Genomic DNA, 72,089 nt, shown 5'->3' with positions numbered 1-72,089 from the left:
AGCACACCTCAATTCTCATAAGTTATTCAAACTAGATGGTAAAAAAACTAGAGGCTCTTAAGGTACAAGAGAACAAGTTCCTTCATACTAGTTATGATGTGTCAACTTAGGATAGTTGAGCTAGTATTCAATGTAGTAAAATGTGATTATATTTATCTTAGCTGTTCCTTATAGTCCGTCTTTAGATTATGTGAAGGGTGGTAAATTATAAAGTTAGTTTATAATTGACCATCAAATTGGATAGGGAGTGGAAGAGATTTCTATGTGAACAGCTATCTTAAGAATGATGTGTGAGAGACCTAATGATGAGAGATTTGAATGAGGAAGACCAATTGAGTTCAATGAATGATATCCTCTTAATCCTCGTAAAGCACCTCATGGAGGAGTCAGGAGGAGAAAGTAAATTAAATGCAATGACTGGCCAAAATGCATACTATCCTTGATAGAGTTCATGTGGTGATACAATGCTCACATCCCTATCCCTATTTGAACTCAACTTGGCTGAAGAAATCTAAGTCAACAATTGACTACCAAATTCATATATCCAATATGATTCTCCTATAGTCCTTTATGAATCTCTATCCACCTCTTAGTTAATATGACGATCGATTATAAACTGAATATAATCACCTCTGTCAATTCTCTATTGACTTATAACTGCCAATTAAGTATTAATAAATGCATAAATTTTTATGTCCACAAACATGTGGATTACCTTTTACCACAGGTAGCCTCATATCTAACCATGTTTGTGATGAAAATTAACTTCATAGTTTTCACTATATTCTGATTTAAATCATTATGTCCATTGGCCTCAATTAGACCTATCGACATAAATTATCCACTCACTCACGTGGTAAAGCGTTTGGCAGATTAAGCAGTCACTCATTGTTCGATTCTCAATTACAGTATATCGTGTGATATTTTTTTCCAATTGGATATGAAAAATTTAGGACATTGGTTGTTGGGCGAGGAGCTACATTTTTTTCAAAATTATTCTAGTGACCAATGGTAATTTTATATGGGATTAGATCAATCACTATTAGGAGTTCAGAAAATTAGATATATATATATATATATATATTATCAAAATAATAAATAAATAAATTATCCACCATTCCCTTTTTTTTGTTGGACTTCTTCCTAGGTAATGTTTCTATGATAAAATCTTCTAAGCCTCAACCCTTGCGATTGTGAAGATGAATGAATAATTCAGCTCAATACTTTTGTAGAATGACTTATATCATTAATCAATTACATAGCTACATGATCCTCTCTCAAAAATTACATCTAAAGTGACCCTAGGATAATGGCCCTAGTGGTTAACTAGACATCTACGGATTGAATTCCAATTGTGAAGTACTATAAGGATTTTCTTCCAGTAGGATGAACATTCTAAGAATGTTGATTGCTTAGATCAGCCTTAGTGAGTACTTCCCGATTTACCTTATTGGCCGGTGGAAAATTTCCATTGAGTCGAGCCAATCACCTCCAAAATTAGTCGATTCAAAGAATTAGATGCCTAGATTACCAAAATAATAATAATAATTGATACGGTGCAGATTCGTGGGGTCTATAAGATGAGGTGGTCAGAAGTCAAGCTTACGTGGAGGTCAGAAGTCAAGTCTCCTTGGCTGGTCAGAAGTCAAACTTACGTGGCATGGGTCAAAGTCTCAGCTGACGGGATGGTCAAAGGATAGGAGTATAAGTCGGACAAGGGTCAACCCTGATAGCGGTCAAGGACAGAGCCCACGGGCCTGGTACAGTTGAAGATTGAGCCCACCAGCCAAAGGTAAAGGAAAGAAAGCCCTGTGCGTAGAATAAACAGACCTGGCGTATAGGTCGGGACGTACAAGCCAAGGATAACGGTAAACAGAAGCAGGTCGGGCAATAGACCTGGCGTACAGGTCGGGACGTATAAGCCAAGGATAACGGTAAACAGAAGCAAGTCGGGAAATAGACCTCGCGTACAGGTCGGAACGTGCAAACCATGAATTGCAGTAGACAAATGCAGGTCAGGAAGCAGACCGGTCGGGCATGTTGGAACGTGCAAGCCATGGATAACAGTAAACAGAAGCAGGTCGGGAAACAGACCTGGCGTATAGGTCGAGACGTACAAGCCAAGGATAACGATAACAGAAGTAGGTCGGGAAATAGACCTGGCGTACAGGTCGAGACGTACAAGCCAAGGATAACGGTAAACAGAAGCAGGTCGGGAAATAAACCTCGCGTACAGGTCAGAACGTGTAAACCATGGATTGCAGTAGACAAATGCAGGTCAGAAAGCAGACCGGTCGGGCAGGTCGAAACGTGCAAGCCATGGATAACAGTAAACAGAAGCAGGTCGGGAAACAGACCTGGCGAACAGGTCGGGACATATAAACCATGGATAACAGTCGATGAAAGCAGGTCGGGAAGCAGACCGGTCGGGCAGGTCAGAACATGCAAGCCATGGATTACAGTAGACAAATGTAGGTCAGGAAACAGACCGGTCGGGCAGGTCGGAACGTGCAAGCCATGGATTACAGTAGACAAATGCAGGTCAGGAAACAGACCGGTCGGGCAAGTCGGAACGTACAAGCCATGGATAGTAGTGGATCGAAGCAGGTCAGGATGCAGACCTAGCGTTTAGGCACCATAGGACAAACAAGCCAAGGAATCGTAACTGCTTGTCAGAGAATGTCAGAGAACAATCAAGGTGTCAGGGAATATGCTAACAGTCGGGGCTCGCTACGCCTTCGGTTTTGCTGCCAGCCTATTAGGAAGAGCCACGTGTCAATCACCGCCAGACAAAGCCTGACAGCCGACATTCCCTGACACTCGCCAGGTCCCAGAGACATCCGTTGCAGTATAAAAAGGGATGTTTTGTCCCTTATGCAGGGACGCTCACTCGTCATTTATTACCAGTCTTTACTTTTCGTCCTTTCTTTGTGTTTTCTGGGGAAAAAGTACTTGACTTGAGCGTCGGAGGGTTTGACCCGGGGACTTTTTCCATGATTTCTGGTCTCTAACGACTCGTGGGCTCGTCTGAGTGTGCGCAGAGCAGCAACGTCATCGTCCTGGTCATCTTCCTTCATCAGCCACTCGTGCGAACCTTTCCAGGGGGGTACCAGGTGGATCAGACACTTCGGCGACTTTCCGTCAACTTCCAGTCCATCAAGGCCCGCCTCCATCCGACTCAGCTTCCGGACGGGATCAATAATAATAACTAACGATCATGCACATGCATTGCATGAGCTAGGCTCTATATCTAGGTGGGGTAACATAGGGAGAGATATGAGGGAAGAAGAATTGACCTATAAAAAATAATTTTAATTTTTAAGTATTGCCCCTACTTTTATTTTTTTTAGTGGGACAAGACTTTAATATTTTTATAATTTTATACATCTCTAGGGGTACTTATAAAAAATTAAGGTGGGGCAATTGCCCCACTAAAGCTATACATGAGTTCGTCTCTGGTTGCGTGTGTAATATAATATATGAACGCGTGCAGATAACAGACTCTCTTTCATAAAAATTAATTTAATTCTTTATATCATATATTAAACTTATAAGAACAAATATCACATTTAATCTTAGCCAAAAGGTCGCCCTTAAATCCTTTTAAAGTTAAATCAACTTGCTGCACAGTTTGACAGTAATTCGGATAGCAAACTGAAGAAGATGGCGTGAAGCATTACTTGTTGAACAAAGTTGTATCACTTTGTACATGTGGGTTCATCATCCCTATGCAATATCTTGCTTTTAAAGAATGATGACAATGTTGGTAATAACAATCACGAGTGTTTTAGTTGGCCAAAACCAGTAAACTCATGGCAACTTTTTAGCTGTAGTGTAACCACATAATTTTGTCGAGCTTCCCTTCCTTGAAGCAAATTGTTTAAAGTTGATCTACCAAAGGGACTAACTTCCTTGCTCCGGAACTTGAATCCCTTAGAATATAACCCAATAAGCTCCTGATGTGGATGTGCATACCAAACATATGTTAGAATAAAAGTTCTCGGATGTTTGTGGGAAAATCCAATAGAGTACACTGTCCACTTCAGATTTGCAATCTCCTTCGTACTATGTCGTGTAACGGTGGATCAATGGTAATGTCAAACTTCTCTGATGCATCATTAGATTTTTGGTTGTCAATAGAGTATAGAAAAGGCTCCTTTGCCATGGAATAGTAGGTAACATGGCTCTGCTTAGGGACATGATCAGATCGTGTTTGATTTTACTTGTTTGTTGTGTGCTATTCTACTAACACCAGTAGCTTTTCTTTTACCGTAAAGGATGAATAAAGATGAAGAACAAGTATTTGATCATTCCGTGACTCCATAGTTATCTTTTGGAAGGAATGTAGGTCATTCAATGAATTCTTATCACTATAGATGATGATGGTATCAGCTGAAGACATGTTAATACTGAGTAAGCAATCATGGTTGTTAGTTACGAACATAGTTCTCCCACACGTCCTATCTTTGAAATTGTTCCACGTGACCAGCTTCTTTGACATAACTAATACCTGACTCACACACCCATAAGACTCAACACCAATTATTGAATACAAATCTATAACTCTATGTATTGATGTGTATTCTTAGCTTGCAACAAGATCAAATTGTCTAAATAATTTAGTGTCACTAGAAGTTCTATTTGAAGGGTCCATCTTGCTTCTATCATAAGAAGAAGAATCTATACTAGATTTACTCTTAAAAATAAGATCATTAGAATGATTTTTAATATGTTTCACGAATTCATCTCTGAGATAGAACCACAAAATGGAGAGGCCATAGAACCATAAAAAGAAGGAGTGGCCAAAGGTGTTGTCCTCTAGATATGGGAGCGGTCTAGCCATCTTGGAATTAATACAATATGATGGCTGAGGAAGCAAATCCGACCTCAAAACAAGGTCAATTTGTTGCTGGGTATCTTCCATATGTGATAATTTAGGAGGAGGATCCTCTAGAATAAATTCAGCACAGTCTGAAAATAGTTGGTACACCTCATCAACTCCGTCATCATTATATATCAGATCACAAATCTCTTCGGTCTTGCCTTCTAGGTCTTCCTCAAATGGTCTATAATCAGTTGCTTGATATAATTTGATAAGAAGTTCAGAATTACCTTGCTAGATAGAACATGAATCCAGAACGAATAAAGGATCATCTTCAAGCACTTCGTCCATTTCCATAATCATCATATACTAGTTCAATATTTTCCTTAGTTTTGTATAGATTATGCTGAGCAAACTCCTCGGTATAATCAACAATCGATCTAGTATTTCGCCTCAACACGTGAAATCGTTGAGACAAAGGTTGTGAGAAACTAAACAGAAGGAATTGTCTCTCCATCTTCTTTTTCATTTTATTCCAATCGGTTATCTTGATTTTGCCTCGTCTATTACGTGATTGTCTCAATTGCTCCCACTATGTCAATGCTCGGCCCTGGAGTTTGGTGGAGACCAATTTTATTTTCATATGATCGGACACTTCTTCATTGTAAAACATCTACTCCACTTCGTTGATCCAATCAACAAACTCTGTTGCTTGTTTTGTACCAAAAAACTTGGATAGATTAACTTGAAATCCAAGGTCTCCATAATGTTCCCAGATTTTAACATAATTGAGATAGGAGTCTTTGAAAGAAGAAGAAAAAATCTTACGATAATGAACATTGTGATCTCAGTGTCGGGCTTCCTCAATCAAAACCTACTTGTCACGATCACCATAATGTTCTCATGCCACTAAATGCTAGGTTAACTCCAAGATTTATCTCTATAGATCTTTAAGTATCTTGTCTTGGGTGCTACAATCATGGTGTGAGACTTCCTCATTCGGAACCTGCCTGTTGCGACTACGGCCATATCCACGACGACCCTCCATTGGATCTTAATGAACTCTGATACTAAATGACGCTGAGAAGAATATATATTATTCTAGGGTGTGATGTTTCAGAGGAATTAATGAGAAAATAAGAGAGAAATAACAAAATAAGAAGTAGCCCAAGCTAGGTTTAAAAACCTTCTCGAGAAAACAAGAGCGGGAATAGAAGAATAAGAGAGATTTAGACGTAACGTAGCTTAAACGAAACCAATTGATTTGTCCTAGACATTATTTAAGCATAGGTATATATAACTCTCAAAACCCTCACAAAAATCTAAATGAAAAATTAACCAATGAGACTTAGTCCCCTAAGATTAAGGGACTTAAACAGAAAAAGTCTGTTTAAAGGGTTGGCTAGGGTTAAAGACAAGGCTAGCTATAATTAAGGAAAAAAAATTAATAGAACTTAATAAAAATAGATAACCAATTAAATAAACCCAAAAATATGTGGATCCAAATCTCCCTTAGCCCATGTCGTGTTTGCCCACACGACCAAGCCATGTTGGGTTCGATTAGGCCTCGTTGTATGCCTTATCTTGTTTGGATCCCCTTCTGTATTAATTATGTTCATATAGTGTTAAATTTCATTTACTAGATCTTATGGAGTGCACTTTATTTGTTTTAACATTTAAATATTTATTGTATTAAGGTTTTCACCCTCAATTGATCAAAATTAACATAAGACTCTGATACTATTGTAATAGCTAGCAGGTAATTGTTATACGTAGAGTAGATCATGTTATAATATTAATTTTACATATAATGGATTTTATGGGTCCCCTCCACTTGTTTTATACATTTAAAGTATTGTATTATTCAGGTCTTCATTCTCAATTGATCAAAATAACACAATCAATAAGTTGTTATAGCAGCTAGCAAGTAATTGTCACACGTTGTAGCAACTACTTTCTAACTACTACAAGTATATCATGTTCAAACCATAAACTTTAAAATTTGGTCCAGGAATAAAGAATTAGGATTGGCCAGGCAACATGAGAATATTTTGGATAGTTTGCTATTCAGAAGGGCATTCATTTGATGATTTTTATAAAAGGAATGTCCATTTGACGATTTGTTAAAATTACAACACCCTTTTAAGTTTGCAATATGGTTGATTGGTCTTTGTATATTTGAAACATTGTTCACTACCTACGATGCTATTTAAAACATTGTTCACTCACTTTCTCTAATGGTGTTCCAAGAAGGTTACAAAACATCTCAATCTTTATTCGTCAATAGGGTAAGTTTTTCATATTGGAAATCTAGAATGCAACAATTTCTTGTGACACTTTGAGAGTTGGATCATTATGGAGACATGATTTCAACCTCTTGTTGATGAGTTCACTTATCCTCTACCTTAGAAGCTATGGATGAACCAAACAAAGAAAAAGACACAAGCATCCATGAAGGCTATACTATGTTTCTAGAGATTCACATGGCATCAACAAATGATACAAGTCTTTGATAAAAATCTACAACGCACTAGAATGCCTTGTTGATGATCCCTAGGGTTCCTCAAACAATGTGATATCTCATACTGAGTAAATCCTTAACCCCTCCTCCTCTTACTTATACTACAGAATGTTCTTGTAAATTATGGTCAATACCAGATATATAAGAAGTGATTTCAAATCCGGAGGTTAATTGTACCTTGGCAACTTTGAGTGTAGACTTTCCCTAAATTTACTAAGCAAAGTTGCTCCCTTCATCAACACGGATAGATTCCTTGAATTGCACAAGGGCGCCTTAGATTCACATCCAAAAGAGATCCCCTCATAGGACAGTTTCACAACCTTCAAATAATGGATAGAGAAATAGTAAGTAAAATGCACAACTGATTCAAAGAGATAATCAACCATCTTAATGCAAAAGGTGAGATTGTCAACAATTGTGACTAAATTAGTTACATCTTGAAATCATTTTCTAGAATTCCTCTTGGGGCATGGTATAAGGTATCCCATGATTTATCTACTATTAAAATTGATGATTTCATTTGAGAACAATTTAATCAAAATGCATGAGAAAGATATTGATTTTGTTATAGAGCGAGAAAGGAAGGTTGCACAAAGAAAAGCCAATGAAGACAATTCAATATTTATAGAAGAAGAAGAAGAAGATTCAGATCAAAGTAATGATGATAGAAAAGAACTCACTATTCTTATATGAAGAATAATAAGAAGAAAGAAGAGAAATAGTAGAGAGGGTGTTTGGAAAAACACACAAGGTAAAAATAATGTTATTTGCTACGAATATAATAGAAAAGAATATTTTAAGAAGGATTGTCCTGAGATAAAAAATGAAAGAAGACAAGGAAAAAGAAGACACTAAACGCTATTTAGGATTATCCATTAAAGTCCTCAAAAGATGAAGAGTCAACCACCAAAAGGTGTTTGGCTTTAATGGTAATAATTGAAATGTTAGTAACTTAGGCCCACTATGGGGCATTCAAATATATAAGTAACTTATGCTCACTATTGGACATTAATACATGTAAGTAACTTATGTTCACTATAGGACATTCATATGAAGGTTAGTAACCCCCTAATATTAGTAACCCCCTAATATTAGTAAACCCCAAATAAATTCTTATGTTATCATATAAATTTATACTTCTTGTGTAAAGTATGGAAGTGAGAAAAGAAAGAAAAGTGAAGAGAGTCTAAGAAAGAAGAGAGTTGTGGTCTCTATCTTATTGAGAAGAACAAAAGAAGGCTATCATCACACATCACCAGGTTAAGGGTTGAAAGATTGTGACATAATGTTGATAGTTCGAGATACGTGACTATCAACTCGACTTCGAGTAGTTCGTGGTTAGAGTTCACAACAATTCTGAGGGTTTGAGTGCCTGAGATTAGTGCATCACCAACCAAGGTATAAATTTAATTTCCACAAAATAGAAGTAAATTTATGTGTTTTACTTTTATCAACGTCTAACATTGGTATCAAAGCTAAGTTGGTTTATTTCACTTCGTTGACCAAGTGATCAATGAATTTATGAGTGAGAAACTCATAAATCCGGCTGAAAATCACGCGCATAGAATTTTCTCAGGACGTCTAGCATTGCAAAGATGCTCAGGAAGCCCGAGAAGAAATTCTCAGCGTGCATGTTTAAGCCATGCGTAAAACTTCTCAACCGCACTCTCAACACAATGCTCGAGAAGAACTCGGGAAAAACTGTCATGCTCGAGTTCTCGGCACACGAGTGCAATTCTTGGGATAAAACTTCCTTATTTGTTTCCGGAAATTTTAAAAAATAAAATTTCTCTAATAATTTATCCCTTCATAGTTGGTTATAAAAGAAAATTTCTTTAAATTAAAATATCTCTTTTAAAACATGTGGATGATTTCCAAAAAGGAAAGTTATCAATAAAATTAAAATCTCCTTTCAATCTACAAATAAGAAAAGATATCAAATATTTTCTTAATCTTTTGTAGAAACTTATAAAAGGAAATATTTAATTTTAAAACTCACTTTTTAAATCATGAACATGGTTACAAAAAAGGAAAGTTTTATCAAAATTAAAATCTTCCTATCAATCTACAAATAAGGAAAGATATTAAATCTTTTCTTAATCTTTTGTAGAAAGCTATAAAAGGAAAATTTTAAATTTTAAACTTTCTTTTAAAACCATGGAATCCACATAAAAAAAAATTTAAATAAAAATCCTTTTATTTTGCTTAGGGTCGGCCACACCATGCTTCGGCTCCAAGCATTGGCCGACCCCTCTATTTGGCTCAATCTTTAGGTCTTGGTCGGCCCTAGCTTGGGCTCCAAGCTAGCTTGGCCGACCACCAAAGAGTGGGTAAGAAGGTGGGTATAATTCTCTATATACAAGAGGCTACGATAGGGACCGAGAGAAGGAATTGGCTTTGGTCTCCCGATGAAATTAAGCTTCTCATGTTCACCCCGAACACCCAACTTAATTTCATCAATAATAATTCATACCACTGAAGAATTATTATTGAACTACCGCATCAATCCCAAATTACATTTTTGGCTCCTTCTTATTATGAGTGTGTTAGTCTCCCTATGTTTAAGATGTCGGATGTCCACTAACTAATTGAGTTACTGACAACTCATTTTAATTAATGTCTTAGTCCAAGAGTAGTACCACTCAACCTTATCGTCCTGTCGGACTAAATCCACCTGCAGGGTTTAACATGACAATCCTTATGAGCTCCTCTTGGGGACATTATCAACCTAGATTACTAGGACACAGTTTCCTTCTATAATCAACAACACACACTATTAAGTAATATCATTTCCCAACTTATCGGGCTTATTGATTTATCGAGCTAAATCTCACCCTTTGATAAGTCAAAGAAATGAATACTAAATATATATGCTTGTTATTATATTACGATTAAGAGCACACACTTCCATAATAACTAAGGTGTTGTTCTTTTATCAAGTCAGTACAAAAAGAACTTACCTTAAATGATCCTGCTCAGTACACTTAAAGTGTACTAGTGTAATTTATCAGTCAAGATAAACTAACACCTAATTACACTACGACTATTCCAATGCTTTGTTTCTTTCCATCTTAGTCGCGAGCTACTGTTTATAATTTATAAAGAACCGATAACATGATCTTCTGTGTGTGACACCACACACCATGTTATCTACAATATAAATTAATTGAACAACTACACTTAGCATAAATGTAAACATTTTTTACCAATGTAATTCTTTATTTCAAAATAAATATTTACAAAAGCTAGGCTTTTAGTATACACTCTAACAATCTCCACTTATACTAAAAGACTAAGCTGCCACATCTGCTGCCATACATCTGATTCTCATCTCCTCCACATGCAGATCAAAAGCTTTCGCCAGAAGGGCCTTAGTGAAAAGATCTCTCAGGTTATCATCTGATGCAATCTAGGCGCCAACAATTTTTCCTCGTTATACGATGTCTCGTATTGGGTGGTACTTGCGCTCTATTGTGTTTACTTACATTATGGACTTATGGTTTCTTCGAGTTTGCTATTGCACCTCTATTATTACAATAAATCGTAATAATCTTTGGACAAACCAGAAATCATGTCTAAATCCATCATGAAGTTTCTGAGTCATATAACTTCTATGGCTACCTCAGAGGCTGTCACATACTCAGCTTCTATGGTGGAGTCCAAAAAAGCATATATGCTTAACACTCCTCCATAGTTATGGCTTCACCTCCTAAAGTAAATACAAAGCCCCGAGGTCAATTTACTATTGTCCCTATCTGATTGGAAGTCAAAATCCGTGTAACTCACAGGGATCAAATTATCTGCCTTGTAAACTAGCATATAATCTCTAGTCCCTTTAAGGTACTTTAATATATGCTTTACGACAGACCAGCGTCCCGGTCTTGGTATTACTTTGATATCTGCTAACCATACCTACGGCAAAATAGATATCCTATCTCGTGCATAGCATACATTAGGCTTCCGATAGCCGATGCATAAGGAACTGCCTTCATGTCTTCTATCTCCTTTAATGTCTTCGGAGACATCTCTTTAGATAAAGTTTACTCCATGTCTAAAAGGTAAAAAACCTTTCTTGGAGTCTTGCATGCTTAAACGAGCTAGGATTGTATGAGGCTCGAGATAAGCACAACATTCTTTTCTTGTGATCCCTTGATCCCTAGAATATGTGGGCATTCTCCCAAGTCCTTCATATCAAATTGTTTGGACAACCATACCCTTACTTCTGACAATACTTTGATATTGTTTCCAACTATCAAAATGTCATCTACGTATAGTACAAGAAATACCACCACGTTTCCATCATACTTCTTGTATACACAAAAACCCATCCGTACACTAAATAAATCCATAGGTCTGGATTACTTCATTAAACCGGATGTTCCAAGATCTTAAAGCTTTTGTTTCGGTCCATAGACCGATTGAGCTTACATACTAGATGCTCTTAGCCCTTTGCAATAAACCCCTCTGGTTGCGTTATATGGATGTTTTCTTCAAGACTTCCATTAAGGAAAACTGTCTTGACATCCATTTGCCAAATCTCATAATCCATATGAGCAGCAACAGATAAAAGAATCTGAATAGACTTTAAGCATGACTACCGGCGAAAATGTTTCCTTATAATCGATACCCTTTTCCAACAAGCCTTACTTTGAAAGTTTCCACCTTCCCGTCTGTCCTTCTTTTTCTATTGTGGACCTAATGACTTTTACACCATTTGATGATTTTACAAGCTCCCAGACTTTATTAGAATACATATATTCTAATATTCAGTATTTATTGCTCTTTGCCAAGATGCTACATCTTTATCTTGGAGTGCTTCGTCATATGTCCGAGGATCAGGTTCATGTTTACCAGGGATTAAGTCCAAAGACTCTTCTAAAACATGAATCTTTCCGGTTGTCTAACAACCCTCCCACTACGATGATACACTGTCTACAATTGTGTATCATTTGTGATACGTGTTGTAGTTTCTTATGATATTTCATCTTGTACAGTTGGTACTAGATTAGACGTGTCCTTTATTATTTCCTTAAGAACAAATTTACTTATGGGCTTGTGGTTCATTACATAGTCCTCTTCTAAAAATCGGACATTGGTGCTAACAATGACCTTCTGATTTTTAGGACTATAAACCTTCTTTTGTTTCTCTAGGACAACCCACAAACAAGTAAACTCCTGTCCAACTTATCAGTGTCTCCCTTCACCACATGTGCTGGACTACCCCAAAATCGAATATGTTTTAGACTAGGCTTATGCTCATTCTACAATTCTATGGGAGTAGAGGATTCTGACTTAGAAGATACTATGTTCACTTCCGTTTCTAGAGTATATCCTCAAAACAAATTTGATAATTCTGAATAACTCATCATTAATCTAACTATTACCATAAGAGTCATGGAGAATTTGATACATGTATTTCTTATTACATGACTTGTACATTTTTTATTTATTGTTATGCTTAGTTATAAGTTTTATATATGTATATGTTTCATACAATTAAGGATGTCCAAGGTCATATTATATCTCACAACAACCATAAGGTTAACATATTTATGTATCAAGACACATAGATACAAGTGATATATTATGTTAATAAATTAAGTTTTGTTTGTTATAAATATTAGATATATAGAAACAATTGATATGTTATGATGATAAATTAAGTTTTGTTTGTTATTAATGTTAGACATATAGATACAATTGATATGCTATGATTATAAATTAAGTTGTGTTTGTTATAAATGTTAGACATATATATACAATTGATATGTTAGACACATTTTCTGGTTATAAATGTAATTTTTAGTTTGTTTGTTTTCTGACATGGGATAAGAAGATTGGAAGAAGGAGAAGGAAGTGTCTATCGAAGTAGAAGAGGATGATGATTTCTATTTGTATCTTTCTATCCTTTTGATATCGTTTGGTATGATGAGACTTGTTGAACTATGAACTTTGTATATTTATGGATAAGATGGGTTGACTTGTATGAATATGTTTGTTTTGATTTGTTTATGTCATAGTCATTTTGGATATTTTATTTGGACTTGTTTGAAATATTGAATATGTGATGTTAAATTTTGTATATAGGATGTGTTGATGTTTAATTATTGTGCATAAACAGGTTTGATATAATGATATTTGTAAACACAATAAAATGTTTAAATGGGCAGGTTTTGTGAAAAAAATTGAGTTTTGTGATGAAATTTTTTCATCGTGAACTTATCATAAAACATTGTTTATCGCAAATTTATAACGAAAATAGGTTTTCATCGTAGATCTACAATGTAAATAAGTTTTCATTCCAGATTTGCAATGAAAAATTGTTTCCGTTGCAAGTATGCAATGAAAACCTCTTTTCATCGCAAATCTGTGATGGAAATATGTTTTCATCGCAGATTTGCGACGAAAATAGATTCATCATCGATTTGCAATAAATCCAAATTCATTGCAAATCTATGTTGTAAATTTCTGCTAAAACAGGTTTCCTTTGCAAATTTGAGATATTTTTTCTTCACAATTTTGCAATGATTTTGACAACAACAAAAAATAATTCGTCACAAATTTTTTAAATTTGCAATGAACCCTAAATCGTCATAGTTTTGCGATGAATCCGAATTCTTCACAATTCTATGATGAATATGTTTTTCATTATAGATTTGCAACAAAAATAGGTTTCCGTCGAAGATTTGAGATCATGAAATTACAACAATTTTGGCGATGAAAAAAATATTCATCAAGGTATTTGGACGAATTTAAATTGTTTCATTACAGAATTTGGCGACGGATTATTCGCGATGAAAATATTTTCATTGGAAAATTCGTCGCAAACTAATTTTGTGATGATTTTTTTTATTTAGTCTCCAAATTCATCACAAAATGCCCCTTTTTGTAGTGATTGTTCGTATCATGGTTTGTAAAATCATGATCTGGATCGTAGGATTGTATGATCCTACTATCCGGAAGCCCTAAATCGATCCAGAATTGAATTTTGTAATATAATCAGAAATGGATCACTCGAATTGTACAGTGTCGTGTGGAATTCGTTGATGTTACGCTATAAACAATATGGATGTGACATTGGAACCAACCGTCCTTGTCGGTATCTCAACAGGCAGTAGCAATGGAGGGGGCACGCGAGTATATGCGAGGAGGCGGCACCGACAGCTTATGGAGGGGGACGTGGGACTCGCGAATGATGTCTCTAGTTTCTCACGCTTGCGGAGCGGGATGCGTGAGGAGACGTCGTCTATGGCTATTCACTTTTTACACAAAATACTAATATGTCTTTATTTTCACACCAATAGAACATTTGTAATAGTATTCGTAAACTTTAAAAGTATTTTATTACTTCTCATTTATTTATTATGAATTTTTAGTATAATTTTAGTTATGAATAAACATAGGCACAAATGAACTTTTATCTCCTTGTGTATTGGCAATAAAATCAAAATGAGAAAACTATTTTTATTATAATCCTAAAATTTATTTAATTGCATTTGCTTTAGAGCTAGACTTAAATTAGAATTTTTACAAAAGTATTAGTTTTGTATTATGATTCATTAATTTCATTTAAAAATTCTTTTTCTCCTAATTATGCTAAAATTATACATGATATTAGAAATCATTTATATGAAATTGATAAGGATTATAGTATAAAATATGGATTAAAAACTAATATATCTAAAACACAAAATATCAAGAGTAGTAATTTACAATTTACATAAGTACAACTTTATTAAAAAATGGACAAAACATTCATAAGATTCTCAAGTTCAAGATAGAAGCTTAAGAATTATTTTATTAGTTCTTTTGATTTTAGTGAAGCAAATAGTGAGTTGGATATTGATATTCTATAGTGGTGGTCACTTAAGGCTTAAAATTTTTCTCATACTCTCTATCATCGCAAAAGAAATTTTAATTTGTCTAGTGTCAACCGTTATCGAATAGATTATTAGTTTCAAAAGTAATAAACGAGATGAATGACAATCTACATTGTCACTCAATTCTTTGGAATCACAAGTATTGCTTGATGATTGCACGAGAGTAAAAAAGATACAAGAAAGGCAATTTTCATATTAAAAAGTAGAAGACTTTGATATCGAAAGAACAAACGCTATGAGAAAAGAAAATGAAAATGAGTAATAAAAAAGTAAGTGGACTACATGAGCTTTGATTTCCCTATATCTTAAGGGAATATATAGACAACTTAAATAAATGTAAATCATTTTTTATAATTTTTTATAAATTTATTAATTTTTAATTTTAAAAAATGATAATAGTCTTGAATCGTAACGAACCATGAATCAAACTGTGAATTGATGATTCCTAACTATGAATCGTAATTATCTTGGATGATTAACATTAAGGTCAACCTTCAAGGAACCGTTTGAACTAGCAATTCAAAACCGTCTTATATGATGTCCTCAATCACACAAATCCAAAAGTATATTCACACGTTAACTCTCGTAGTTGTATTGTATTTAAGTCTTTCCAATTTGTCCAAGACTCCATCTCTTCAAGATTCCATGCCGAAAAGTCGTGTTCCTAGGTCTTCCACATGTGCCAAATATCGTACATCCAAGTCTTCCTTTGCTTGCGCAAAAGCCTCATTTCTAGAATTTTTCACTCAAAAGTCTCGCTTTTAAAACTTCACCGTTTTCCCCAATATTTCACCTCTAAAACTTCTGGTACATTAAATGTCCCACACCATCTTTCACCGATATCAACTAAATCCCATGTACAATCTGCTAATTGGCCAAGTTTATGTAAAATCAATGCACACATTACACACAAGCTAATCTAATTTAAGGTTGAACTTGACTATTTTAAGGTTGATTGCACCATCACATGTTTTGCTGAATTTAGACATGCCATGATTGGCATCTTTAACTCCACTTGGAAAGCTAAAAGGAATCTTACCTATGCTTATCCCTTATGTGGTACTGTCACATAACAGTCCCCTCATGACTATCTCACATCATTAAAAGAGAGTTCAACAGGAATATAAATTGGTAAGTACTTCGGCAGGGCTTGCAAAGTTGATGAAATCCTCTGTCGAATTTCAACCCCTGATCACTACAATAATTATTCTATACACTTACCAACTGAGCCAACCAAGAGATTATGTTTATCCCTATGCTTCTATAGAAGCTTCTTCCCTTTGTCCTTGATTCACTGTCTCATTCCAAAACAATATTTTATTTAACATCAAAATAAGAGTGAACATTATAAACATCATCCTGGAAATCATCAGTAGTTGAGTCAAAAATACAGCCAAACAATAAAGTTAGCCCAAATTGTTGTTACTTTGTCCTAGCTAGGTGCAGCTTAGCTTGACTCATTTTAACTGGGTGCACTTCACCCTAACTAAATGTGCCATGTTCGAGCTAGCTCTTAATCTCAATATTTCCTTGAATTAGTTCCTCAGAGAGTTGCTTTCCGAAACTAGATTTAAGCACAAAGTTGAAGGGATTATCTTGTGATTAGCAAAACTAGAAACAGAGCAAGATGAGCCTAGCCTTTTCTATAAGCATCGAGAGAATTGGCATCCCATGCTGATACCTGACACAATACAAAGCCAGAACCAACCATAGGCTGATACCTGACACAAGCATGCTAGACAGCACTTACCTAAATGACCTATAAATATGAAATGCTACTGTAGTAGAATCTTTCACCACTTTTCAAATCATCGTATGGCTTATGAGCTTCACTAGCATTGTGAAGGACAGTTTTAGCACCTCTAAAACTTCACCATTGTGAAGAAAAGCACTCCTTTAAGTCTCCTCTCCTCACCTATGCAAGTCAAGCATCTCAACAGGGCTACAATCACCTCGAGCAAGCCCCTTGTCAGCACAACCTCAGGCCTTCCACCTCAAATGAATCATGCCCACACCAGCCGACTTTCACACTTGCCCACAGGCAATCTGCACATAAATGCATTCATTTTGAATGAGCTCGACAACCTCGTTAAGCACCTCCAATAAATGTTGCAGACTCCAACACTGAACTGCATAACTTCCCATTTAACCTAGTGAAACTCAACTTATACTCATCCAACTATTATCATCCAAGCCAAACTAAAATCGGGCTACTTTTTAATCTGTCAACTGACGTAATCTGTAACGAGTGATTTGAGCAAAATGGAGATCAAAATCATGACATGCAGCCTATACAAAAGAAACATTGACGAGTTGGCAACTAGCTCGTAAACATACTGTAGAACGACATTGCACATATAATGTAGAAACCACAAGAGTATCATTGAAAAAAAAAAAAAAAAAAGAATAGTTGATTTTCTACAAGCGATGGAAACCCCCCACCCCACCCCCCTTCCCAAAATCAGCCATTCACCTTCAGAGTGAGACACTGTTAGAGGCACTTGTTGGGCGTTTGCTGACCTCGTCATGTCTAATTGTTTATTTACAAGCTGATCTGGGCTTTTGGAAAGAAAATGAAAAAACACGATACAAAAACATAATTTTTTACAAAAAAAGTTTACGGGGTAAGAGGTTGGATGCTTGAACACCGCAGTAATTAAAAAAGTGATAATCTCAGCATCATGCTTCACTGTCACTTGTTTTCTCACTCATAAGATGGGAAGTGAGTGTTGATGATCTCTGAGTTCAAATTAAGTTAAAATGGTTGATGAAGCCCTGTCTGGTATCCGGAGATTATATCTCTCATATACCCTTTCACGGTTTTCGGCCCACCAAGTTTCTGCTTGTTGCTCTCCGAACTTTCTTCGACTGCAAAATAAAATCATTCCATGGTTACAATGCAGGTTTGAGGAACATTGCTTGAATCTTTCTTTTCTTTTCCTTTTGGGAAAACTCAAAAAGATTGAACTTCTAAGAAGCAAAATAATAATAAGGCAGCAAAATGAGTTTAAGTGCTTTAGTGCCAGCAACCACACTACCTGAAGCGCACCCTCTTTAGGTCTCTAGTTCCATCTCGAAGTGTAACCAGTGTAATATAAACACCAGGTTCAAACTGTTCAATCCATTCTGCTTCGACGTCAACACTTGCTGTGCTGGAACTTCTGAATGCTGCAGGAGCATCATTCCCTCGAGGAGTCACCGTTTCTCTAAATGCTGGAGCAGCATCGTTACCTCGAGGAGTTGCTGTTTCCCTAAACGCTGAAGCAGTATCATTACTTCGAGGAGCTGGATTTTGCCTGTTCTCAGTATTCTCAGATCTCACAATAGGTGCTCGAAGTTCTCCTTGACCACTGCGCTGTGGATTCATTTTTTTATCCATCATACTTTTGGAGTTTAGGAACTTTGGAGTTGGAGGTGAGCTTAAGTCATTTGGTGGATAAAATACCCTACTTGTGGAATTACCTATTGCAGTTACATTTACCTGTCCTGGAAAAACACTTTTGGATGCAACCACACTAGGGCCATTACTAACGTCATTTGTATTCAGTTCTTCAGCAGAAGTTGCATGCTGAATATACAATGACTCGTCACTTTTTGACAGATCCAATGATTTCATTGTCATACTGTCATGGATCCCATGAGGAAGTCTTTCAGCCATTTCTTTCAGCTACAAAAAGGAAATAAAGAGCAATAAATCAAATTACCAGCAGTAAAATATAGTATAACCATATGAAAATTCAGTTATGGCTCATGAAGAGAATAGTCTCTAGCAGAAATGAAAAGATTGGTGAACCTTTACCAAGGTTCCCAAATCCAGACAGCAATCACCATACAACATTAGAACACCAATAGTAGATCTGAGAACAAAGTTATTAACTTAGCAAATTGAAGAAGATTAATGGAAGGAAAATGAAGGCATGTCACTATTCTAGCATGGAAGAGCCCTGATGCAAGTTATATAACTGCCAGACCAACTGCAAGGCACAACCATCATCAAACTATATCTGATTTCTAATTTTTCCTTCTCTTTACATGAAAAAAATGTCAAAAATTGGCATGCCAGACAGTTAATATACTGCAAACTTGGGAGATGATCTCTGCAATGCATGTATGATATAAGATTACTGTTTAAATTATTGTAGATCATTTGTCTAATAACCCATGTTGAGAAAAATGGATTTCTCCTCTCTTTTTCTTTGATAATTCAAGTGTCCGAGCTTTGCCCGACTAATCCTAGAGGTAGACGGTCTTCCCTCCTAGTTCGCCTATAAGATAAATCTAGAACACAGCTTATGCACACTCACAAGTCAAGATATTCGTCCCATTTGAGATTCAAACCCTAGTCCTCTTATTGCTCCTCTGAGTATTTTACCACTGCACCACACCAGTGGAGCCAAAAAAAAATATATTTCTCCTTTGTTCTCAAGTGATCAACTTGAATAATAAATTTAAATATGTATATTTTATGTGAATGATAAAGATCTACCATAGTGGTAGTTGAAACTTGAAATCTTTTGAATAGACTTACAATTTATGCTGTTAGGGTCATTTCTGTCATTTAAGGTATCTCCATACTCTTGAATAATACAGTGTTTTTGAATAAATTGTCATTGCATGCATTTGATATGTCAAGCATATTACACGTCTAATAATGGAACTAGAAACGAAGCATAAAGAATAAAGAATAAGGTTTCTTTGATATTAGATCAGTTTGATTCGTGCAAAGAATTAAAATTTCAACAAGTTCTACTTGTTCTGGAAACCAAATATATTGGTCCAATCAACCCCTAGTCAAGGTTGGCCATGGTCCAAGATTTTGAAATTTGATCAATATATTTGAATAATGCAGCTCATGATTGGAGATAAGGTGTCAAGTATGATAACTGATAGCAGAAGAAGCCCAAATGGGTCAAGGTCGACTATGACAAAAGTTTCAGAAGCCAGCAGATTTTTATTACAACTTCAAAGATTAATATGCTTTTAATTGGAATGAATTACAAGGCAATCCATATATCATTGAAAAACCACGGATGTCTAGCTTTCAACCAAAAAACGGTGCTAAAAAATAATATTCCTAAAGGAAGTTATGATCATTTTAATTGAAGACTACCAGGCTGGACATGCAACTTGAGACTTGGAAAGGTTCAACCAACTTTTGGTATTATTGGTGATTATTGAAAGCTTACAAGTATTTAATACCGTTGCATTAGCTCCTCCAATGGTAAACTCACTTGTGATTCTCAAGGCCTTAGGAAACATCAAAAACTCATTTAATGTTTTTGACTCATTTTGGAGTTGTTCCCAGTCTTTGCCTATAAAGTATCATCATTTGTATTGTTGGAGGAGCATCTTTTTTAGATTAAAAAAGCATATTGTGAGCTCTTAAACTTGTTAGAAGATTTATCTTCTTGTTATTTCTCTAAACTCTTTTGTGGATTTCCAAAGTGGTGAGCATTGAGAGTGCCTTGTATTACCTCCTATTTCTCTTACACTTTCTGGTGTCAACTTGGTATTAGAGTTTTGGTTCACAATGGTTGGTCGTAGAAGACAGGCCAAATGGTGAGTCAAAGAGACCTTTGTGATATCAAGTTGGATGATTTAAGGAGACAAGTGTAGCAACTCGAGCAAAGTCTTGCTCGTGGTGAACCTTTAGAACATGATGTTGAGGGTCATGTTTTGGAGGTTGATTATGCAAATCATGAAATGGGTATTAATCCATTTCATGGTAATGGAAATGATCATTGATAATGCGTCTCAAGGTCGAAGATATTGAAGGACCAATGTTCCTAAGAAATCTTTTGATTTTAAAGTTGGCATCCCAGATTTTGATGGAAGAAATGAAATGATCCAAATGAATTCATAGATTGGCTCAACTCCGTTGAACGAGTCTTAATTAAAAGAAATTTCAGAAGATCGTAAAGTGAAGTTAGTTGCTATCAAGTTGAAGAAATATGCATCTATTTGATGGGAGCACCTAAAGAAGCAACAAGTTCATGACGGCAAGCAAAAGATTAAGACGTGGGACAAAATTAAAAAGGAATTGTGTAGGAAATTGTCGGGTAATAATCATCAAGATATTTTTCTCAAATATCATAATCCCAAGCAAAACAAATCTTTCAATAGAAGAGTACATTGCTGAATTTGAGAATCTCAAGATGAGATGTGAAATTTTGGAGCCTGGGAGCAAACTATTGCTCATTTTCTCAAAGGACTTCGATATGAGATTGGAAATGTTATCCAACTGCAATCATACTGGACTTATATGACGTATGTAAGTTGGCTCTCAAGGTGGAAAAACAACAAAAAGATTCAAATCAATTTGGTGGTCGTTTCTCTTCAAGTGGTGGTGCTTCTAACTGAGGGAGTGCATCTACTTCAAAGAACACAACATCAAGAGGCAAATCAAAAGGCTATTGCAAGCCAAATGGTCCTAACAATCAAAAAATATGTTTCAAATGCAAAGGTTTTGAACACTTTGCTATAGAATGTCCAAATCGCAGAATTATTACTCTTGTTGAGGAAAAAGACGAGGAGGAACCTTATAAGGCAGCACCTATCTACAATGAATCCGATAAGGAGAGATTACTTATGAAGATCATGGAGAATCTTTGGTGGTGTAGTGTAGCCTCAATGCTACTTATGTTGAAAATCAGTCATGGCTTCGCAACAATATATGCCACACTAGGTGCACTTCTCATGGTAGGTTTGCAATATCATCATTGATGGAGGAAGTTGCGAGAATGTGGTGGCTACTATGATGGTGAAGTTGAAAACTAAAAACTGAAGATCATCCTCAACCTTACAAGCTATCATGGCTTCGTAAAGGTAATGAGTTAAAGGTAACTAACGAATGTCTAGTTCAATTTTCTATTAGCAATAGGTATAAAGATGAAGTTTGGTGCGAAGTTATTCCTATGGATGCTTGTCGTTTGCTTCTTGGGAGACCTTGACAATTTGATAGGAAAATTAATCATGACGGCTTCAAGAATACTTATACTTTTATAAAAGATGGTAAGAAGATTATTTTGGGGCCAGCTATGATGGAAAATGTCCCTAACCCCTCAAAAGGGGATGGAAATACTTTATTCTCCAAGTCTCAAGTGGAAAAGGCAATTTGCAAATCTGTTGAAGCATTTGTGTTGGAAGTTTTGGAAGAAAATGAAGGTCATGTTGTCCCTTCACAAGTTCAACCTCTTCTCCAAGAATTTCAAGATGTGGTACTTGAAGAAATTCCCCAGAGATTCCTTCCAATGCAAAATATTCAACATTGCATTGATTTAGTCCCCAACACTTAAATTCCAAACAAGGCAGCCTATAGAATGAGTCCTTAGGCGCATGAAGAGTTACAGAGACAAGTTGAGGACCATTTGGCTAAAGATCTTGTCCAAGAAAGTAAGAGTCCTTGTTGTCCCGACCCTTCTTCTAGCAAAGAATGATGATTCGAGGGCAAATTTTTTTTCAACCGAGGGAGAATACGGAAAAGTTCCAGAAGCCACTAGATTTTTATTACAACTTCAAAGATTAATATGCTTTTATTGAGAATGAATTACAAGGCTAACCATATACCATTGGAAAGCCATGAATGTCTAGTTTTCAACAAAAAAAAAATGGTGCTCAAAAATAATATTCCTACATGGAATTATGATCATTTTGACTGAAGACTACCAACTTGAGATTTGGAAAGGTTCAACCAACTTTTGGTATTCTTGGTGATTATTGAAATCTTATAACTATTTAATATTGTTGCATTAGCTTTTCCATTGGTAAACCCACTTTTGATTCTCAAGGCCTTAGGAAACATCAAAATTCATTTAATATTTTTGACTCATCTTGGAGGGTTGTTCCAAGTCTCGCTTATAAAGGGCCATTGTTTGTATTGTTGGAGGAACACCTTTTTGAGATTAAAAAAATATATTGTGAGCTCTCTTAAACTTGTTTGAAGATTTATTTTCTTATTATTTCTCTAAACTCTTTGGTAGATTTCCTAGAGAGGCGAGATTGAGAGTGTCTTGGATTACCTTCTATTTTTCTTACACTTTCCGATGTAAAACTAGACATTTGGTGTTGATAGAAATCAAAAGTTCAATAAGGAGTTAGTAAGGTAGAAAGTCCAGGTGGGTCAATGTTAACTGAACACTTAGTTGGTGAGGTAGGCACCAAGAAGTCCAAGTGAGGTAGGCACTAAGAAGTCCAATTAATGTAGTAGACAATTCTAACAAGTCGTGGAATATTGGATGTTAGACACGTGGGCATAGTTGTCAAATGTGTGAGGCACAAAAAAACGCTTAAGGATCTTGGGGTTTAAAGCACAAAGCAAGTGTATGCTTTACGAAAAAAAACGTAATAAATAAAAGGACTATTATATCTATTAAAAGTCTTTTAAAATGTCTTTGAAAATTCAAATGACCATAAACAAAATATTCTTTGATAAAACTATAGATTATTCAAAAAACTAAAAATAAATCAAAAGTCTTTGAAAATGTGATAGATGAAATATCAAATATCAAAAATATCTTCTTCATCTTCATTATCCAAATCTACGTCATCAGCTCAATTGCTTAATTTGTATCCATCGGTATCTTCTTCTTTAGTTTCATCATCAAGGTTAATCTCTTCTTCATCTACAAGACTAGTTTGCGTTGCTTTCTTTTTACTGAAGCAAATGACGATGCTCCTTTTGAAGAAGACACATTTGAAGATCGAAAGTCATACATTCACCAACCCCAGATGTTTATGTTACTTCACTCCAACGCAAATCTTCACCTTCATAGACAATCATTATCATTGTTTTCATCACTGTCATCTAATTTTTCCAACAACCATTCATTACTATCATCTATCTCTGATAAAATAATAGGATCAATCTTATTTCACATGTCATATCTTTTGCCTCAAAGCTTTGTTGTACTTGTTATGTACCAAATCATTCAATCATTGTTGAGACAACTTATTTCTTTTCTTAGAATGTATCTATCAAAAAAATTAAATAGTAAAAGGTCAAGTCCATAGTATAAATTTTAATATGTATTAAAAACTCCAACTTAATGTTCAAAAACACTCCAATTACGTTCACAACATGAAGAAGAGCATGTGAGGTTGAAAATCTTCATTGCAAATGTTTTAAATTCATGTGTTGATGCACCAAAAGAAGCCCACTAACTAAATGTAGCTTGTGTCAATAAATTCTGCCAACTAAATGTAGCTTGTGTCAATAAATTCCACCATTTGTCATTTTTCCACAAAAATACAATTGATAATATTTGGATTTTGAACATGTTGCATAATTCTATACGATATCCTTTCAAGTTATGGAATTGTTGTATTTGACATGGTTAAAACTTAAGACCACTAAAATCAATAATAATCAATCAATCAATAAAAAAATACAAAATAGTAAAAAAATAAATATATACTATAAATCTGATTTATATGAATTAATAAAATTTATTAGAATATTTTAATTTTAAACATATTTTATTGAGATAATTTAATTAGAATTTATGAAAGTCTATTCGAACTATCCTCATTTATGTTGGGAGTTAATTGAATTAATGAAATATGTTGCCTAAGTTTTTTTCGATCGTCACGATGCTACAATAACTGCTGGCATTGCAACACCTCCGATACGTCAAAAGGGTCGCGGGAAGCATTAGGCGGCGCCGGAGGTATCCTACGACGCCTTTGGGATGCCTAAAAAATGCAAAAGAATAAAAAAATTAACAAAAAAGAAGATTCTTACCAGGTAGACGCATTCGGCAGTGAGAGGCGGACCAATCATTGCAATCGACGTAATGATCAGAAGGATTAGGGCTTTAAACTAAAATAAAAAAAGAAAAGTTTCTGCGCTTCGCACAAAAGAAAATGCTTGTGCTTTTGCACGAAGCACAATTAAGCGCGCACTTCAGAGACCTCGTGCGCTCCCGAGGTCTCTGAAGCGCAAAGCTTGCACCTTGCTACACTTTGCTCACTTTTAACAACTATGAACATGAGATGAAGTCCTGATAAATCATGAGGAACTAGATATAAAGCAGTTGTCGTGGATGATGGAGGATTGGATGCTTGGCAAGGAAGAAAGTCTAGGCAGGTTAAAGTCCTAGAGGAGTGAACTCTAGGTAGTCCGCTAGCCAGGTGTGAAAGTCCTACAATGAGGTTGTGCAAGAGGAAGTCCTCGTGATGAGAATGGGCAAGTGGAAGTTCTGGAGTTGACATTGAGAAAGTGGAAGTGTTCGTGATAAGGCTAGGCAAGGGAAAGTCCCAGAGTGTATAACTCTAGGCAATGGAAATCCCAGCAAGCCCAGGTTTGACCTATGGTTGGGCAAAAGGAAGTCCTAGCAGCTAGATGGCAATGTGTGGTATTAAAGTTGAGGAGTTTCTAGGCACAGGAAGTCCTGGTAGGTATGTAGGTAGGTAAGTAGGTTGAGGTCAATTCGATATTGAACAAGGTTCAAGTTTTGGTAAGTCAACGTCGACATGTATTAGACAAAGGAGGAAGTCCTAGAAATGTGGGATCTCTTGGCACAACACAAATCCAGCCTTGGGAAGGCTGGAACCACAGTGACAATCGACGAATGGAAATGGTTTAATTGACGACTAATGAACCAAACAACGGAATAGCATGTCCATCTCCAAGTGAAACAAGCCACATGTCATAGAGGAATGACTAATAATCAGCAAGGAGTCGACTGATCAACAACAAGCAGTCAACTAATCACTCATGAATAGAAGACTTATAAAAGCTAATGTCATGGAGATCTCAAGAAAAGCACTTGTGAACGGTTTCAAGAAGAGCATTGCTGCATTCCAAGGCCTTCACGAGTAACATACAACAATCTAGATAAACCAAAAAGCAACCAAGCAATTTTTCCTTGTGTACCTTTTGTCATTCTTTGCATCTATTGTGTTATTCGCATATACTTTTGGTATTTGGTTATACTTTAGTATTTCCTTTGTGTTTATTGTAAACAACTGGAACTGTAAGACTTTTCTCCGCCTTCAGAAGGTGTCCAAGGAGGAGGAAGTTTAGCAGTGTTACCGTGAGTTATCCACTGATGAATCATAAGTCATAGAGTAGGAACCAACGCTTCCCAACCGCATAAATAGGGTTTGCTTTCTCTCTACCTGTATATTTTTTTATTTTTCTACATTTCCACTGCGTACCAACAGTTTTATATAAGAACAAAAATCGAACAAACATCAAAAATTAAATGCACCTATTCACACCCCCCTCTAGCTGCAATATACAATCCTACAAAACTAACAAATGTGAGTCGGAGATGTAATCTGGATTTTATAGCTTTAAGATCCTAACCAAATTGGCCTAGACGCAACAAATCTCAACCAATTGGCTTAATGGTGTTTGCAGTCTATTTTCAAGTATACGGCAAGTGTCTGTCCTTCGTTGGTGGAGCATGCCTAACAGTTTTAATGGTTCTTCAAACCATACATTCCCACTCTTGAAAACAGTTGCACGGTGCCCACATATGGGGACTGAATGCAGAAAAATCCAAATTCACATAATTGGTACATGAATGATAAGAACTGCTCTTTTTGCATCCAACCCTGATGCAAGATATTATAAGAATGTTATAACACATTAAGCTGTTGAACCATTTAAAATGATTTTATTGTTCAATTTATGTATATCCCAGATCATTGATATATTAAATGTGAAGATACACAATATTTGACTGTAAGCTGCAATCCAAAACTACCTGTGCTGTTAGTGATTTTATTACTTCTTTTGCAGCTTTCGATTTTGCAGATTCCTCAGCAACAAGTGCCATTGCATCTTTCAATTTCTTTTCAGCCTTCTGCAACTCAAAGTCTTGGCGTTCACCACGTTGTCGTAGACTTTCAACCTAGTTATCATGCATCAAATCAATAAGCAATTAGTAGGTCAATGATGCTTTAAACAACCAGAGGGGAAATATACCTCAGCACGTGATTTAAGAAGTTCATGATTCAGAAGATCATTTGTTTTCTTCAAGCTATCAGAAACAGTTTTGGAAAAAGAAAGACCAGAAGTTGTAGGAGTAGGTGTTGTTGAACGTGGAGGAGTAGGTTTTCTTGAAAAAGGTGAAACTGCTCTGGAGAGATTAGCAGATTTTGCTACTGATGTTTGAACTGGTTTAGAGACTGTTTGAAGTATATCAATTCCAACAGGGAAAGCAATAGTCTTCAGAGGTGATACTGAAGAAATTTTAGGAGTCTGAACAATAGAGAAAGCGTTAAAAGTCATCCCAATTTTGGCTGTCTTAGTGTCCATGTTCTTAATCAAGTCCAAATTGTTGGAAAGAGACCCCTTGGATAAGGTTTCTGCTTTATCATACTTGTCCTTGCCATCAGTTGGAAGCCAGACTTTAGTAGTTTTTTTGTTATTAACTCCGCCCATCTCCAATCCACTAGTCAATTTCACATAACATGAATCACATACACGATAGGGTTTTCCAGGATTAGGAGATAATGCTGCTCTTAAGGCCTTCTTTGAGCTGCATTGATGGCAGTGGACAAGCCCACAGTTGTAACAATTGTGTTTTTTTCTAGTGAAACCAAAAGGCTGTCTACATGCAGAACACAGGGATTGCTCTGCTCCAGAAACCCACTTATGCTGACATATGACAGTTGTGAAGTTTGATCCACAGGAGACATGTTTGACTAGTCTATCTTTAAGAGCTTCAACAAGTGTAGGTAATTTACGGTCTTCAAAGTCACCATGGCCTAATCTTCCATTAGCTCCCTTCCCCCATGTGTAAACTTCTCCTTTGGATGTCAAAACTGCAACATGATATGAACCACAAGCAACCTCTGCAACAGGTTCAACTGCTAGTTTGTCTTCAACCAAGCACGGATACTTTCCATCAGACCTGGGATTACCAAGCTGACCATAAACAGTACTTCCCATAGTAAAGAGCTGTCCTGAAGTGGTCAAACCAATTGTAAGACTATGGCCACAACCCAGTCTGTGAAAATTGTAATCTATCAGTGAAGGCACACAGGTTGGCTTAAGTCTTGCTACCTTATCACCATGGCCAAGGCGGTACTTGTCCCCATCACCCCAAGTGAACAATTTCCCTGATGATGCACTAGACTGTGTCACCATAACCTCCACAATGGCAGCAGTGTGCCAAACACCACATGAAACATCAATTGTCTTCAACCCAACCAATGATTCAACCTCCCTTGGGAATAAAAGTGTTTGACGATCTCCATGGCCTAACACACCAAATGTTCCATCACCAAATGTAAACAACTGCCCAGTTGTAGTTATTATAGCTGTATGCCAAACACCACAAGAAACATGAGAAACATGAAGGCCCTCTAAAGGAAAAGAAACTCTCTTTGGTACCCAGTGACACACATTTGTCCCATGACCAAGAAGTCCTGCATTATGTGTTCCATCTCCCCATGTATAAAGTTCACCTGCTGCAGTAATAGCACAAGTATGGAACTCCCCACATGCAACATAATCAACATTAAATGTTGAAAGAGATTCCAATAACCGAGGGTGAATAATATCAGTTCCAACTCCATGACCTAATCGTCCACCAGATTCCTCGCCCCATGTAAATAGTTCACCCTGTCTGGTAACAAGTGCCACATGCCTGACACCACAGGCTACATGATGAGCATCCAAAACAACATTAGACTCTATAGGCTTAGGCAGGAGGATGTCAGTTCTAGCACCGGAAGGATTGCTACTTTTATCAGCACTGATTCTTGTGGAACTATCGCATATGACTTCACCCCAAACATAAACATCTCCAGCTGCATCAAAGTCATCCTGTGCAGAACCATGACTAGATGTGCTAGGAACACTTGAAACGCTGATCCTAAAACCATCTGATGGGACTCCTTTGGCATGCATATTTGTCACATCTGATGTTTCTGAAGGTGCAGAGTAGTCACAAGAAAGATTATTTTGTATGTTACTCGAAGTTAGTCTGCCCTCTGAAGAATTGTAAGTGGAGCTAACTGACTGATCACTTATACTGTTAGATGCAGATTCTCTACCATCCTGGAATCATTTGTATGTAAGAATATATGAGAAAAATGGCACATCTAGCAATGCATGTTTAAGGATAGAAACAAATAGACAAATACATAAACAGAATGTTGAATATAATGATAGACTAAGACATCAAAGGAGAAAACAAATTTTGGAAATTTCTATCGCCTCAATTGATGAGTGTCAATGGTCGTTGTGTATGAGCGTAAGATCATCCTTCAAAATGTAGACAAGTTGACGTAACATAAGATAGATCTATGTGCGTCAATTGATGAGTCTCATAGGGCGTTGTGTATGAGCCAATACCCATTGTGAATATCTCTCCCTCTACCCTATCCAATTCTATAATTTTAAATGGGTACCTGTGCTTGATTAAATGGTCAGGCACTTAAAGGTGTCTAAAGGTAATCAAAACTTGACCTAATATAAACATGAAATAAAAAAGAAGAAAATTTGAAAGGTTAGGACTTTGAAGTATGTATAATATGTTTGTTGTAAGAGGTTAATGATGATAGAATATTGAGCGAATGAGTAAAGAGTCTTATATAACTCCAAGAAGGAAAATTGCCATAAGGATTCATTGAACATTTGTCATAGTTTAATGTTGGTTGTCAACCTAACGCAACTCTCCTCCTTTATCCGGGTTTGGGACCGGCCATAAGAATAAATGAGAATATTTACTTGAGCAAAGACACTGAAAGAATAACTAATATTTTTGAATCTTACAAACATGGGAGAGTTCCATACTCTCTATTGGTGCTGGAAGCACTAACTAATCAAACCTGTGTTTTGATATTGATAAAGGTTCAAAGTTAAAGGTTTTTGTAATCTAACAAGCTTAACTAAGTGGGTAGAAAAGTTCTAGTTGAAGCTAGGCAAAGAAGTCCAAGTCAAGCAAATTGGACAAAGAAGTCTGAGTCGGGTGGACTGAAGTCTTAGCAGATAGAGGACATCGGACAGAAGCCCTCGAGTCAAGGACACCGGGTATAAGTCTAGGTGGGTCAAGCATTGGACGTCTAGCGGGAAGTCCCGAAGGTCAAGATCGGATGCTAAGCAAAAGTCCAAACGGGTCAGGAGGACCGGATGTTTGACAGCAGGTAAACTCTCATGAGAGGAGTAGGTGAGAACGCGTTCCCCGTTGAAGGAATAGTAGGCATCCGTTCGACATAAGATTTCAGCAAAATCCAAAAGTCAAGACCGAATAGTCGGAGACTGTGTAAAATATTTTTATATTTATATTATATCTATTATGCTAACTCTGTGATGCAGAAAACAAAGTTGGAGTTAAGGCATTCCAAGCGCCCGGAAAGGATCCAGGCGCCCAGAGGTCCGAGCAACCAGAAAGGATCCAGGTGCCCGAAATAACCTGAATCCAATCATGCAAGAAGCAAAGTTGGCACACCCTAGTTGGGTGGGTGGCACACATCAGACTCTAAGCGCCTGGAAGGGATCCCGGGAAGGGATAGAGGCAACTTGAATAAAGGTTCACTGAGATGCAACCACGTCAACGATCCAAGAGCCCAGAAGGAATCCAAGCGCCCGGAAGTGGATAATCGCCCATTGAGTCAAATCGATTCAGGTCGACCCCAAGCACCCTGAAGGGATCAAAACGCCTGGAAAGGGCTATAAAAGGAGGGTTCGACCAGCACCTCAAACACAACTTTTCTTACGACTTTCATACTCGCGTGCTACTTTGAAACTCATTCTACGATGCTAAAGTGCTGCTCCAACAACCGACACTCAAGTTACTACCTCCTTCATGTTGTCGATATCTTTTATTTACATGCACTTTGTATTTGATTTATTTGTATTCTCTTCGTGCTATTAGTGAATTGCTCAACGAACACACTCAAAAAGTGCGGGCCTTGGACTAGCAGTCGTCGGTTGTAAACTAAGTAAAAACAAAGCTTGTTAGCATTGTGTTTATTTCCTTTAGTTAATTATATCTTAGGTGTATTTGAATTCTTACAATAGACACTTCGACCTCGCATTGGCAAGAGCTTCATGCACCAGAATACCCTTTATATCTTATGTGAATTTGAAGAAATCTATGTGTCAACCGTTGTAATAGATTTTAATATATATGTATTTGGAGTCAATCCACCATTTATCAAGGTACTAAAATGAGTTAAAGGGTTACAAAACAGAAGAATTATTAACACTATATATGTGATGTTTATACAGCAATAATAGCAAACAATTCTTCTCCTACATTATCTTCCAAGAAGACATGAGATTATTTAAATAAATCCAAGGAGATATTTAAATCCGCTCTTCTAGCATCTACATTAGTTATTGTCAGTAAAAAAGGGGCAGCCCGGGGAAGGATCCATTATACACAGTTTTACCCTACTTTTTGCAAGAGGTTATTTCCGAACATTAGTTATTGTCAGTATTATTTTAAATACCCATATTGGTTGTGGCGAATCCTTTTGCATACAAGCCAAGGCGTAGCATGGGCCTGATATTCAACACCCTAGCAGACCTTCACTGGCATCTGCCAGTGGTAATTTTTACATCAACTCAGAAGAAATTTCCAATGAATTTCCTCTTCTTATTTGGAACAGAACTCGACATGGCACCAACATGATCTCCTTCTGGACAAGAACTGATACCCTAACATGGAATGAGACTTTAAGCCATGATCCTCACCCATGGTATTTGATCCTTGTTTAGTGTCTCTAACAACTAGTCTCTCTATCTTTCCTCAATCCCCTAGTCCTCTTGAACCACAGCAAATGCATCCTCCTTTCCCCCATAAAACTGATCTTATTGAACCAATTCTTCAATCTGACCCTTGTTCTTCTTGCTATCATGGTGTAAAACCACTCCCAATCACCCTTTTGCTCCTCTCACTAAATAATTCTCCATGGAATTGGATCTAGTTCACATCTTTGAAAATAATTCTACCAAACAAAACTCCTCTTCGAATAAGTTCCAAAATGCAATCTTCCTCTTCTCCTATCCTATCACCCTTACTAAAACCAACATCACAATTAGCCCTCTATTTCACTTGATCATCCTCATATCCCAATGTCATTATTTTCATACCCTCCCTTCTTTCCTTGATCAATCCTCTCTTCCAACATTGCAATTGCCGTCACCATCACTTCTTCTGTTGTCCACCTTCTCACCCTTCTAATACTCCGATATCAATAAAGTGACAAATTTATTGTTCTAACTCCCCATACCTTCCAGAGCACCATTTGCCTTCAAACTTTTATTTTCCACCACTTATTTAGTTGCCCCGTCCTTCTACCTGGATGTATTCTCTCTTAACACGTGGCCATCAACATCCTTCCTCCCCACATTCCTCTACCACTCCACTAGCAATTCCAGGTGAACTTCCTTTCTCCCCCCTCTTCTCCTTTAGAGATGTACTATCTACCCTCACATTTGCATGATCTCTTCCTCCCATCTTCCATGCATGTTTCTTCTACTCATTAAAGTCCAATCTTCTATTTAATGAGCTTCATCACTTCCCACACATGCATCTTGTCTAGGAAGGTTAAACCAAGCTCATGCTTGAGAAGAAAGATGGTTTTACAAAATCTTATTTTCTAATTCTAGCTCAAGGACAAATACACTTTTAATAATGATAGACTTATCTGAAAGGTATGATCCACAATCAAGTTCATAGGAGTTAGACCAAGGATTAGAAGAGACTTATCCTAAAGGTAATGGTCCACGCCCAAGTTTATAGAAGGAAGAGGTACAATCTCTCTCTACATGTGTGTGATTTTTTTCCAATTAATAATAAAAATTATGGTTAATCTCAAAATAATTACTTCTACATTATCTTCTTCTAGGAAGATCATGGTCCTCTTCTAGATTATGACCTTGTATTGTCCTTTATTCATGTTATTCTCACGCATGGTATTGAATCCTAAGTAACCCTAACAAAATGAGATTAGAGTTTCAATATTTATCTAATAAAAGAGAATGTAGAGAGAAAGGGTAATTTTTCACATATTACTCTCGCATATGTCAGTACATTGACGGGAACTTCGTGCACCTGGCTACCCCCTTGTATACATCAAGAGAAAGAAAGCAAAACTTTGATATCGACTTCAAGAGGAGAAAGTTGTTGGCAATGAGAAAGAGAATAATGATTTCTTATTTTTAGCTAGCAATATGTGATAAAGGTGGATAAGGTAAAAGTTGATGTTGAGATAAGGACAATAGAAACACTTAGCTTTGTAACATTTTTTTAGTTGCACTTTTTCTTACTTGATGCTGCTATTGTTAAAATTGTTTCTTTTTCTTCAAAGGTTGATTTTCTAGATTAGAGCTCCATTTCTTTATTTACAGTTGTATTTCTTTAGACATTGCATCCTTTTATCCATGCTACCCTTTTAAAGAAATCTCCTACCAATGTCTTTCTTCTTTTTTGCTTTTGCTGCTCAAACATGCCCAGATCCTTGTCATGGGCTTGGACTTAACCATTTGGTTTGGGCTCAAGCTAGAGGTTTGCTTCCATAAAGCCCGCACATGCTCCAGCATTGCATGAACTATGTGCATAGTTTACAGGGTTAGGCATGACACGGGAAGCAATGGCGAACAGAGAAGAAAATCAAGAGGTTTGGCTTATAGATAGGATAATGATCCAGACATAAGGATACTATCTCCATAGAAAGGAACTCAAGGGAAGCTATGGTTGGGGTAGGATCTGTTGTAATTGGTCAATGTAGTTGCACTGCCTAAGCAGTAACTGACTCATTGAGGTGTCAGCTACAAAGGCTGTAGCAACTTTTGCCAATGGACTGGGTGAAGTAGGAGGGCGCAATGTAACAAGGGGCGATATTGAAGGATGCACAACAAGGTGGCACAAGAGGTGAATCTATTGATGATTAAGGATCTTTCCAATGCCAAGATGAATCAAGTAGCAATGGAGCTCTACACATGGAAGGAGACAAGGGTTGATGATACGTTTACTTGCATACGTAGACAAAGTAGGCACATTGGAGAAATAAGGAGGATATCTCTGGTGGTCTGATGAGCATATTTCATATAGGATTTTTATCGTAAATTAACGCATATCTTGTCCCATTTTATATGCATATATTCCATGTTTTCATCTTTGTATGCTTCATTTTGTTACTTTTAGTTCGGATAACTATTCTTGGCTTGTTTTCATTGATAGGACATGAATCTGGAGCTAAAATAAAGCATTGAACGTGGAGCTGGAGCAAGGAGCATGCTCCCGCAATGTCTCATGACACGAGCGTACTCCTACGGCCAAGAAATATGAATAATGTGGCGGAAAAAAACTCAACACAGGCTAGCCAGGCCTCATCATCGAGCCTCATCATCAAGCCAACATACAAAGCGTTTGGGAAGAAAAGGGGGATTCAAAGGACTATCAAAATGAAGTTTTAATCAAGGAACATGTTCCGGCCTTCGTATGGAAGAAATCGGGTGCAAAATGGTACTAAAAAGCCTCCCAACAGATCCCACCACAGGGGTCATGCTGCTGGGCATGACCCGTGTCCAAAATAGCCAATTTCAAGAGCCAAACATGGGTGGCTGTCTCGGTGGGCACAGGTCGTGTAGGATTCTGACGACACTGCAGATCAAAAGTAAAACGGTCATAACTTTCGACTTGGTTAGACGCATGGGTCGAATCACATATCAAAATGTAGATAATTTCAAGATCTACAACTTTGATTCAGGGTCCAACCCGAGAAAACCAAATCTAATGGTCGAAAAAGCCATTTTGTCGGAGCCCTGTTTATCTGGCAAATCTGCCCTGTCCGACCCAAACTACAAACCAAACTTCGAAGGGCCATAACTTTTGGCTCGGTTGGAGCCAGTGGTCGAACCACCTATCAAAATGTAGATACTTTCAAGCTCTACAAGTTTTCTTCAAGGACCAACCCAAGAAAACTAGATCTAAGGGTGAAAAACTGGTTTTGGCCGAACTCGACAAATGAGGACGGATCTGGAATGTATGAGGGAGGTATCAAAAGGTCAAGGAACCCCTTGCTTGACTCATCTTAGACCAGGGGACTTCGTCCCCCTCCTTGGGAGAGGGTTTTCCCCTCTTGGGGAAACCCTAGAGCCACCATTCAAGAAGTCATCGATACGATCCATCCACCACCAAAGCGAGGAATTCATTCGAAAACACCGGGAACTTCTCCCTAAGCATTTCTTTATCTCTATTCTTTGTTTTGGACTGTATGAATGCTTTTCTTAATGCCTTTGGTTTGTAATTCTCTTATTATGGAGTAGTTCTCTTGATTCTAGGATATAGGGAGTAGCCCTTTTGATATTGAACATCTTTTCGCTTAATTTATATGTTTGACATGTTTCTTGTTTGATAAAATATGTGTTTATGGTCTAGGCCTACTATATACACACGATCTTAATGCCAAAAGTACGAGATTCGTATCCCATGAGAATTTGGGGATAAACTCAAAGGAGAACCCAATCCTCCGACCCGTATAACCCGAGACGTGAAGAGTTGCCGACAAAAGTAAAACGGTATACCAGGAGGAGCAATATGTTGGCATAAATCTTAATGGATCAATTTCAATTCGTCGCCACACATCAGGAGAGTGCAACTCGGTGGTTGTGGGATCTTGTGATAGGATCGCTTTAGGAAAGCAATCCCTCAGCCCTGCCGCTATGAAAGTAGATGACAAATTGGAATTGATATGCTGGTGTAGTTTCAAAAGTTCGCATCAGATTACATAGTATAGTCCGCCTATATAAATACCCATTGAGAATAGGAAACCAAATATACATTAGGTGTTACAATCATTGTGGTGAAATCAAAATCCTAGAATTGCCTTCACCTACTGTCTTCTCTCTATGATCTCACTCCTTCTACTTGGATCACTCTACCTTCTTTTTATGATCTCTCTGCCTTCTTATTGAGATCTCTCTGTCTTCTCATTAATCTCTCTGCCTTATCCCTTTGATCACTCGACCTTCTTTCTGATTTCTCTCTGTATATTTGATCCACCTTTCTTGTGACTTCAACCACCCGTGATTCTCTAGATAATCTATTTTGTCATTCCGACTAGTAGTTGATTTACAGTCCTCGTGGGATCGATATCTTTTATTACTTGACGACATACAATTTGCGGTTTAATCACATCATGGTCTCAATATAAAATAAAGTTAAAGAAAGGATGAGACGTAAAGAGCAAGAAGTGAGGGAGGTTGCAACAGCAACGCTACACCAAACTCGTGGTCTCCCTTTCAAAGGGATTCAAGATGAAAATTTCGTAGTCCGTTGGTATGTTATAACACCATGTTGAAATTAATAGAGCAAGTTTCACTTGAACAAAGAACAATTACATCCACCATAGATAGGATATTTCAATTAACTAACTACTAGCATAATATGCCATGATGGAATTAAACTATATATTCCATCTAGAATAGAACAAAAGTGATTTCTTTAGTCACACTTACTTCAGAACAAAATCCTCCATTGTTCCATCCGTCTATTTTGGAACGACCATATTGTCCTATGGAAATTAATGCCTTGAGACCTGAAAACCAGACTTCCGCTTCAACTTTATCCTTGCATATCTATTGCAAATACGGACAACCATAGTCAGGAGAACTAGGAACATAGTATAAATGATAATATATGTGCCAAAAAAAAGACTAGGAATTCTTACAAGATCTAGAGATCTCTTGCCGTCCTTGTAGATAAGCGAAAAGGATAAGTAGTCTTTATCAGGGCGTAGATGTCTTTGAAAAACAGGCTGAAGACAAGCATTCATGTTGAATATAAGAATCATATAAACTTCAAAAAAAAGAAATATGAAAAGTAAAATGAATCATGGTGTGATCTCACAGTTCTTTGTCCAGGTACAATTCTTGAAACGGAAGCTAGCTTCAAATATTTTTCTCCACTACTTGATAACCAAATCAAAGCTGATTCATCCTGTAAAAGTGTTCATTAAAAAATTAAAGATTCTTCACTTTTCATTTCTTCAGTAATGAAATTCTCTGTTATTCAGTCATCATGGATCATTAAATTTCCAAGGCAGAGTTTAAGCATGTATTTCAATTAACAAGTTCTTTGGTCCGAAAGAAAATGTACCATTATGGCATGAGAACGTAAACTTTACTAGAGTGGCCATTCAAGTTACTTACTGGAAATAGTTAACTATTTAACATAAATGCATGATGTAAGTGGTCAATTAATTATTGATACCAAAGGTACTTAGATCCACAATCAAGATATAATGGAGGTATTTACTAGCCTGCTATAGAGAATCAGTACTTTTCTTCGGCTAGTTTCTCTCACAAATCAAATAGGTGAAACTGATATGTTGTGGATACAAATATAAAATCCTGGATAAACTTGAAGAGAAGACAAGTTAGTAGTCAACTTACACTTGATAATCTAAATGGGTAGAACTTTGGCTTCCCTTTCCGGCCATATTTAAGCAACTGAGCACCTTTTTTCAATGCAATCAGTGACTAGAGAAAAAAAAAAGGTTAGGATTAGGCATTAAATAAGCTGAAAAATCAAGTTGGTGAAACTACTATTAAAACAACATATAGGGTGCAGAAATTTAGAAGAGAAATGCTTCATTTGAAAGAACAGTACAAAGGGCAATTTATTAATCACATCTTTCCTAGTTGTCACATTCGAACAAGTTCCACTAATTATAGGCAAGAACTTTGTTTTCTCTACACATATGGTTCTCTAATAAAATAGCTTGAACTTGTGATAATCCAATTAGTAACTCGTAAACTAACTTGTGACAACGCGCCTTGAATTCTTAATGCATCTTCAATATTATATCCTCATCATTGACTCAATATTACATCTTCAATCACCCACAAATTTTGATCAATACATAGTTTAATCATGAATATTTTAATATGTTATACTCTTGTAATTATGAAAACAGTTGGTCTTTTTCACTTGAAAGTCCAATATTATTCTCAAATGTCTCTACGTATAGTATCCTAGAAAATCGGCATAGTAATAGACAAGGTTTAAACTCTTGTATCATGTTAGAGTCTAGTTCTCCAATCAGAATGGTACAATTTCAGTGTGATGTCGTGTCGAGACTTAGCATGCTCACAAACGTGTCAAGATGAATTCTTTAATGTTTTAATTACATAATGTGCATCCATAACTTTACTTTCAAATACAAGTCTATAGCAATTAAAAAGAAGTCATTTGAATTAAAATTTCAAAGCATACAATTATTTCAACTATTAATTACGCCAGGCTAATAATTGAGTGTCATCATCATACAATATTCATTGGCACAACTGACACAAATAGTGATTGACTGGAATGGTACATTTTGACCACGCAACCTAGAATGCCATGATTTTTCAAGCCATGACAAAGCGCAAAATTACTACATTACTCTATACCTTGTTTAATGGACTTTTCATTGATTGTCATCTCTCTCGCGAATTCTTTCCTGTGGTTAACAAGTCACATGATAATGAAGCTGAATGCTTCTTAAAACTGAACTTGAAATATAGCAAATTAGATGACACCAGAGTCCATACATGTCAATGGTGTACCTAAACAATGCTATGTTTTACAAAAGAAAACCTAGATGTCATGATCTTGTCATGACATCTTTTCAAAAAATTTAGCAAGAGATGTAATTAAGGCTCTATACAACAATTCCCACCAAACCAAATTGCTATGATACGTGAGATTTAAAAAAAAAAGTATGAAGATAATACAAGAAAGGCTTGATTAATATATGCCTATGGGCAGATGTGCAGAATAGGCTCATATGAAATTGATTTGGTATAAACAAACAGTCTTAGGTTTAAAATAAAATTTTATTTATTTTCCAAATCCATAAAATATTGTTTTATGTTAATTGTGGCATTAACTAGTTGTAGTCAACTTGGTTTATTTTGTCATGGTTGGGTTATTGTAAAAGCCCATATTGTTTCAGTTATTGCTTTTGAATATTTCTTTCCTCTTCCAAGAGTTGGCCTTGGCATGATGAGATTGTCAACTAAGACACAAATTTATCTCACATATGCAAGTATCATAAGATTGTCAACTAGCATACATGGATTTTGCTCATGTTGCATCCAACAATGTTAGAGGTATCCTCGTTGCCCTAGATCCATCGTAGTATTTAGGTACTCAAACCTAAAAATGTAGGTCTAATTGTAGCTATAAAATTTCTATGTATATAATTGTAAAGTTACAATAAATCTAATATATGTACATAGTAGAGAAGACTACCTATTTATTAACCTAATAATTCCTTTATTAAGATCATAGGGAGCTGATACTTATTCCTCCACTTCCTTTCGTCATCATCTTGTTTTGACATGTAGGTCAACATTGGTATCTCTCAGCCACCTGCCTAGATTCTTCTCATCCTTCTACAACTAAGCATTGAGGCCTCTCTATCAACTACTTAAGTTCCATGTTCATCCACCCAATCACTTATCCATGTGTTCTTCTATAAGCGAGAGAAGCCCCTAGGGCCTAGCGCAGATGGTAGGCGGCATCTCTGGCGTAATGGGTTGATTCTCAGGAACTGATATCCTGGGGTTTACCCCACCATGCGCCTAACGGCTATGTACCTGCATTTACCTCCCTCTATATCTGTGAGGTCGGCACTAGGGGGGTCATTAAAGTAGCAGATCTACTTTTTTTTCTATAAGCGAGAGAAACTCACGCTACCTATCTCAAGGTTGCAAATATCCTTGAGAAATGCTTATAAGAGAAGATGGATGCACAACTCACACTTTTATGACATTCAATTTATCCTCTCATAAGCATCTTTCAATGCTCTTTTTCATGCTATGAGATATGGACACAAGCATGTGATTTATATACTAACGACATTTCTCAAAAGAGGTGATTGGAAGTATTTTCTAGCTACTTCAGTCAAAAAGGCTATGTTGACAATGTCTTCTCATATCGGTCAGTATGAAGCATTTATTTTTTTGTTAATTTCATAGAACTACTTCCAATATCTGCCTTATATTAGCCTGATGCTTGAACTGTGCAAGATCACCTTCTTACTGATGTTCCTCCGCATCTTGAACCTGAACAAACTCAAGATATGAATATGTAGGAACACTTATTTTTCCCCATTAACGGATACTTATATGTGGATGTTGCATACCTCTACTGCATCATATAAGCCTGGGTTAGATCATCCAGTTCATTTACAGTTCATGGTTTAGCCTCGGCCGCCCATATATGCAATTTTATGTATTGAATTTTTTTTCCCTCTTCATCAATCTCCCATGCATGTAAACTCATTGTTTGCCACCTATTCTCCTCTTTTCCTGAAATCCTTACGTGTCTTCTCTCCCACCGCCTCACGCTCGACTCTCCTCTCTATTTATGCCATGTTTACTCCAAAATGCATGCGGATTAGAAACGGATAGATTAGACGAATGGCGAGATACTTTCCTAAATTTACATGGGAAAAAACAATCGAGGGACAGATTTCAAATCCGTTGACTATTTTTTCCCCTTTTTTCGTCCCCTCAAAATCAAACGGAAGCAAGAGGCACGACCTCCACTTCTCCTTCCCCCTCACTCCACCTCCACAACCCCAACGTCAACACCAATCATTCCCTGCCAAAGAACGACATTGTCACCACTACCGCCGGTGACTAGCAGAGGCGGAGGATCCAACGCCGCCAGCAACCGCCGCAAGCAGTGCTTCTCCTACCCCCTCGCCCTCACTCCACCTCCACAACCCCAATCTTAACACCAATCGCTCCTTGTCCAAGAACGATGTCATCGACATTGCCACCAGCAGCCAGAGGGAGCGGAGGATCCAATGCCGCTAGCAACCACCGCAATTAGTGCAGCATCTCTGTGCTCAGCAGCAGCGACGCCATCACCAAAGTCACGCTCCGCCAACCCACAACGTCGTCTGGCACGGCTGTCATCGTGCTCCACGGCCGGTTAGATATCATCTCCCTCTCCGACTCCTTCCTTCCAGTGGTCTCCCCTCCAGAAGGATTCCTTTCCCTCCCATCCTTTGTTGTTTCCTTCTTTTATATGCTTTCCTTCGCTTTTCTCTTCCTTTCTAGTGAGGATAGTTTTCCACGAGTGATTCCTTTCCCTTCTCCATCCGCGCTTTGGAGTAAACAAAGCATTAGTCTCTTCTTCCCTTCACAACCGCAGCAGCCACAACAATCCTCTCCCTCTTCTTCTCCATCAACGAGCAGCAGCTTCTTTGCAGCCTTTTTTTCCTTTTATTCTTCTCCAACATCCAACAGCAATAGCCCTAGCTGCTGCTCTTTTTTTCTAGCCAACAGCCACCCTTGCTATCCCTGATTCTTGGCAGCATCGCCGGAGCTCGCCAGAGATAGCCGAGGCCGCCAGCAAAGAGGGGGAAAGCAGCCCTAGATGCTACTCTCTCCAGCAACAAGAGCAGCACTTTGCTGCCCTCTTTTCTGGGCATCGGCAGTCTTCTTCTCTTCCCCGTGGAAACAACACCATATAATTGCTTGACCTTATATGCTACTTGATATTCTAGATTTTGATACTTGTAGCTTCATATTATATAACTTAGACCTTAATGAATTGATATGATTCATATTAAAAGTTGACTTGGGTTGATCGTTTAGACTGACCGAGAAGATATGAATTTAAAATTTAACAATTGTGATAAATGGAGAAAATGAAATACTAAAAGTGAGCACTCTTGGCCTACCAGAGTACCTGACTGCACATATGAGTTGTGGTGGCATGAGTTGCTCATGGTCAGTATTTATTTGTGCAATGACGTTTTATTATCGTAGTCCACAGATGCGAGATTTTAGCGCATACATCAGATGACGTATGACATTACTCCAGGGATTCCCTTTTTAATTAATTTATCCCATTTATACCTTGATGATGTTTATATTTGTTGATACTCACATGATTTGTGATATTTATCCATTTGATATTATATTCTTGATGGCCTGTTTATCTATTGATTAAATAGTAAGAGAATTCAACTTAATTGACAATAACATATGATGATAATTTGTAATTCTAAATGCTAGATGATTATAGATGTACACTTATGTATCAATTGAGAACTTAAAGAACTTAAATAATATTAAATTGTGCATCTTTTGTAATTACCCACTTAGCGATTTGTGCTTATTGTCTACTTCCCTGCACCTCCAGTTTTGTAGTCACAAGCACACTTTTGATATTATAGTTTGTTTCAGCTTTACATAGAGTCAGAGATATTGACATTTTCCTAGTTTAATTTAATTTTTGTTTTGTTATAGTTACGTTTTGTTTCATCTACTGTTTTATCTGTGCATATAAAGAAAATGCTATAAACAAATAAATTTGAGGAATTTCATAGTCATCCTGATTAAGATTTTGATCCCAACTTACTCTTGTGACTCTTGCAGGTACATTTATTGCTCCACCAAGGTATATGTGGAATTGTTTTTCTTTTCTTTTTCTAACCTTACTTCTGCTGGCGCAATCATGCCCCCAAAGATGTGGTTTGTGCATATAGTTTCAATGTCAGGATAAAATTTAAGTTAAGAGATGTTGTGATATGTACAGGTGCAAGGAAACCTGACAAGTATTGCAAAGATTTTATCAATCTACCCTTGTGTTATTCCTCTGTGCGTAGTTTCCTAATGTTCCTTGCCACCAACATAGTGCAATAATAGAAATCTAAGTAGATTGATGACGACTAGATACTTGGTACGAGGAAACACAAATAGGTCAAGGATTGGGTACTTGGCATGTGGAAACTCAAGAAGGTCAGAAACTAGATTCTTGGTAGCATTAAGTGCCAATAGCTCAAAGAGACCATGGGCAAAATTAAAAATTCCCAGAGGTGACAAAGTCTCTAGACATGAAAGATCCAAAAGCTAGGATGTTTTTTGGCATAAAAAGGTCTTGGAGGCATGGAGAACCTCTTGGCACGAAAGTAAGCTCTTGGGAGGAGAGTTGAGTGTGTTAATTTGGGAAATAGGTGAGATTAGACTAAGGAACAGACCCAACATTAGAAGTGATCGGCATCAGAGAATAGGAAGCTGAAAGAGTCTTTCAGTCGAGTTGTACATGATTCGACTTAGCAGTCGATTTGGGCCTAAAGAAAAATAAATAGAACAAAATATTTTTGTTCAAGTGTCAATCGACTAGGAAGTTTTAGTTAGTCAACTTGTACTTTGGTAAATCACTTGCCAAACCATGTACAGGATGAGTAATTCTATTCAAGGGTAACAGTTGACCAAGCAGTCAAAGATGTTGATGTTACTCAACTCATGCCTTTGGTCAACTTAGGGTTAGCTGCCTTGCCAATCGACTGAACTCATGTCAATTGGTTGATTCATAACAAATAAAGTTATTGGTTTGATAATAGCTACATGCAATGGTCAGATACCTACCTTAGCTACTGACTACTGTTCAAGCAATTGATTAATGAATTAAATGTGTCGACTAAAGTAATCATCACAATGCATAAGCTGATAAGTTCAAGTTAACAGTTGATTGATCAAGGGTTCAACTAGCTAGCGTGGCCTGGGAAAAAAAAACAGAAGCAAACAATGGAGCTAAGGGTTTGAAATATAAATAAGAGGCTAAAGGGACTCAGAATGTTTGCTGAAATTGCTTTAGCTTGTGACCCAAAGCTTAGCACTCTCACTCTTCAAGTGTTAGATTTTTTTTCTTCTTCCTTATGCTCAATTCTACATTCTTGTAACACGATGTGTAAGAGGATTTTCAACCTCCAAATACCTGTGCAATTTCAAGGGATGATTCACCGACTGCCATAGGCCATGGAGTAGGAGCAAACATTTTGACGGTTTGTGATTGTTTGTTTTTACTTTGAATCGTTTTGTTCTCTCCACTACACTAACTCCTTGTAGAGACGAGATTGATTCAAAGTGAAAGGTTATCCACCACCACCCCCTCTAGCGTCTCGCTGTCCAACATATTCAACTGTGCTTGTCAAATACGCTGTCAAATATTCGCTCTCCTTGTAGAGACGAGAGTAATTCAAATATGCTATATATTGTTTATTTCAGCTTCTCAAAGATATTAAAATATCATAAGGAAGAATCGACAAAAATCTTCAAGTTGGGCCTGATATGAGCCTGATATGATTCCATATCAGGTCCACATTGGGCTTGATATGATACATATCAGGCCTAACGTGGAGATTTTTTATAACCAACCTCTCAAATCGTGAAGAGATCGGCTTAGTGCTGATGAGTTTCAAGTTCAATTTTTTATAACCGACATCTCAAATATATTTAAAATGGAAGTATTTCCCACCCTTTCATGTGGCAAAGGCCAAATTTTATTCTTTTAATTTTTTAGATGGAAGAAGGTTACTAAGAAAAAGAGAAAAATTCTAAATATTCTTAATGAGAATTAATACAATGGTTAATTTTGTTGAATGAGTTCTAGTATAATTATTTTTCCTGCAGTCAAGCAACACAGTGAGCCTGATTCATGAGACTTCACGGATCAGCAGTAAAGAGTATAATGAAATTGTTAACAATGGTGAGCCACATGTATAGGTGGATGTAAGGCCAGCACATCACTTCAAAATTACAGTTATTCCCAAGTCAATTAACATACCCCTTTCCACTCTGAAAGATAAGCTTTCTGCAATCGATTCAATTATGAAGGAAGCGGGGCAAGATTCCGCCAAATGTGTTGGCTTGTATTTAGTTTTAGGAGAGGCAACGATTCCCAAAGGGTTGTTCACTTCCTCAGCAAAAATGGTTTTCCTCTTGCCAAGGACATTGTTGGGGGGTTTCATCTTGATCGCACATTTCCAACTTATTAAGGAATAATTGTTTATTAAGATCAGGCTACGTATATAGTATGAAAATTTCGTATTTCTATAAATTATTATTGGTTGTGATTGAAGGGAAGCCTTGGCGCAACGGTAAAATTGTTGTTTTGTGACCAAAAGGTCATGGGTTCGAATCCTGAAACAGCCTCTTGCAAAAAGTAGGGTAAGGCTACTGTAATGGATCCTTCCTCGAGACCCCGCATAGCGGGAGCTTCGTGCATCGGACTATCCTTTTTTTTTTATTGGTTGTGATTGGTCAAACTCGAGTGACATGGAATGGATCATTTCATCATGGTTGCCTCAAGTTGTACCCACCAGTGTATGTCTTACAATCTGTTCATAATTAGCGGATTTTGTGACTGTTGCATCATAATTGCTTTAAGGACCTCACTGATGCATAGGTGGTAGCTAATGGTACAGATGATTCATAGGCTTAGTTACTCTCAAATGTAACAAGAACAAATAATATGTTTTCTTTAGTTTGATTCATAGAATGGAATAGATGATTCATTTTCATTGCTATGTTAGATTTGAGAGGTCGGTTATAAAAAATTAAACTTGTAACTCACTAGTACAGTCAACCTCTTTACGATTTGAGAGGTCGGTTATAAAAAATCTCCACATTGGGCCTATCAGGCCCAACGAGGAGATTTTTTAAGATTTTTTTTTATTACATTTTAACACGGAGATTTTTTTAAGATTCTTTTTTATTACATTTTAACACCTCTGAGAAGTCAAAAAAAATAATGGATAACATATTTGAACTCACTGCAACCCCAAAAATCCACAAAAATTGAAATAGGTGCAATTGGAGCTCTTTAGATCCATTAGTGAGTTTTTAATGGATCTAGAGATCTCAGATTGCACCAATTTCAGTTTCTCTAGATTTCGAGGATTCCAAAAAATTCAAATATGCTATCTATTATTTTTTTTACTTCTCAGAGGTGTTAAAATATAATAAAAAGAATCTTAAAAAATCTCCACGTTGGGCCTGATATGATATATATCAAGTCCAACGTGGAGATTTTTACTGGTTCTTCTTATTATATTTTAACACCTCCAAGAAGCCAAAATAAATAATGGATTGCATATTTGAACTCCTTACAACCTCAGAAATCCACAGAAACTGAAATAGGTGCAATCGGAGCTCTCTAGGTCCATCAATGGGTTTCAACAAAAATCCACTAATAGACCTAGAGAGCTCCGATTGCACCTATTTGGATTTTTGAGGTTACAAGGAGTTCAAATATGCTATTCATTGTTTATTTTGACTTTTCTAAATGTTATTAAAAAATCAACTAAACTTTAAATGTCGTGGGCCTGATATGATTTACATATCAGGCCTCCATTATGCATGCATGTAAAAAAAAGGAGGAAAGAGATGAGAGGAAAAATAAAAGAAGCTACATGCATAGGAGAGAAGAGGGAGGACAAAGAAAAGAGAAATGGTAGAGAAAAGAAAAATGACAGTAAAAGTTAGATTTGTCAGGAGGGTAGAACGGGAAGTGCACTTGAAAAAATATGTCCTTTTGTAAATACCAAAGTAGCATGCGCCTTTTGGTCAATTTAGAAACCTAGGTACACCCTTTGGTAAATTGCTGAAATATCTTCTTATTGTGCACTAATTGGAATTTCCTTTCACTGAAGATATATGGCCTTTGATGATTCTTTCTTAAATTTGAAAAATTCCTTTGATAATGAAGCGTATTGTTTTAGGTCTTCGTTGAAAGTTTATGATCATGCCAATACTTCCTTTTCCTTCACTTAGCCTAGAGTTGGGTTCTCATCCAGTTATGATGAAAAAATAGTTCATGATATATCAGATATTGTTTGAGATGCAAGGCATTATTGTTTTGTTCACTTGAATGATGGAAGTAGAGATTGGTGTAGATGCAATGACTTCAATTATAGGTGTCACAAAGTTTAGCTCCACATATACATTGTCTCTGTAACTATTATGTTGTTGTTCAATGAATCATTTTACCTTTATTGTTTATAGACGTTGTAACCCTTCTACGGCATAAATTGATTTTGTCATAGTGACATTTTGTATTTCATTAGCACTTTCTTGTATTTCTTCTTCATTGATATCATCTTTTTCCTATGAATCTTCTATTGGTTCATCCATCAATATTCTCTTTTGTGTATATTGATGACTTTGGGTCCACTTATTATCAGGGAAAAGAATACCGTTTCGTGCCGGACGGCACGGACGGTTTTTACCGTTCCGTCGCCCGACCGAAACCGGCACCCGACACGCAGCGATTTCGACGCGTCATACGCGTGGGCGTGGGCTATGCTTTCGGCACATGATACGCGCGTTGATGCGCGCCAGCACAAGCGACACTCGCGACAAAAGGAATCGAATCGATTCCTTCTGTCGCGCGATCGATTACAGAAGAAATCGATTCCTTCTATAATCGATCGCGCGACAGAAGGAATCGATTTGATTCCTTCTGTCGGGCGAAAAAACCCTATAAAACGTACCAACGAGAGATTGATTTGCAGCAGCAGCGAGGCGAGGCGAGCAGCGGCAGCAACGAGGCGAGCACCAGGAAGGCGAGCAGCGGCAGAGGTACGATTCCCTATTCGTCCCGTCTCGTATGCATCGCCGGAGGCATCCGGCGACGCCTTCGGTGCCGCCAGACCCTACGATCCGCCGCTGCCGAGCGACGTGATCGCTCCCAGCGGCGAGATCGGGTGCGCCGTGCGTGTGCGTGAGTTTAGGAAAATAAATTATAATTTAGATTTATAACAATTCCTAAGGTAGGCGTGATATTCCAAACAGGCTTTATAAAATCCTAATTAAATTTTTTCAATAAAAATTAAAATATATAAAAAATATATTTAAAAATCAAATTTTAATTAATATTCTGAAAAAATAATTTTTAATGTTTTAAATTGTATTTAAAAATTTTAAAAAAAATTATAAGAAATTTGTTTAAAATTTTAAAAAAATTATAAAAATTCAGATATATATTATAATATTTTTTTATTTAAAATTTAATTTATTTTTTAAAAAAAATAATAAAAATTCAGATTTATATTCTAATATTCTAAAAAAATAAAAATTCTAAAAAACTAATAAATTAAATTTATATTTTGATATTTTTATTATTTTATATTTTTAAAATAATAATTAATTAATTAATTAATTTGTATAATTATTATATATAAAATAACATCTTTATGCTAATTTATATATTTATTATAGATAATATTTTTTATCTTAGAATTAATTTTAAATTTCGATCCATGAATATTAACTTTTGTACTTTTGTAATACGTTTAGAAATATTACAAGTCTTTTATTTTAAAAATCCTGATAAAGGTATGTTGTCAATGTTTATGATTCCTAATAAAATACTATTAATCTTGTGCAATTCTGATCAATTTAAATTGAGAAAGATGAATTAATATTTTTAGGAGATTGTTTCAAATTTCAGAAGTTGTTGTTTATAGTTTATATACTTAATTTGTAAATTTATAATGATAAATACATTTTTGACATTATAAAATGATGATCATTACCTAGAAATGTATATTATCCTTACTTTTTGTATAATGCATAGGTAATGGCACCAAAACAACAATCTCATGATCCAGCTTGGAGACACGCACGTCGATTAGAAAATCAATTCCATTGGCAATGTTTGCATTGAGATATGATTGGATGTGGCGGCGGGGTCACACGCCTAAAACAACATCTTGCTGGTGGATATCCGGATGTTTCTAATTGTCCAAAAGTTTCTCAAGAAGTTCGTCGTGCAATGAAAGAGGAACTTGATGGCAAAAAAGCATTAAAGTATAAACAACAACGAGAACATGAACTTGTTGATAGTCGAAGCTCTAAAGAACCAATCTATGATGAAACGAAAGGTCGTGGTGAAGTTCCAAATGACGAAGACTTTTTAGCAGCTCTCAATGCCTCTCGAACTTAATATGACTATGAGCAAAATATGCAACATAGAAGTGGCTCTGGTGCTAGTGGAAGTGGCTCAACTACTGCATCAACATTAGGAAGGAGTGCAAGTGTTCGTATTACTTCAACACAAGGTGGTATTGGTCATTTTTTTTCTTCTATGGGACGAAGACGTGCAGTTGATATTGCTGATATTGATCCACTAGCATTTCCAGACCAAGCTAGCAAATAGACTAGGATTGATGATGCATATTCAAAAGAGAAGAAGAAATCAATCGGTAAAAGTATTGCTAAATTTTTCCATTTTAATCATATTCACCCTAATGCAGCAAATAACACATACTACCGTAGCATGGTGTCCAACATCCAAAAATTTGGTCCTGGTATTCAACCTCCGACTGCATATGAAATTGTCGGTCCATATTTAGATGAACAAGTGGAGGAGATCAAGACTTGGATCCTATCATGCAAGAAAGAATGGAGCTTGTATAGGGTTACGTTGATGTGTGATGGCTGGACAGGACCTACACGGATGAGCATCATCAACTTTCTACTATACTGCAATAGAAAGGTGATATTTCATAAATCTATTGATGCAACTACAGACTATTATGATGCACCCTACATATTTCGTTTGATGGATAGTGTAGTTCACGAGATAGGTGCAGAACATATAGTACAGGTGATTACAGATAATGGTGCCAACTTTAAAAGGGTTGGAGAGATATTGGAGCAAAGGTATCAAACATTATTTTGGACACCATGCGCAGCACACTGTATCGATTTGATGATGGCAGATATCGGTAAGCTCGATATAGTGAAGAAGGTAGTGAAAAAAGGTCAATCTTTAACAAAATTCATCTATAATCATCATTGGGTTCATGGATTAATGAGAAAATTTATTGATGGGGAGATTCTGCGACCAGGAGCGACTAGATTTGCCACTCACTTTCTACTGTTAAAATCGTTGAATCAGAAAAAAGTCGGATTAAAGGTCATGTTCTCTTCTGAGGATTGGGAAGCCTCTCGATATTCTAACACGACTGAAGGTAAGGAGGTGCAAAAAATTATTATGTCTGTCAGATTTTGGGACTATATCGTAGATATTCTTATAGCAGTAGAACCATTGTACGTTGTTCTACGTAAAGTTGATATGGACAAGAAGTCACAAATGGGCAACGTTTACCGCCTAATTCATGAAGCAAAAGAGGAAATTAAGAGGCGTCTACAATCACCGACCAAGTATCAACATTACATTGATATAATCACTACAAGATGGGATGATCAAATGGGAAAACCTATTCATTTGGCCGGTACGTATTTTTTAATGATAAAGAATTTTTAATATTGTTATTAATAATTATATATGTTTAATTATTATAGGCTATTATCTCAATCCGACATATCAATATCGTTATAATCTTAGCACAAATGATGATTTATTAGTGGCCCTCAGACATGTAATATCAAGACTGCATACAAACACAGAATCAATTGCTGAGACTATTAATGAAACTCGATTATTTCGAGAGGCATATGGTTCTTTTAGCGATCATATTGCAGTTTCATGCAGATATAAAATGGATGCAGGTAAATATAGTAAAAATTATTACTAATTATTGTCAACAAATATAAATAATTATTTTAATTTTGTTCTTATTTATCTTACAGCTGAGTGGTGGTTACAATATGGAGGATCAGCTCCAAATTTGAAAAAGATTGTAGTATGAATTCTCTCACAGACAACGTCTTCAAGCGGTTGTGAAAGAAATTGGTCAACTTTCTCCCTCATTCATACAAAAGTACGAAATCGTCTTTCTTATCATCGCTTGGAGAAGATGGTCTACGTTCATTATAATATGCAACTTCAACTAAGAGCAATAACAGAAGAGAATGAAGAACAGGAGTCTGGTGATGTAGACCCATTTGATATTGGATTTGTCCAAACTGAGAATGATCCAATGATGGATTGGTGGAACGTTGTTGAGGCTGAGAATCCATTACTTGATGAAGCAGGAGACCCGCCACGACCATCTCAATTTCTTACTCAACAGATTGAAAAAATACAAGCTAGAGGAGATATCTACGAGGAAGAAGATGATGAAGCTTTTGATCAAGAATTTCGATTTTCTAGATCTCGGTCTAGGCGTTCTCAAACATGACAAACCCAACCAAAGTCCATAGATAAAGGCAAAGGCAAAGCTCCTGCAATTTTTACTAAAAAGAAAGAAAAAGGCAAACCTCCTGCTTTTGTGGGAAGGGGTCAATTTAGAATTAGAGAAAATCCACTCGATGCAATTGATGAGCAAGAACATGATGACAGTGATAAAACATCATCACCTTCTGACACTGTAGTCCGACGAGAAGTTCGAAATGAGGATAGTAATGTTGATAGCAGTGCAAGTACTCATGGAAGTGATGATAGTGGTGATGCATCTAGTGGTAAAAATTATGTCCCCCCTACTCTAGCACCAGAGCCATGGACATGTGAGATAGATTACACACATGCAACTCAAGATTATGATCATGGAGCTAGAGGTAGTGATATTCAATATCAACGTCGATATAAGGGTGACAAACAAAAGAATGCTCATAATTATCAAGATATGCAGGAGAGTTTAGCTGAGATTGATTCTAGTTGAAGTTCATCATACTCGCAACCTTCTTATTATAACTCTGATGCATCATATGGTGATCCGTCATACCAGAGCTCAGGAACGTATGCTTATCCTTATCCTTATCTTGTGCCTGTACCTGTACCCGCTCCGATTTCAGTGGTGCCAGTTCAAATCCAACATCCAGTGATGAATCGAGACACGTTGATGAACATGTGGAGAAATCAATATCAATATTGCACGTCATGGGATGCTTATTTAATCTGGTCATTGGAGAACTATGGAGTTGACCTAAGCAGAATATCGCAAGAACCAACGCTTCCATCTTATTCACATCACTCCTTTTGGTATTAATAAGGTAACATATTATGATGTATCAATTTTAATTCAAGTTATTCATAGATCAACTTTTTTTAAAGAAAACTATATTTAATTTTTTTTCTAACCATATTAAGTTGTTCAATAATTGAGAATTTATATAAAATTAATATACAACTTATTTTTAAATTATATACAATAAACATATTTATCTAATAATTACTATATATAAATAAAAAAATACCGAAACAGTATCGGCACAGCACGATACCGAAACCGTATCATTCTGGTCCAGGACCGAAACCTCGACACGGGTCTTCGCGCTTCCTCATTGATTTTTTCTTCTTAAAACCACACAAAGGACAATGCAGCTTTTATAGTGCAAGGATAGTACGTCTTCGCCTCTTTTTGGATGTTAAGACAAAGTCCTTCAATAAAAGTATTCAACAATTTTCGTTCTGACCAATCACAAGTTTGGAGAAAGAGACTATGATATTCTACTACCGTTGTTATGGTTGAATTTTGGATAATTCCTCATCTGCATTATCATACTCTTAAGGTGTGAAACGAGTGAGAAGACCATCTACAAACTCCTCCCACGTTATAGATCCATGACATTACATAAATAATTGATATCATCGAAGAGCCTCTCATCCAGATGCAAAGAAGTTATTTCCACCTTCGAATCAGTTGATGCCTTGTGCAAGAGAAAATATCTTTCTGCTTTAGAAATAAATCCGATAGGATATCTACTTCACCAACAAGGGAATTCATCTTCATAGAATCTCCAATTTGTCATAATATGAAATTATTACTCTGATACCAAGTTGATAGCAACCCGTGTCTTATCTCGTGGTAAATTGAAGAAAAAAATGAGAACGAGAAGATAGGGTAATCACTTTGAGGGGATAGGCCTCCAATAATCAAGTAAAATTGATTAACCAAATGTATTACTTATCCCTAAAGATTGCATAACATCTCTTTAAATAGGCACATAAGGGTACCTTTTCAAGAGAAAAATTCTAACAAAGTATACTAATAGAAAAAAATCGAATAACGTATCTAAAAGGAAAATTAAATATAAACTTATCTTAAAAAAGAGAAGAAATAAAGATAATATCTTGAAAGGGTTATTTGAATATGTCTATTTGGGATCGTATCAAACATGAGCAAATCCCCCATGATAGCCTATTCACAACCAAATCTATTTCCTTCTTCTTCGGGTTGTGTTGTCTATCTACCAATAACTCTCATTGAGTGCTTTCCTCTCCCCTTTCATTTGGGTGTCAAATAGTGTTGTATACGCTTTTGCAAGAAGAAGCCCACTCGAGAGGCTAGTCTCTTAGGATTTCACCAAGGTTTAAAATTTCGACCTGTGCCGAGATTTCGGTCCTAGACCGGAATGATACGGTTTTGATACCATATCGTGGCGTGCCGATATAGTTTCGGTATTTTTTAAATATAAAATATATTAATTTAAAAATAAATATTTAAAAAATAAATAATATAAAAAATAATCTTTTAAAACCGGAAAAGATATGAAAATAGCTAATTAAATAAATAAAAAGTTGATTATAATTTTTAAATTAAAATAAATAAAATATAAAATTAATTAGATAATTTTATTAGGCTTTAATAAGGTCTCTTCAGATTATCCCCATCATGAGTGCATTAAAATAATTAACTTAAATTTTAATTAAAGAATTCGAAATCCGACAACACTCGCGAGCTCATGCGACTTTGACACTGCCGCTGGGTCGCATGACTCCTCCGGCGGGTCGCGTGACCCTTCCATGGTGATCGCGTGGTCACACGACCCCTGTGTAACGGTCGCGGGGCCACGCGACATATCTACTATTGTTGCGGGGTCGCGCGACGCCTCCTAGCTATCGCGGGGCCTGGTGTCATCGTGTCGGTGTCGGTCAGCAGGCGGAACAGATGTTTCGTCCTTTTTGACCAGCTCGGCATGGTATTTTAAACACTAGTTTCACCTTATCCTCTCCCATAGGAACTGTTGGATGTTTTCCTTCTTCATTCATCTATTCCCCATATGTGCCTCACTGCAAGGAGAAGGCTGCTCAAAATACATGTTTCTAAGCTTCGCTTCATCCTTTATTTATCGACGTGGTGATCTGAGATGAAGGAAACAAAACAAATGTGCTCCTTCAACTTTACCACTGTATGTTCTGAATTTCATTATTGTCGTGTCCTAGTTAGTCTTCTTTTGGCGCAACGGTAAAGTTGTTGCCATGTGACCAAAAGGTCACGGGTTCGAATCTTGGAAACAGCTTCTTGCAAAAAGTAGGGTAAGGCTGCGTACAATGGATCCTTCCCCGGGACCCCGTATGGCGGAAGCTTCGTGCACCGGGCTGCCCTAGTTAGTCTTCTTTTCTTTGCTTGTTTAATAGCAATGTATCTATGCTCTAGATTAGGAGACAGTATTAGAGTGTTAAGAGTTATTAGATTAATGTTATGTGATGTTTGCTATTTTAGGTTTAGAGTTTATGTTCAGTCCTGTATATGCATGCAATAGGTGTCATTCACAGTAACAATTTAATACACTTTTATTTCTCCTACGTTAATAGAAATTATGTGCTTCATGTTCATAAACTCGAGCATTTCCTTAGAAATTCCTCTAAGAACCTCCGTGTCTCTCCACCAACCTACACGAAGAGGAAAGTTGATTATAATACTAATATGTTTTACTTATCAACTAACTCGAGCATTTCCTTAGAAATTCCTCTAAGAGCCTTCCTGTCTCCCCACCAAACTATACTAAGAGGAAAGTTGATTCTAATACTAATATGTTTGACTAGTCAACTAACTTAAATAGTAATATGATTTTTAACATAAGAAACATATTATAAATAACTTTGTTTGTTGTCTTTCTTATAGATCTTGTTCTTTTAATTTAGATGTCAATACTCTCGCCTTAAACAAATATCATTTCAGACAACAAGAGCCTGATTAAGATTCCGGCAAAGTTTTCATTTAGCGTTGTAGTGTTCACCATAAAAAAAGAAGATAATCTTCAGTTCCTAGAAACAAAAGGAAAAAATAATAAAGTATTTTTCCCATTTATTGGAAATAGAAACAACAATCAAGGTGGATTTCTTTGTGATAAAGGAGAAAGAAACAAATAAAATCAAGGTTTAAAAATATCATTCCATGTTCCATGCTGGATTGTCGATTTTTGACTAGAATGGTACAGTTTAATATGTGTCATGCTGAGACTCAAAATGCTTTAAAGTGTGTCATGATCAACTCGAGTTTTAATTCTAGAATCCCCTTCCACATAAGTTTATGTACCTTCAAATAAAAGTCGTAGTTAATTAAATTAAAATTATAGAGCAACAAGCAAATTATAAAACTATAACAAGGATGTCGACTTCAACTAATGATTATTGGGTTTAGGGAAGCTAACTTATGCACCTAACCAATTCCAATATGAATTGCAAGCATCAGATGAGAGCGCTTCTTATGCCTTAATTATGGGAAGCTAACTAGTTGAGGGGAGTCTTGGACCATTTGAGTAGAACGATGATAGAAGTAACTTATTTGTTTTCTTTTGCTAATTTAAACTTATTGTCAATCATCAAAGGGGAAAGCTTATTAATATTCTTGGTGGTTGGCAAACATATCAAACTCTACACAAGTTAGAGTGTGTAGGTTTGCCTGGTCATGCCGATGGATTAATTAGATTAGGTGGAAAAGTGATTCAACCTTGAAGGGAAGTTCAAAATATTTATTTATGTAATTTAGGTAGAATACAATATGATATAAGATATGTACTTAAGTAGAAGTGAGTTACCAAGAAAGCTCATGTCTTGAAAGCCAAAACATTAATTTTTCAATTATTACTATTCATCATTGATCAGCTAAGCATTCCCCTTTGGTTGACCAAACTATGATTGCTATCCATCTCCAACAATTACCGTTGTTTGTTGACAACATTTCTATTTGGTGTTCTAAACTATAATAGCCAACAATTGTCATTGGTCGATCAAATATTTCTCTTTGGTCAACCAAACTATGTCATCCATTTCGAATGATCATTATTTACCATTACTCTACCAAGCATTTTCCTTTGGTTGATCAAACTATAATAGTTAACAATTTCCAAGTGATTATTATTAATCGTTGGTCAACTAAAGATTTTTCTTTGGTTGACCAAACTATATAAATAAGAACCAAATGATCGTTGTATAATAGTTATCCATTTATTAAATCTTTAACTAAACAAGCAAATTTTTTTTATCCACTAAAGTTTGTGGATAAGCTCAAATTTAATTGTAAATCATCTATAAATAGTCTCTAGAGGATCACTGCTAAAGATCAAATATTACATAAATTGTGTTTTGTTTAAGCAATTATATCTTTAGGTTCTATAATCCTCTATGCATACGTCAATATTTTTTTCTTTTGTAACTCTCTCTTCGCTCGTGCGTAACCCATTCTTTAGGGTAACACCGAATCTTTTTACACCAATTCTACATCATTGTAAAGCTAGAGCATTCATATTTGATCTAGAGATCAATATCCTCTTGGGTTAAATCTAAGAACTATGAGATCATTGTACTCAAACATTAGTACTCTTGTTCGACCAATATTTATAGTAAGATTTTTCCTAGTGAGAAAATGTCATATCAAAGCAATATGAGCCATAGAGTAGGAGGGACCTTCGAACAACTTGAAAAGCCTTTAATAGCATTGTTTTCTTTTGTTTTCTCATAGCATTTACATTAGTTTTCTTGTTGCAATTACTTTAGTTTTTTCTTGTTGCAATTTCCTTTGCTTTCTCGTTGTAATTACTTTAGATTTATCATTGTAATTTAATTATAAGTTTTATTGTTGCGAGTCCATTCTTTCTACAAGTTATTTCTTTTCCTATGCCTAATTGTATCACAATTCATGCATGCGCTATTTAACATTTGGTTGGAATGAGTAATTTTTGCAAGATTTTAGTGACTTGTCTTTAACAGTGATTAATATATAAATAATATCCAAAAACAAAATAGTCATTTGCAAAAGAAAATATATATAAAAAAAATGAATAATCTTTAGACCTAAATTTCCTTTAAGTCAGTAGCTATATTTCCTTCTCATTATTCTATTTTCTAAAATTAAATAAAATTACAATGTAAATTGTCAAACATCTTTTCTTATCGAATTTTACATTATAAATTATTTTTTAAAATTTTAAACGACTAATTAAGTTGAACCGGACCTACATCTTAGGTTGGGTTAAGGTTAGGCAGAATCCATCAAATAGACATGGTCATTAAGGTTATGGGGGTGCAAACCAAGCTCGACCTGAATTCATTTACATTTGGGATAATCTGATTTAGCCTTATTAGGTTAGATTAGTGGAAATTCTAGGAGATTGGTAGTTTATATATATATATATATATATATATATATATATATATATATATATACATATCCTCACCGTTTCTTAACCCTTCTCTTCTCTTACAATGCCACCAATTTCATGTCTTCTTTGTGTGTCCCCCAACTCCACCCTCAACTGTTATAGACTATTCCTCTCCTTCAATAGCTCTCTCCCTCTCTATAACTCTCTCGTAGTCTCTTCTCCTCTTCCTCTTGTTTTGTCTCTATGTCGCTATCACTCAAAGCCAAGGTGAGATGTCACTTAGGGCTAGGGCAAGCCACTATGGCCTCCTCTCATTCCCTTTCTCCCTCTTCCTTTCTCGTTCCTTATGCCCAAGGCCACACACATTCTGGTGTCACTATGTTGGCCTCCTACACCCAATGCATGAATGCGTTGATATCTGAGTCGAGAGGTCGAGGGTCTGCGGCAGCAAATGCGATAACATCAATATCTGTCCGTGCTAAACACCTGAGACCACCATGTCATAGCTGGGCCCGTATTCACCGTGATTTACTCCCTCTCATACTTGTGGGGCCGGGTTGAGGGGGCCGCTGGGTTGGCGGTTCCAACCTTTTGCAGCATGAATGCGTTGATATCACCCTCAGGGCATAGCTGAGCAGGTAACCATGTGGCATATTTGTAACATGAATGTGCCGATATCACTGTCGCCCTTATCTCTTGACCTCTCCTCTCTCTTTTTGAAATTTCCTTTCCCTACATCACCCTCTCCACACGAGGACTTTGATGGGCAATTAATTTCCCCTCCTTGGCACCATGATGTGCATGGTTCCCTCCAACCTCATCATTGTAGTTGGAGTTTGGATTTATTATTTGGGTTGTATTGTGGTAATTCTATCAAAATTTGATCACGTTGAGTTATTTAATAACTCCTAGATGTTATGTCATTATCGTATTTAGTTATCATAAGCTTTTCTAAGTTGTTTAGATACTTGTATCTGTAGATACTCAGGGAACAGGAAACACACTGACCTTGTTTGTAGAATTTTGAAACTTTATATGGTGTATATTCGAGGTGGGTAAATTTACATTTAGATTCAGTTTATGTTCTTTCTGCATGAATTAAATATGTAAAAAGACTAGACTATTTATGTTGCTACTGAAAAAAAAAAATTAAATCGATACTAAATTAGTAAAATAGTTTCTAAATAGGGGATTAATTAAATTTCTTTGTTGTGTACATGTGGGTGATCATGTAGAAATTCACATGGGGAGAAGTTATTTTCAGAAGAAAATAAATGATACTTTGATTTCTATTCATTTGATACATATCTTTAAACTATGATTTATGTGGTGATACTTGTATACCTCTTTGACGTTATAAATTCCTATCTACGCAATCTGCTAATATGTTATTAAATTCACACAATAACATTTATTAAAGGATGATTTAAGTTAATCCCACAAACTAATTTTTGAATCAAGTATGAACCCAAGGTGAAATACTACTGTGTAAAAGACATAAAATGAAAAAACTATTGTAAATGGAGAAAATAAATACTAAAAAGTAAAAAATTTGGAGCCTTGCATTTTATATTTAGTCGATTTATTAATCATGGCTAAAAGATGATAATTCAAAGTAGATTAATTTATGATAAAAGACTAAATTTTACTTGTGATAATTGATAATAAATGGATTGACTTGTGAGAATAAATGTTGATAATTAAAAATAGATCTATCTATAATAAATAAATGATGACAATTGATTGCTATAATTAAATATAAATATTGGTATCATCCTAAAGAATGACAATGCGTATAATGGATTAACTGAATGTAGAAGTGGAATAGGAGTACTTCAAAAAAGAATTTTAATTGTTATTTCTTTGAACTCTTAACTTAAAATATCATATGCACACACATATATCTTATCACCTATTTTATAAATTTGTGCTCACTTTTAGAATTCTTTAGCCTCCATGAGTGGCACCATTGTAGCAATCACATTATTTATCATGGTTTCTACAGAGATAAGTATTTTATTTTGATTTTTTATTGCCATAAGCCATATGTATATGCAGCCACATATGAAATGCTTTTTAGAACAAGAAAAATAGGATACAAATTCAAGACTATTGAAGAAATTACAAATTTCTAAGGCAACAAAATCTTCAAAGCAAGATAACAAGAAAACACCAAGAAAAAAAAATAGAATCAAACAGGAAGCAAGCATATTATGGTCTTCGTGGAGATTGACTTTACCAGGAATCTTAGATAAAGGAAAATATTCCTTTTTTTCATCTTTTGTGCCAGTGTAGACATCGTCATTCCACAGAGATGGCATGACCAGTCATGTTGAGATTTCCTTTAATAAAACATACAAAGTTCGGTTTAATGATTATAATATTTGCAAATATTTATCCCATGTCATAGGAATTTTATACCTCTTCTCTTCCTAAAAATTCAATGAATTCACGCGGAAAGATGCATCTGGACCATGACAATTAGTTGATATGATTCTTTACACTAATAAATTAAGTGAATAATGGGGAACCCTTTCTAAGTTTAAGGAATAATGCAGAGAAAAAAAATTCTACATGAGATATCTACCATTTCATCGCCCACTAGCTTATAATTGTTAGCCAATATATTCTAAATTATGACACTATGGACCTATAGTAATCATGACTAAAGATTTCAAATAACATGTTGCCTTTGTAAAGTTAAGCATACAAAAATAAATATCAATTTTGAATTAGTGAAGACCCAAATGCATAGAGATTGTCAATCTGTTAATGACAATGCAACTTTCCTTCATTCTTGTTGAAAAATTAAAAATATATATATAAAAAAAATCTTTAAATTCCCAAACCCCATTGACCTCCCACGGGCTGGCACAATTGGTACTTGCATGTGGTTTTTCTACAATAGGTCATGGGGTCGATTCCCAACATATGCCAAATGCATCGCGGGTCACCTAACCCCATGCAAAGGGTCACTGTCTTGGGCGAAGTCTTATGATTTACCTCCCTTAAAAATCACATGGGGCCGTCTTGGAGGGGCCCTTGCGGTGAGGGCTATTGAGGGTTATCACCTTTTGCTGTAATAGATTTTGATGTGATGACCCATCAACTAAGTATATACAATGTATCTCAATTATCAGTAACTTATAAATTTAACAAGCTCTCAGAACAGAATTTGATCGAGACCAATATCCATGTTTGATCTTGTTCCTTCCCGTAATTCAACAAATTCACTATCCATAAGTAAGATAAAATGCCCTTGATATGAATTATGTTGGACAATAAACATAATGTGTATATGTCAACTTTATGCAAGTAATTGAGTGGAATATATTTTCAATTAGCAGCTGCTCCCTGTAAAAGTATGATTTGTACATTCTTATAGTCATCCCTAAGGCCCAAAACACATATCAACATCATTTTTAAGCCCCTTCATTGTGAAATAAAAGTTGTCATCCATATTTAGTACAACAAAGATCCCATTTTCACAAGCCATAAATAGATGATTTTTTATCTTCATACACCAAATTTGTCTTTGCAAATCCTTTTATATTTTAAAGTTTGTATATAGTCCAACGCCAGCCTTACTTTAAGGACCTCGCCACCTAAGGCATCAAGATCGCTTGAGATGGTTCTGTTCCCACTTTCTCTTAGCAGTCTAAGTAACTTTATCAGGCATTTATGCACGTTCTGAGATAACCTGATTAGAAAATTAGAGTTTTCTACCAAAGTTAGGCAAATTCATCCTTCCATACATCGCGCCCTTAAATCCAAAGAAGAAAAAAAAAAATGCCACACTATGGTACAATTTAAGGACTAGCTTGAAGCCCATGAATCTGAACCAAAACAGAGACAAAAGCTCCGACATCCAGGATCCAGCAAACTCAAACAAGCAATACAGACAAAAGGTCAGTCTCATCTTGAGATTCCAAACACGTTCACTGATACAACCGAACAAAGAAATGGAGAAATCCAAGATCGAAGGTCGATGAAGTGGATACCTTATTGATGTCTCGATCAGGATTCGAGAAGCCAAGGAGATCTGCCATTCCATGAGAATGCCGTAGCCGCCGGAATCGATCCTCTCGCGCTTCCGGGCATCATCCATAGCAGCTCCTGTCCGGGACTCTCATCGATCTCAGGGCCAGGAGGAGATGGAGAGCTCTCCCCGAACCCTAGAACTCTCTTCCCGGATCAAGCTCGAGATCGAAACCGTGGAGTCCACAAAAGGGGCTTAAAAACGAATGAGGCAGTGGGTGCGTGTCACCGTCGCGACGGATATCGTCGGCAGTCGGCGCAGGAGTTGAAGAAGGAAGGGCGGAGGTGATCGGAGGAGGAAATCTGGAGGCGGAGGGGAACGATAAAAGTGAGAGTCAAAGAAGTCGACATTTATACCACATGTGGAGGGGGGAGTTAAAAAGAAAAAGGAAAAAAAAAAACCGGAGAAGAGAGTCCAAGAATCGAAGGTGAGAGGATTGCGGGGTGGGACTGGGCGGCAGTCAGCATCATGGACGTGGTCATAAGCAAAACCATGCGTTGACTGGGACGGTAAAAGAACTTCCTAAAAAGTTTGGAGCAGCAGGTGAGCCAAACGTAAATAGGCTGAGAATATCAAATCCGAATTTCCTTTTATGAAAAAAATATGGAGAATGATAATAATATAATATAATATGATGTTTTATTGAATCAGATATTTAATTTTCATAAATATCTAAATGTAAGTACTTTTAAATTTATAAAAAAATCACATAACTCTTTTCAAAAATATCTCTTTATTTGTTCCTACTAATAACGGCAATTTACCAAAACACGTATTACGGTTAATGTATTTACCAAAAAAACACATCACAATTTTGTATTTACCAAAAGGCGGAGTTTACCAAAATCAATCCCCAGATTACCCCTCTGGCTAAAATGGCAACCGCCTTTTTCAAACACATTTTTCCAAGCATCCAAGCCGAAAGTAGAATAGAAAAATAATTTGTGGTTCGGATACACGTCTTCTCACCGTCTCTCTCCCTTCGTCCCTCTGTGTGGTGTTATAAACTTGAAAGAAAAAAAAATATGAACCCTGCGCTTGCCATTACTGCTCGTGGTGGTTGGCGATTGCAATAGACCAGTTAGGTTTATGACATAATTGCGTAAGAGTTGCTAGAGGAGACCAAGGACAAATTAAGTTAAGAAGGTCAGCCGAGAAGGACAAACTTCTTGCAAGAGGGAAATGAGTAGAAGCACACATTTAAAGATTTAGACATATATGTATGGATTTTTTTACTGTAAAATAGGGTAGTGAAGGTAAATAAAAAGTACACCATTTGTCTGTGAAGGGTGGCAGCAAAAAGTGGTATTATGGTTAATTTTGGTTGTGTGGGGAATAATATTCAATAACACCTGAATTATGATGTAATAGAAGACTTAATCGATTTAATTCATGTTAGTTTTTGACGTTGATAGTTAAGTTTGGCTAGGGTTTAGTCAGTGGTGGTCCTAGTTTACAAGAAGTATCTGCTTCAAAAGTGGCTTGATATCTATGAGATCATGCCCAACGTGGGCCTGATATCATAGATATCAGGCCTAACGTGGGCCTTATCATATGATATCAGGCCTAACGTGGGCCTGATACCTATGATATCAGGCCCACGTAGAGCCTGATATCGATAATGTGTTATGTGGTTAAAACTTTGCTTTTACATCAGACCGTTCCTAGTTTGAGCAAAATTACAATTTAACTACAAAAAATGATTATGTAGTTGCAAATTTACTAAAATAGTTTTTTAATTTATTTATCAGGGATGATCATATAACTGACGAAATTCTATATGAGATATGGAATACTCTTGATGCAACTTCTAGCATTGGACATGCAGATAATGTAGGAGAAGTATCCAGAACAAATATTTCATCGTCTTCACAGTATAATTGTGTGCATAACACAAATAGAAATACGAGCAGTAATTTCACATTTGATCTAAATGAAGAAGCTAGTATTCAAGAAGATGAGGTTCTGAACTCGTGTGCAACACTTGTTGATTACTATGACCCTAGTTGGAGTGAGGAGGAAGGGTATTATAACCGAAATGGAGAGGAAATGCAATGCAATACAAATGTACAAGAATTCTTTGCTGATGATATGCAGATTGAACAATATGAAATATCTCAAGAGCAGTATAGTGACTTAGAGGAGGAGCTCCCAATAGCTGATGATCCATATATTCTAAATTCTCGATTGCTCCAAAGGCCAATTGAAGAGGCAACAGATCAGCATGAATTTTTTGTAGGACAGATATTTCAGTCTCGACAAGAGTTCAAGAATCAACTTGTGAAGCATGCCATGGTTAAACATATGAGATATAACCCAGTTGACACTCGGAAAAATAAAGTAAAAGTTGTCTGCTTCAATCAACCGTGTAAGTGGAGAGTAGTTGTCAAGGGGGATGTCGAGTTCATTGTTACGAAATATATAAAGGAACACCAATGTGGCACCATTAGGGAAAGTGCTGATCATCAAGCATGCTCTTCATCCTTTGTAGCTTCTTTTGTTGAAGAGCAATTTCTTGCTAATGAACAATACAAGCCAAGTATGATTATAGCAGATATAAAAGCCAGGTTCGGAGTGACCATATCCTACAGAAAAGCTTACATAGCTCGAGAGAAAGCGATGAAGAAAGTTGTTGGAGATTATGATCAAGCATATAGAGATCTTCCACTATATCTGCGTGAGTTAAGAGTAAGGGATCCTAAAACCTATGTTGCACTACACAGGAATGGGGATAATCAGTTCCAACGATGTTTTTGGGGTTTTGGAGCTTGTAGGAGAGTATTTAGGTCTTATCTGCGTAAATTAATTGGAATTGATGCCACACACCTAAGAGGCAAATATCCGGGTGTGTTGTTGATGGCTACATCAATAGATGCTAATGACAATGTCCTCCCAGTAGCCTTTGGAATCGCTGAAGTTGAATGTGGGTCTGCGTGGGAGTGGTTTCGGATCATATGAAGAGATTCTTTAATGTTGATCCACAGTCAATGAGTATAGTATCAGATAGACATTGTGGCATTATAGCAGTAATTAGAAAAGTATACCCTACTGCCCATCATGCTTTCTATTGCCACCACATGTCTTGCAATATGACAATAGGTCAGGTTTAGGGTTGTTTTGGGTCACAGCACGAGCAAACACAACACTACAATATGATCTCATAATGCATCCATGCTTGAAAAACATCCAGATGCTCATAAGTGGCTTGAACATTGACCCTAAAAGATGGGCTAATGCACACTTTAGTGGGAGAAGGTACACAATGCTAACCACCAATTGTGTAGAGAGTTTAAATGCTTTGTTCAAGGAAGCGTGAACTTCCGATAAACAGGTTAATTGATAATACCGGAAGAAAGGTAGCTCAATGGTTCTGTAATCGTAAGGAGGAAGCGTCGAAATGGTATGTAGCGTTGACACCTCATGCTACCAAAGAAATGCAATCAAGGAGAGAGAAAGCTAGACGATATAAAGTCCACCCTACTCTCAATCCGAAATGGAAGTAGAGACATGGGGTGCTTCATACATTGTTGATTTGGAGAGAAAATATTGTAATTTCGGTGCCTTGCTCACATGCAAATGCTGTCATAATTCACGAAACATGGATACACTCCCATATTGTGAGCATTACTTTCATTCACATAATTGGAAAACGACATACATGGATCGTATTTACCCCTGTCGAAGCAAAGAATTTTGGCCTAGGGGTGTCAACAACATTATAGTGCTATGTCCACGTAGCCTTGTGCAGCCTGGTAGGCGAAAGAAGGCAAGGATCGAGTCAAAACATAATGGGAAGGTAAAAATCAAATGCAGCAGGTGCAAACAACTGGGCCATAGAATGCCGCCAGCCCCTGGATCTTGACTGAATTGTAAATTCGAGGAGTTGAGGCATATGTTTTGTATGAAGTACATAAATAGGTTTGTAAGACAAACAGTTGTTAAAAGTGATGTTTCTGTTATATACGTTTATGGAGTATTTAGTTTGTGTTACAGTTTTATGGTAGGTATGAGAATAGTAAACCATCACCTGCAAGGCAGAAATAATACTTCACACCATATCTCCATTGTGTCAAATAAAAATGCGATACATTTCAATTCAACAGGAAGGGGTTCGTAATTTCAAAGTCACATTAATATGTAGTGAAATATAGATGTGTTAAAACATGCACAAAGGGAGTGTAGTAATCGATTCCATAGGGTAGAAAAGAAAAGGTGTGGACTGTTCCGTGCCAACTGGCACGGAGCCATACTTCGTAATCCATGGTGTATAAATTATGTTTGACAGCATAAATACCATCTGCCCACCATGACCTTCACAGGGGACTTGATTTCATGAAAATCCAAGTAGGGGAGGGCCATCAGTGGGTTTTGGTCAAAACCCACTGATGGACCTAGACACATCGGATTGGACCCATTTCAGCGCTAGTGGTATTCTGGAGTTGCAAGGACTCAGAATCTGGTGGCAAATAAATGTTTAAATATTTATAGGTGCTGGGAAAAATTTAAAATACAATCAGCCTCCGTTGGGCCTGATATGCTTGGATATCAGGCCCAACGTGGGCCTGATATCCAAGCATATCAGGCCCAAAGTCGCCTTGGCACTTATAAATGGCAACTGGCACGGAGCCATACTTCGTAATCCATGGTTTATAAATTATGTTTGACACCATAAATACCATCTCCCCACCATGACCTTCACAGGGGACTTGATTTCATGAAAATCCAAGTAGGGGAGGGCCATCAGTGGGTTTTGGTCAAAACCCACTGATGGACCTAGACACATCGGATTGGACCCATATCAGCGCTAGTGGTATTCTGGAGTTGCAAGGACTCAGAATCTGGTGGCAAATAAATGTTTAAATATTTATAGGTGCTGGGAAAAATTTAAAATACAATCAGCCTCCGTTGGGCCTGATATGCTTGGATATCAGGCCCAACGTGGGCCTGATATCAGTATCAGGCCCAAAGTCGCCTTATAAAGCATATCGGCGCGGAGCTTCGTAATCCATGGTTTATAAATTATGTTTGACACTATATACCATCTTCCCGGGGGACTTGATTTCATGAAAATCCAAGTAGGGGAGGGCCATCAGTGGGTTTTGGTCAAAACCCACTGATGGCCCTCCCCTACTTGGATTTTCATGAAATCAAGTCCCCTGTGAAGGTCTTGGTGGGGAGATGGTATTTATGGTTCCTAGACACATCGGATTGGACCCATATCAGCGCTAGTGGTATTCTGGAGTTGCAAGGACTCAAAATCTGGTGGCAAATAAATGTTTAAATATTTATAGGTGCTGGGAAAAATTTAAAATACAATCAGCCTCCGTTGGGCCTGATATGCTTGGATATCAGGCCTGATATCCAAGCATATCAGCCCAAAGTCGCCTGGCACTTATAAATGGCAGGCACGGAGCCATACTTGTAATCCATGGTTTATAAATTATGTTTGACACCATAAATATCATCTCCCCACCAAGACCTTCACAGGGACTTGATTTCATGAAAATCCAAGTAGGGAGGGCCATCGGTGGGTTTTGGTCAAACCATCATGGACCTGACACATGGAATGGACCCATTTCACTCTAGTGGTATTCGGGTTGCAAGGACTCGAATCTGGTGGCAAATAAATGTTTAAATATTTATAGGTGCTGGGAAAATTTAAAATACAATCAGGCCTCCGTTGGGCACGATATGCTTGGATATCAGGCCGTGCCTGATATCCAAGCATATCAGGCCCAAAGTCGCCTTGGCACTTATAAATGGAGCCATACTTTGTAATCCATGGTTTATAAATTATGTTTGACACCATAAATACCATCTCCCACCAAGACCTTCACGGGACTTGATTTCATGAAAATCCAAGTAGGGAAGGGCCAGTGGGTTTTGGTCAAAACCCATGGACCTAGAATACATCGGAATGGACCCATTTCAGCTCTAGTGGTATTCGAGTTGCAAGGACTCGAATCCGGTGGCAAATAAATGTTTAAATATTTATAGGTCTTTGGGAAAAATTTAAAATACAATCAGCCTCCGTTGGGCTCGATATGCTTGGATATCGAGCCCAACGTCACGCTTGGATATCAGACTGACGTGGGCCTGATATCCAAGCATATCAGGCCCAAAGTGGCCTTGACACTTATAAATGCCAACTGGCACGGAGCCATACTTCGAAATCCATGGTGTATAAATTATGTTTGACACCATAAATACCATCTCCCCACCAAGACCTTCACAGGGGACTTGATTTCATGAAAATCCAAGTAGGGGAGGGTCATCAGTGGGTTTTGGTCAAAACTCACTGATGGACCTAGACACATCGGATTGGACCCATTTCAGCGCTAGTGGTATTCTGGAGTTGCAAGGACTCAGAATCTGGTGGCAAATAATAATTTAAATATTTATAGGTGCTGGGAAAAATTTAAAATGCAATCAGCCTCCGTTGGGCCTGATATGCTTGGATATCAGGCCCAACGTGGGGGCTGATAATATAAAAAGTAATATTTCAAATTAATAATAAATAATCTTACACATAAATCGAGGTGATTAGATAAAATAAATTAATGAGATATCAGGCCCAAGTTTCAATATGCAAAAGCGCACACTCTCCTGCTTCGTTCTTCATCTTCTTCTCGAAGCCATTCAACGCAGCTCCGGGCCAAAACCCACTCTTCCTTCACCGGCGTTCAAGAATCATTTCCGTACGGAGGTCGGTTGCTCATTTAGTTAAGCTTTCTATAACCGGATAACCTAGGGTTTGTGTGGGTGTGTTAGAATAAGAGCGTAGAGTTTTTCTGTGTTTGGTTATACAGTACGTAGGTTCGCAATGGCAACAAAAGAAGTCTCCACAATTCTGTGTGCTGATCGACCAACTTATCAAAGTTACGTCAACAGAGGAAGAACTAAAAGAATGAACTGGAAAAGTACCATTTGCTACTTCAGAAAGTTTATCTCTTCTGTTAACCCGACTTCAGAACAAGAACAGATGATTCGAGGCACACCTTTTTCCTGGATCCTTGACCTCCCTGATAGTTCTTTTGTAAGAGCTCAGGTACAAAATATGTTTGATAACTGGGATCATGAGGAAAAAAACTTTATCTTCCATGGGAAGAAGCTCAATTTTACAAAGGTAGATGTGGGACTGATTCTTGGCCTACCCGACAATGGAGATATAGTTCGTCTCGATTTAAATGAGGCTTCAAGCGCACTGTACATGGAGTTTTTCCGAGAATCGGATTGTTCTGCCAAACATTTAGAGAAACTGATTAGGAAGTATAGATCAAACGACAAGCTGTACTGTCAGCTTTTTATCCTGTATTTTTTTACAACAGTTATGTTCTGTGGTAGTAGCAGTGTTCTCAGAATACATGTGCTCTCCCTAATTGACTGTGTAGATGATTTTGAGAACTTAGCTAGGTTTAACTGGTGCAATGCAGTATACAGTTTCATGGCTCAACAATTAGACTCCATTGGATTAGAGCTTACATTAAGACCAAAACCACAGGTTGCTGATGCAACGCCCAAGGCCCCCTTGCTAAAGGGATTTCCAAATATTTTAGCTGTAAGTCCGATTACATATATAGCAAGATATGTGTAAAGATTATGAATTACTTTTATAATCATATTGTAGGTATGGGTGTGTGAGCACATCAGCATTATTGATCCAGACCATCCAGAAAAATTGCCAAGAATACTACGATGGAGGTGGCCTAACTATCATGTTGACACAGTAAAAAAAATGATAGACCGTGTAACTGCAGATAAAATTTTAGTAGATTTAATTCCGACAGAATCAGAGTTTAATTTACTACCAAACCGGCCTCAGCCATCTGAGTATCTTGAGTTGGTTGGCCAAGGATCTTTACATCAAGCCGAAGAAGGCCAACTCCAGTGTGACGATACCGTAGATTGTAGTTTGTGCAAGGAAAAGGATAACAAAATTGAGAGTTTAAAGCAAGAATTATATAAAGCTTCTCAAAGTTTGGAGGAAGCTAATAAAAACCTGGCAACGGTGATAGAAGAAAAGGATAGTCTAGTAGCAGCAAAGGATATTGTGATTGCTGATATGGAAGCTATGCTTAAAGAAAAGGATCAACAAATAAGTGAACTGCGTAAAGAACGGGATACGAGTGGCAACAAGGCTGACACTATAAATTCTGACGTGGATAACAGAATTTTAACTGTAAAAGACAAAATCATAGCCGATGCCGAAAATAAGATTAAAGAGCTCCAACAAGTCATACAGAGCATATCAGGGGAGCCAAGAGCATCAGAAGGCATAGACCCAGCATCAGAAGGCATAGACCCTAATCTGCTTATAATTCCAACTAATTTTCGGGTAGGCCCCAAAAGAAAGAGAACCCAGAGAAGGTTGATATCCCAATGCACCAAAAAAAAGGCAAACAGGTTGTTCTTAGTGTCGAACCAGATGCTCCTGCACCATCAAAGACAGAAAATACAAGTTCATCACAGATAGAAACACAATGTCATGAAATTAACAAGGTCAAAACCAAAATATTGAAGGTACGGTCGAGAGTAGGTAAGTTGTTATTTTAGAATCCTTAATGACATAGTATTATTTTAATTATCTCAGCAAGCAAAAACATTTTTTAAAAAGAGCAAAGATGATGTGATAGCCGATGCATTGTTGAAGCTCAGTCAGTTAAGGTAACGTAGTTGCCAACCTAAATTCTTAACCCACATGTCAACAAAGGATTATTATTGGAGGTTAATGATAATTTTTTTATTTTCAATTTATTAAATACCATTGACTGTATACTTGTGTGTAGGGTGACGGTGCAACCAATATGGACAAATGATAATTTCTCCTTAGATATGCAATCTTTTATGACAATATTTGATTGGACACAATATACCAATGGGGATTGCATAAATGTTTATTGGAATATTCTTGCTAATGAAGCCAAACACTCTAACTCACCATACCACCCATCCATATTTTGTGGGGTTGGATTCCCAGTATGTCCCTTATCTCATTGTAAATTGTTTAAATTATATATTGGATGCAGTCACCATAATAGCTCTATTATTTGTATAGGACTTGTTCGGAATGATGCACGTGGATGCATTGAAACAAACTGCAAAAACAGATGACGACAAGGACATTAGATATATTTTTTATCCTCTACATAACCAAGATGATCATTGGCATCTAATGGTCATGGACCTGGAGGAACGACAAATAATTCATTATAACTCTCTTGGCACCACAGAACTTTACACTTCTGTTTTTAATCAAACTGTAAGTAACAATTTTCTTATATCCAATAATCATTGTTTATGTATTAATTACTATGGTTTGATATTTGTAGGTGTTGTTTTTTAAGGAGCTGAACTAGTCATACTATCACATATGGCATAAAGGTTTAGAACCATTCTCCGGGAGAGAGTATAAAACGATGCAAGTTATTGGCCCCACACAAAGCAAATCGTAAGTATTAGTGTATGTTCCATAATAATTCTATTTACCTTTTCTATGATGGATTGTGCATTTGTTTTGTAGGTTGGATTGTGCTTTTTTTATAATGCGCTATGCAGAGAGTTTGATGTTCCGGAGATCTACAGACTTTGTACAAGCTGATATGAGAGCTTATAGATTTAGACTTGGACACAAAATCATGTCTGACAAAAATTTTAAACTATAGAAATAGTGAACAATTGTAATAATTTATTGTAGTAATGATTTACTGTTTGTGTAACTAAAATTTATGGTGAATAAAATTATTGTAAATTAAATTTATAAGAAAGAATACCATACCAAGGCCACTTTGGGCCTGATATCCAAGCATATCAGGCCCAACGGAGGCTGATTGCATTTTAAATTTTTCCCAATACCTATAAATATTTAAACATTTATTTGCCACCAGATTCTGAGTCCTTGCAACTCCAGAATACCACTAGCGCTGAAATGGGTCCAATCCGATGTGTCTAGGTCCATCAGTGGGTTTTGACCAAAACCCACTGATGGCCCTCCCCTACTTGGATTTTCATGAAATCAAGTCCCCTGTGAAGGTCATGGTGGGGAGATGGTATTTATGCTGTCAAACATAATTTATACACTATGGATTACGAAATATGGCTCCGTGCCAGTTGGCACGGAACAGTGCACACCTTTTCTTTTCTACCCTATGGAAGGTGACTATTAAAATTGATGTTATTTTATTATTTTGATCAGGCCCCTATAAGAATGCTTGGAGTTTATATTAGAGGGAGATAGAATACTGCTTTATTAAATGATATTCATATCAGGCCCACGTTGGGCCTGATATGCTTGGATATCAGGCCCACGTTGGGCCTGATATCCAAGCATATCAGGCCCAACGGAGGCTGATTGTATTTTAAATTTTTCCCAGCACCTATAAATATTTAAATTATTATTTGCCACCAGATTCTGAGTCCTTGCAACTCCAGAATACCACAAGCGCTGAAATGGGTCCAATCCGATGTGTCTAGGTCCATCACTGGGTTTTGACCAAAACCCACTGATGGCCCTCCCCTACTTGGATTTTCATTAAATCAAGTCCCCTGTGAAGGTCTTGATGGGGAGATGGTATTTATGGTGTCAAACATAATTTATACACCATGGATTTCGAAGTATGGCTCCGTGCCAGTTGGCATTTATAAGTGTCAAGGCCACTTTGGGCCTGATATGCTTGGATATCAGGCCCACGTTGGGCCTGATATCCAAGCGTATCAGGCCCACGTTGGGCCTGATATCCAAGCATATCAGGCCCAACGGAGGCTGATTGTATTTTAAATTTTTCCCAGCACCTATAAATATTTAAACATTTATTTGCCACCAGATTCTGAGTCCT

General features: G+C 36.7%; 1 protein-coding gene and 1 long non-coding RNA gene across 4 annotated transcripts; one reads left to right on the top strand and one right to left on the bottom strand.

The window, feature by feature from the left end:
* Positions 1-17,557: 17,557 nt before the first annotated feature.
* On the bottom strand, positions 17,558-61,634 carry LOC122047369 (PH, RCC1 and FYVE domains-containing protein 1-like). 3 transcript variants are annotated; one of them, XM_042608596.1, is made up of 11 exons: positions 61,220-61,634; positions 59,458-59,560; positions 37,587-37,673; positions 37,042-37,131; positions 36,863-36,949; positions 36,651-36,770; positions 27,156-29,237; positions 26,935-27,081; positions 18,705-18,890; positions 18,262-18,578; positions 17,558-18,091 (listed from the first exon to the last, which is right to left on the bottom strand). In XM_042608596.1, the coding sequence occupies exons 1-11, from the start codon at positions 61,324-61,326 to the stop codon at positions 17,974-17,976; spliced, it is 3,444 nt and encodes a 1,147-aa protein (XP_042464530.1). In that variant the 5' UTR covers positions 61,327-61,634; the 3' UTR covers positions 17,558-17,973. The 3 variants fall into 3 exon arrangements, with proteins under 3 accessions (XP_042464530.1, XP_042464529.1, XP_042464532.1); XM_042608595.1 differs by having other exon boundaries at positions 18,262-18,890; positions 61,220-61,633; XM_042608598.1 differs by lacking the exon at positions 59,458-59,560 and having other exon boundaries at positions 18,262-18,890; positions 61,220-61,609.
* An 8,826-nt stretch (positions 61,635-70,460) lies between these two features.
* Positions 70,461-70,838, top strand: LOC122049573. Its single transcript, XR_006130990.1, has 3 exons — positions 70,461-70,516; positions 70,587-70,705; positions 70,778-70,838. It is a non-coding gene; the product is annotated as an uncharacterized LOC122049573 (long non-coding RNA).
* Positions 70,839-72,089: the final 1,251 nt, after the last annotated feature.

The sequence above is a fragment of the Zingiber officinale genome, chromosome 2B (genome assembly GCF_018446385.1).
Source record: "Zingiber officinale cultivar Zhangliang chromosome 2B, Zo_v1.1, whole genome shotgun sequence".
NCBI lineage: Eukaryota > Viridiplantae > Streptophyta > Magnoliopsida > Zingiberales > Zingiberaceae > Zingiber > Zingiber officinale.
This window is presented reverse-complemented; position numbering and strand designations above follow the sequence as displayed.

Bases quoted from the DNA above. Each gene is read 5' to 3' on its own strand.
- LOC122047369 (XM_042608595.1), bottom strand. From the start codon at position 61,326: ATGGATGATGCCCGGAAGCGCGAGAGGATCGATTCCGGCGGCTACGGC. The intron at 37,674-59,457 runs GTAAAGTCAATC...TTTTTTCTCTAG, and splicing joins TCCTTTATCTAAGATTCCTG to TCACTGATTGCATTGAAAAA. The intron at 18,092-18,261 runs GTAGTGTGGTTG...TTTATTTTGCAG, and splicing joins CTAAAGAGGGTGCGCTTCAG to TCGAAGAAAGTTCGGAGAGC.